General features: G+C 36.7%; 3 protein-coding genes, 1 long non-coding RNA gene and 1 pseudogene across 7 annotated transcripts; 3 read left to right on the top strand and 2 right to left on the bottom strand.

Annotated features, from left to right (window-relative positions):
• Window positions 1–23,099: 23,099 nt before the first annotated feature.
• LOC143599471 (stem-specific protein TSJT1-like) lies at window positions 23,100–26,360 on the top strand. The gene is made up of 5 exons (XM_077077419.1): window positions 23,100–23,419; window positions 23,959–24,199; window positions 24,926–25,046; window positions 25,851–25,960; window positions 26,128–26,360. The coding sequence occupies exons 1-5, from the start codon at window positions 23,115–23,117 to the stop codon at window positions 26,161–26,163; spliced, it is 813 nt and encodes a 270-aa protein (XP_076933534.1). The 5' UTR covers window positions 23,100–23,114; the 3' UTR covers window positions 26,164–26,360.
• Window positions 26,361–29,029: 2,669 nt separating this feature from the next.
• Window positions 29,030–32,739, top strand: LOC143599470 (nuclear transcription factor Y subunit C-3 pseudogene; annotated as a pseudogene). Of its 2 annotated transcripts, XR_013147294.1 has the most exons (4): window positions 29,030–29,085; window positions 29,175–29,210; window positions 31,000–31,789; window positions 32,472–32,739. The product of XR_013147294.1 is annotated as a nuclear transcription factor Y subunit C-3 pseudogene, transcript variant X1 (transcript). The 2 variants fall into 2 exon arrangements; XR_013147295.1 differs by lacking the exon at window positions 29,175–29,210 and having other exon boundaries at window positions 29,065–29,085.
• A 172-nt stretch (window positions 32,740–32,911) lies between these two features.
• On the bottom strand, window positions 32,912–37,129 carry LOC143599468 (ATP-dependent (S)-NAD(P)H-hydrate dehydratase-like). 2 transcript variants are annotated; one of them, XM_077077418.1, is made up of 11 exons: window positions 37,001–37,129; window positions 36,124–36,141; window positions 35,110–35,168; window positions 34,914–35,023; window positions 34,718–34,832; window positions 34,016–34,078; window positions 33,766–33,929; window positions 33,628–33,689; window positions 33,494–33,560; window positions 33,209–33,388; window positions 32,912–33,136 (listed from the first exon to the last, which is right to left on the bottom strand). In XM_077077418.1, the coding sequence occupies exons 1-11, from the start codon at window positions 37,107–37,109 to the stop codon at window positions 33,109–33,111; spliced, it is 975 nt and encodes a 324-aa protein (XP_076933533.1). In that variant the 5' UTR covers window positions 37,110–37,129; the 3' UTR covers window positions 32,912–33,108. The 2 variants fall into 2 exon arrangements, with proteins under 2 accessions (XP_076933533.1, XP_076933532.1); XM_077077417.1 differs by lacking the exon at window positions 36,124–36,141 and having other exon boundaries at window positions 35,110–35,186.
• Window positions 37,130–46,711: 9,582 nt separating this feature from the next.
• Window positions 46,712–48,153, top strand: LOC143599465 (uncharacterized). The gene is made up of 2 exons (XR_013147293.1): window positions 46,712–47,384; window positions 47,632–48,153. It is a non-coding gene; the product is annotated as an uncharacterized LOC143599465 (long non-coding RNA).
• Window positions 48,154–50,986: 2,833 nt separating this feature from the next.
• LOC143599466 (putative phytol kinase 2, chloroplastic) lies at window positions 50,987–53,951 on the bottom strand. The gene is made up of 4 exons (XM_077077415.1): window positions 53,753–53,951; window positions 51,720–51,787; window positions 51,634–51,641; window positions 50,987–51,347 (listed from the first exon to the last, which is right to left on the bottom strand). The coding sequence occupies exons 1-4, from the start codon at window positions 53,945–53,947 to the stop codon at window positions 51,073–51,075; spliced, it is 546 nt and encodes a 181-aa protein (XP_076933530.1). The 5' UTR covers window positions 53,948–53,951; the 3' UTR covers window positions 50,987–51,072.
• Between the last annotated feature and the right edge of the window lie 18,138 nt (window positions 53,952–72,089).

Below are 72,089 nucleotides of genomic sequence, written 5' to 3'. Positions count from 1 at the left end.
AGTGTGTGGACTTGCAAAATTCGATTACGAACAATGGGTGTTGGTGCATGCAACATAATGAGGCGATAACGCGCATCAACAACTGACAATACCCCGTTTAGTGAAAGAAGAAGCTACATTTTCAATTGAACAAATAGAAGCCCGAACGACAAACGGAAACAACGACGAGTAAAAGAAGACTAGAATGCAGGACTTGCCTATTTAATCATCTCATGAGTCCCTGATAGCCCCGTTCAGTGAAAACAAATGTCCACCAGTCACGGCTAGCTCCGTTTAGTGAATACAAAAGCGACACTTTTCAAACGAACAATTAAAGCCCAAACGAACAAATGGAAACCACAACGAGTAAAAGTAGACAAGAACGGGGGGCTCAGCTCGTTAATCATCCCACGAGTCCCTGATAGCCCCGTTCAGTGAAAAAAAAGCCCACAGGTACTTGTTAGCCCCGTTCAGTAAAAAAAGAAGCTACACTTTTCAAACGAACAGATGGAAGCCACAACGAGTAAAACAATATTAGAATGAGGGACTCGCCTCCTTAATCTTCCCACGAGTCACTGATAGCCCCGTTCAGTGAAAACAAAAGTCCACCAGTCGCGGCTAGCTTCGTTTATTGAAATACAAAATCGACACTTTTCAAACAAACAAACGAAAGCCCAAACGAACAAATGGAAACCACAACGAGTATAAGTAGACTAGAATAAGGGACTCACATCCTTAATCGTCCGACAAGTCCCTGATATATCCCCATTCGGTGAAAACAGAAGCTCAAGAGTCGCTGCTAGCCCTGTTAAGTGAAAACGACGGTGACATTTTTCAAATTAACAAATGAAAGCCCAAATAAACAAATGAAAACAACAAAAATTTGGAATACAAACACGTTTGATTTGTGTTTGGGCTTATCATCTGCACAATATAATAGTTCAGCCCAATATTCACATTAACAATCCAACATATCTCTATGGTTTTTGTTGTGTGCACATTTTAGAAAGCTACATGATCTTTGTCACATCAATAATCCCTATTGACATACATAGAATGTTAAAAAAAATGTTAGTATACAATAATTAAACTACTATTTAAGACTGCCTATGATGTAAGCAATGGCATATATATTGAATTAGTTTTTTTTTTTTTGAACAGACTGAATTAGTTACATTCATATTATATATATCATATATTTTTTAAGAAGTTAGATGTTTAGTCTAATGTTTTACAAGTGGGTAACAATAATAGTCCGCACCATGGTCGAATGTTATTTTTATCTGTTAAGGGGGTGTGAAAATTGTACTAAACATATAATTATAAAAAAACTAGCTTTTGAACCCGTGTATTACACGGGATTTGTTAAATAATAAAAATAAATAAGTTCCGTATTTGAAAGAAATTAAAAAAATTAAAGCTAAAAATAAAATAAAATATATAGCACAAACAATAAGAAGTTTAGAATCTCAAATTTACAAATTCGAAAAAATATTTATATATACAACATTTGCCATAATTGTTTTGACCATTACCCATTGATAACTATAATGAATGAGAAGAGAGATTAGAGAATTAGAAGAGAAATTGTAACTCATTTTTCAAAATTGTTTTGACACGTGACCCGTGGATATATAAGATAAATAAGATGAAAAATTAATGAATTATTATAATCCATTGTCCAAAATTATTTTAATCAGTGACTCATGGATAGTTTAGATGAATGAGGTGAGAGTTTAGAGAGTTAGAAAGGAAATTATAACTCATCTGTCAAAATGATTTTGGCCCATAACCCATGGATATGTAAGATGAATGAGAAGAAAGATTAGACCAATAATGAATATGATATTGCCACATCATCCCAATTATTTTCTTTTATTAATATAGTTAGATTAGATGAGATACTCAATCTCTAGTCAACTGGAACATATGTTTTGCAACTTACAATTACATTAGAGTAGCGTTGATTACTAATAAATTCAACTTAGGAGTTGAATGGTAGACTTTAAATAGTCATTAAGAGACTGTCCGTTAGTTTATAACTTTTTACTCTCTTCGTCCTTTTGAAAGTGTCTACATTTCCATTTTAGTTTGTTCCATTGTAAATGTCCACTTTTAAAATTTATTAACTAATTTCTATGTTTACCCTTACACAAATACAATCATTGAAACTTTTTAAATTTTGTCTTTTATATATGTAAGGGGCATTATAGTCATTTGTCAAGCAAAAAGTGCAATAATTCAAAGTTTCTTAAAATTTGTATTTTTCAAACCATGACACTTGTTATGGGACGGAGGGAGTAATTGTTAAGAGGTCATCTTAAGTTTGAATAATTAGGATGTGACAATTAAGAGGTAGTTTGTTAACTATTCAGATTTAATGTTACCTTTTAACCAATAAGTGGCTATGAACAATTATAATGTGACATTTTAATGGTCATTGTGAAGCTACCAAAAAGCCTCATATAAAACAAATATATATATTTTTTTTAATTAAGGCCCAAAAACTATACAGGTCCAAAGCCCTAACTTTGATTTGTTATACTAATAGGTCCATCATGTTACGACTCTTTACGCACACACACATATAACATATGTGTTACCCTTTTGGATGAGTACAACTTGTCAACAGTATATGTCTTGGTACTAAGGCCGGCCATAAGGTGTGGCAATGTGGTCGACGGCCACAGGCCCGATTTTTTTTTAATTTAATGTATTTTTATTAAAACAATATGTATATATATTGTTTAAACTCAATTACATAACCACTAGCTTTCTTCAGTGACAAAGAGGCATTACTCTCAATAAAAATGTTATGGGTTCAAGTCTCCTTTGAAACATGTTTAATCTTATTTTTATACAAAACTTTTTTATACAACCAAAATTACAACCAAACAAGCTTATAAAAATTAAAGTGTTTAAACCTAATAAATACTCCTTCTACTTAATTAAGACGCTATAAAATTTTCGCCTTCGACCTAATTTTTTTTTGCGTTCTCGGAGCCGGCCTTGCTTGGTACTCTTCTAGTTTTAACTCTCTCAATTTAAAATGCATGTCATCAAAATGATTAAACACGTTCAACTGCTTCTTACCTAAATCTTAAACGATACTTTCATTATCACTAAAAATAGACGTATAAGATAAAATTTTACATTATCAACACTGAATTCTGTCATATAAGACTTCTATATATATGCTTATATATATATACTTGTGGTCATTTTCCATCTTATTACATAGGCATTATATTTTTTTATAAATATATCAAATCCAAAATATGAGCATACCACATGGACCAACCATTGTAACTAATTTTTTTTATTTACCTATTTATAAAATACCATATTTGTTTACTTTTCTATAGCAAATGTACTCAAATAATGGATAAATTCATAGTTACTCGTTATTTTTAAAACCTTAGACAAATCTCACATTATTTAGCTCTATTCATAAGACAGATTTCCAGCATAACGAATATTCTGCCTCAAATACCAACCCATATGTTTAGGCTATATTGACATAGGACTAGAGAAGTACCCTATAATTAAAAAATCTCGGTGTAGTAATCCAACGGTAGGTCCCTTCTGGGAAGTCTCGAGCCACCCGGCCAACTAAAAACAAAGTCGTTATTTACTGTAAACAAAACGGAAAATATAAACTGGTACGATGGTTCGTATCTTGTGTCTTAATTAAAACACAATGGTACGTAGGGGTGTGTGAGAAAAGAAAGTGTATTGAGTGTTCTCATAAACTCCCGACAGAAGCTTGCAATATTTTTTCACATACTCTAATGCTTATTTTATTTTAAATCTATATATACACGAAAACATAAAAATCCTACGTGTCGCGATGTGGTTGCTCTCCCTTTTTGGAGTCACCATATTTGCTTAATTTTTAAATGGAGGCTTCTCATTCATTTGACCCGAATTCACGGGTATGGGTCATATCAAACCCAGATACTTCTTAAACGGGTTATAACATCTCCTTAAATTAAAAACTAATCTCACCAAATATTTGATATAAAAATCATATAAAGTAGGGATATACTAAAAATTAATATATGATTTATTTAAAAAAGATATATATGATTTTTAATTAAAAAACCGATTTTATAGTAAAAAAAATAAACGGGTCTTGGGTCTCATCAAACTCATATAGCTTTTAAACCGGATTATAACATCTCATTTATTTGTGAAACAATTTATAATCAAACCATAAGTATATTATTAACTTTCATACAATAAAAAAATAAAAATTCAAAAAATAAATAAATATTAAAAACAAATAATATAAACAACTCCGTAATACGGGGAATAAAAACAGTGTATATATATATTTATATATAAGTAAATTGATGTGCAATGTTAGGTAACTCATGAAAGAGACATTAAGTGTGATACAAGAAGCTAGATCCCAAATAAAAGTTGCAACACTTTATTAGTTTATTCTAGTATAAGTTTAATGAATCTGTTACATGGTTTATTAAAGAAGCATACTGATAATGATGTGCTTTGATACAAAGTTAGCTCTATATGCGTGACAAAAGTATTTTTTGGGGAGTTATATAGTAGCGGTTTTTATGTATTTTATGAGCGGCATTTCATATGAGCAAATGTAATCAAGTGGTATGTGATAAATGATAATGTGTTAGTTTAAGGAAAACAAATATTAGATGCAATAAAATCATATATAGAAAAAAGAGATACAATAATGAAAAACTAAGATAAATGAAATCCTTCACGAGTTATTGTAAAACTGTAAATAAGGAGAGCCGAACTATTTTGGTGGTCCAAGACGAAGTAAAAAACCGACATATACCCAAATGCTAAATAAGCAAGAAAGCTTAAACTCAACTTGTTTACGAGCCAAGTTAGTTCAACTTTACTCTATTTGTTTGTTAATAAAGGGGACAATATATATATATATATGTATAGGATCAGGATCAGGATCATGAGAGAACTTTTTTGAAATTGAGAACTTTGAGAACCATTTTGGACCACAAAGAAACCCAAAAATAAAAAAAATCATAAAATAAAAAAAACACAAAAATGAAAAAAGTAAAAAAACCAAAATTCTTATTTTAACATCCCGGTTTCATTAAAAAAAACTCGGTTTAGCAAATTATATACACATATGTATAATATATACATATATGTACATTTACATGATTTTTTATACACATGTGTATAATTTAAGATAAATGATACCGTACATATGTGTATATTACGTAACTAAAGATTAAATAAAATTATACATATGTGTATAATATAACGTTTTTTTTTTGTTTTTTTTAATGAAACCGGACAAAAATATAAGAATTTCGGTTTTTTTACTTTTTAAAATTTTTGTTATTTTTTGTTTTATGATTTTTTTAAATATTTTTTTAAAGGTGTTTTTAGTTGTCCAAAATGGTTCTCAAAGTTCTCAATTTGCAAATGGTTCTCTTAGGATCCTTACCCTAAATATATATATATATATAGGATTTGGTTCATTTCAGAAGTGTTCTTATGGTGAGAAGTGCGAGAAGAGATTTTAACCAATCAAAAGTTTTCTATTTAATTTTGAATTATTTAATTCTAGAAGTATATTAATAAAAGGTTTAAGAGTTTCTTTTTGTAATTAATACTAATTAATGTTAAGTTACAAATGACTATAATTTAATCTTTATTTTTTAATTTGATTTAATCTTCACAAAATACATAAAACAAAACCACCATACTCATACTACAAAAAAATTAAATTAACCATCATAAAAACAAATACTTACACAAATCATAATGTTAACCTACACATATCACAATATTAATATATATGCACATAACTAGTTCATGGTACCCTACACAAATCACAATATTAACCTATATATATAAATTTACTTCATGTTATAGTCTACCCATTTGTATTTACCTAAGCAGATCAAAAAATTAATCTACACAAACAAAAATTATTCATGATATCACATACAATTAATATTATTAACCTAAAGTTGTAAAATATTTGCAATGTTGGAATACATCATGTTTTTTATTTTTATTTTAATCTCTTTTATGTGTAGGCAATACGAGTTATGTGTAGGGGAAAGTTAACGTACAAATGAAATTAACGTGCTAAACGTGAGAATCAAGTAGAGTAATTATATATACAAGTAGAGTAATTATGTAATTATATCATAGAGTAATTATTATAGAGTAATTACATAAGTACTCTACTTGTATATATAATTATTCTACTTGATTCTCACGTTTAGCACGTTAATTTCATTTGTATTTAGTCCAAACCCTATATATATATATATATATATATATAATGTGACATGACATGACCCGAAACGATTTATTTATATGGTGGTTCGGTTCGGCTCATTTGGCACATTTATCTGATGGTTTAGTTCAGTTAATTTAGCTCTAAAACAGGAGATTGGTTCGGTTAAATCGGTTTTATTGATGTTTGTAACTGAATCCAAATTAAAAAAATCTATTGTTTAAAAGGGACCGTTGGTTATTAAGTGGTCTCCCTTATTAGGTATGACAATGACAATATGTTGGGTTCTTAGAATATTCTTGATGCTAAATTCGTATCAAATGACTATTAATTAACAATATTTTTTTAACACCGAGACTATTTATGGATCATGGCTAGTTAATGAAAAATGATGTTACGTCATTATCACGTAAGCATTAAGAGATTAACTAGCCAACCTAGAAAACAAACGTTATGGTTAGTTATTTATAAATTAAAATCAAAATCAAAATCAAAATTAAAGTCTGTTTTTTTTTATTGCAATGGCCGCCTCCTCCTTAAAAACCTTACAACCAATGAACCCAACAATCCAATTTTACCACGAGGCGCCACTACTCTGACGAGATGCATGAGTGGCGTCCGGTAGTCAAGGGGTTGTAACGGTGGTTGGCGTCCACCATGCTTGCGTGGCAGGACGCCTCTCTTGAGACCACAATGGATGATCTAATAGTAATAAACCTTTTAATAATTAATACTAAATATAGTTATTACATCATGTTTAAGTTAAAGTGGTATTGTTAAAGGAACATAGAAAATGAAATGCCAACAAAAACAATGGGTCACCTCCCAAAAACTATGGGCGTCTCTATCACCAACTTGTTACATTTTGGACAAAGCCGTTAATAATTAATTAATTAATCTTCAATTATTCCTTCATTTGTATTTTTTTTTGAACGGCCAATTTCAGTAACAGTTCACCCCACTCGAGCCAAGACTATGTTGTTTTAACCGGGTCCACGCTTGGGCACGAGTGTTGTTTCCTGGTCCACCTAACCACCAATTCACCGGATAAACCCGACCCCCACGCTCACAGCGAAGAGCCAGTAAAATCGGTCGAGATCAAGAATCAAACCTGGGATCTCCAGGTCTTCTATTATATCCCTGGCCATCTGAGCTAGCCCAGATAGTTAAAATTGTAAATTCCTTCATTTGTATAAGTTCTTTATTTCTTTGATAAATTATTATACTATTATAATTGTATTTACACAATTATTTATATTGTGGAATAGTGCAAAAGGTGATTAAGTTTACGTCCGTTATGTCTGCTGTCTAGTATTGATTGGTTTTTCTTAATTCAAAGAATATGTAATGGTTAAATTCAAAATGTTATTTTTTATGATATAATTATTCAACATGACGTGATTTTCCTTTTGAAACAAACAGATTAAATTGATATTAATTTTAGTTGCCAACGAGCTTTAACTCGACTGGCATCCGATGAGAGGTAAAAATTTAGAACGAAGATCACAAGGTCTTAATTTAATCCGAAATAACCGAATTTTATCGATGTAGGCCTTTGGTGACGGGTTTTCCCCGAAACAGGAGTTGATGGACTTGAACTACCCAGCGTTGTCTATGATCACGAGCATATGAGTCAGTCACCTTTTGGGTTACCCTGGATATTCGTACCTTATTCGTTGGTCGTTCATAAGTATATTGTTTTAGTTACATTTCATGTTTAATATTTATTGTTTTTACTCAGACAATACAAAAGAATGTATAATTAAATATTGTTGTTTTCCCTCGGCAATACCTAGGGGTGAGCAAAAAATGGTTCGGAACCGCTAGAACCGCGAAACCGGAACCGAACCAGTGCCTCAGAACCGCTAACATGTGTTACATTACGGTTCTCGGTTATCAGAATTTGCATTAAACGGTTCTCCGTTCGGTTCCGGTTAAACCGGCGGTTCTAGACTAAGAACCGAAATATTAAAAACGTTTTTACTAAATTTACCAATACCCATTTTTTATAGAGTAACTTATTAACCCGCATCCATTCAATCATTATTTAATTTAAATCTTCTTTCTTTTCGTTCAAAACATAGCAACCATAATCAATTTTGATTTAAGCTATCAAGGTAATTTAATACTAAATGATATGATATTCCTTTAATCTATCATTGCTAATGATTTATTTAACTTAACAATTAGGTTTTAATAAAAAATATAACGGATGTTCATGTTGTCATATAAATTAATTTTACCGTGAAAGAAGACCTACAATTATATAAACTTGTTTCTAATTTGCAAAATATTAAATAAATATACAACGGAAACGGTTCTGGCAAGAACCGATTAGCGAGAACCGACTTTACCGGTTCTGGAACCGAACATGTTTACTATAACCGGTTCTGGTTCTTATATTTAGTCATTTTCGGTACCGATTTAGTTCTCGCGGTTCTGAACCGTTGCACAGCCCTAACAATACCAAAAGACCATTTGACGCAATTGTATCATGGTTTGTATAGTAGAAGGTTGAGTGTTTGAATCTCGTAATGGATATTGGTGCATGTAATATTATATTAGATTGCAGTTGAAGAAAACAATAATAAATTATGATGTAACATTGAGGCTACTTGTTGTGGTGAGGCTTTAAACATTAAGTTAAATGTCACGTCATTTTCACGTAAACAGTGAAACTTTAACTAACATGCCCTTTTAACACTACATTCTGATTTAAAGTCCCACTATATCACTTTTACCGGCTCTATTGAAGCACCTAACATGTAGTCTAATGGTTAACAAATGTTATATTTTTATCATAATATTCTCATCTTCTTTATTTAGATGTGTCAAAAATTGGGTTCCAATATGTAGAAACATAGATATTACATCAATATAGTAGGTAGGCGGGCAACAAGTTGCGCCGCCACCCCTTTCTGAATTGCAAACCCTAACCTGCTAAAGACATACCCCTGCCCCTTTGGAGTCGACACATTGCTATGCACAACCTGTTGGACCCTGGTTAGAAAACGGATAGCTTCCGGTGCCAAGGAGCCAAATGTATCAAAAGCCAGAGGGACAAAAACATGTTGGTTCTCTTCGCATTCTCCACCTTCTTCGTTTCAGCCCTTTTCATTGCTTGCCCAGCTACAAACCCATTATCCCTCAAACCAGCTAAGGGAGATACCCCTGTGAGGTCAACACAAGCGTGTTTTCCCCCGGCCCAACCAAAGACGAGCAAATCTGCCGGTCGTAGAGTGGATCTCCCTTCCGTGGGGTCTGTAAGGAAGTTTACGGGGGGCTTCCTTTTTAGTTGATATCCCAGCTCGCCTTAAGATGTCCCAAAGAACGTCCCGCACCCAATCATGTCGGTATTTGAACCCAGGCATCTCCTTGCAATGAACCGCATGCTCTCCGAATTTATCCAGGCAGGCCTTACGGCAGATCGGACATGTTTCGTCTTCTGGGTACATTGGGACCATCAAACGGTACTTAAGAATGGCCCTATACTCGACCGCAGACATGCTTTGGCCCAAGCCATTAATCGGGATGGAATCTAAAGAATTAGATTAGATGATGTGTGATAGAAATAGAATCATGTGAAGATGGAATCTAAAGAATCATGTCTTGTTTAATTTTTCAAAGATGACCAGGATTGCATTATAATAATAGACTACTTGATTTTAATCTTTAAACAATCTCGCCCACAAGGATTTTTTATTATTATTTTTCTCTACTTTCTCTCCCCAAATGTAGCACTTTGTAAAATAATAAAAGTATGATGATGTATTTGTCCATGTTTCCTTTTTAAAGCATAATAAATATACTCGAAAGCAAATCTATAAAAGAAAATATCTAGATTTATATTATTATATGTCTCATCAAGAAGTAGTTAGTTAAAATCATAAGTGTGGCATTCACATATATTCATATTTATATATCATCTTTTTGAACCCCTAACAATATATGAAATGAATCAATCTCAACATACTAGTATCCAGAGGATAAATCTAAGACATTCATGTTGTCATGAAAAAAAGGTAACATTTTAAAGGAGATGTTATAACTCAATCAGGTAAACAGGCTCAGAGTCATGTTGCCTCAACAACAACATTGTTGTCGATAACGTTGTTTTTGGAATGTTAGACAACATCAAAGTTGAGCTCGCGAAACATGTTGGCATCAATGCCACGGTCGAATCCAAATACTAAACACATAGCAAGACCAAGCACGAGTTTGAGCCATTGATAGATGTCAGTGACTAGGAGGAACAAGTTGTTGGTCTTGCCTCTATAAGAACATGAAAGTGTGACCGAGTTATTTTTAATTATATGAACACTTACTTATGATGGTATGCATGGATATTAACTAATTTACCTTACGGATCTTGTGACAAACTTGTAGGTTTGTGAAGAGGTAGGTCCCAGCAGAGCCCAGTTGGTCCCGCAAGACTCACCTTGAACATGGACGTCGGCGCAAAGACCATCTACTCCCGCAGGACCCACCATGCTCATAGAACCTTACGCGCAGTACGCAAGCTGTACACGCAGGGAAAGCCTCCCAATGGTGAAGTACCCCGCCTGTTCCCGCAGTTGCGGATACAAGCCATCAGGGAAGGCTACCCGCAGACAGCAGGGCTACACGCACAAGACAATAGATACTTCAGTAGTCACATGAAGGAATGAGCAAGGCAGGAACAATCCCGCCTAAATGAGCCAGTCTGTATGATTCTGAAAGATCTTTTGTACTATACCTACCAAGGTATGGATAGGACAGACGATCTGACCAGAACAACCCATGAGCCAATCACAGGGTGACAGCTCACCGACAACAGTGCGAGGAGGAGCACCCTCTAGTACTGTTTGTCACTATTAGCCGCTGCCTACTCACCAACCCTTACTGTGGGACATGCGCAGCCTACAGTTGGTGGAATAGTGTTACTATTGGCCGTAACCTTTTCACCAACCAGCATGGCCTGCGTACAATCCACAGTAGGTGGGACGTGCATAATCTACAGTTGGTGGAATAGTGCAGCCGACTTTGTCACTGTTGGCCGTAACCTACCCACCAACCAGTATGGCCTGTGCATAGTCCACTGTTGGTAGAACAGGAATACTATTCAGCCGGCTGTACCTGCTTGGAAACCTACCTTCGGCTATAAATACTCCAACATCTCGGAATGGTAAGATCATCTGCTATCCAGTTATCTAGCAATCTCTTAATATACACTTATATTCAGAGCAACCTAGTCTGATTCTCACGCCGGAGGGTGGTCACAAGGAGGAACCCCCCCTTCTCAGTGACGAGCTTACGGTGTTTGTTTTGCAGGTCTCCTGAAGAACAGCCTTCTCAGCTAGACCTCATCCGTGGGAAACATTACTTAACCCCCAGATTATCTATAATCTGTACCGGGTCACCTAGTGTTTCTTCATTGGCGCCATCCGTGCATAAAAGCTAGAACTATTTTAGTTTTTTCACAATTTCTGAAGAAATAGTTAACGTTACTCCGGTTCAAAGGCCAGTAACCGACCAAGAAACCCCGGTAACAACCCCAGCAACTGGGGGGAACACCGGCGGTTATACAATCCTTACGAACACTACCCCGACTACCCAAGCGGGGGCAAGTGGAGTAAATATTCCATTGGGGTTCTCCGATACCCAACTGGAAAAACGAACGAAGGTTCCTCGCCAAACACTAGATCAAGTGAAGGCGTGGGCCGAAGCACGGCAAAGAGAATTCCAAGCCGAATTGGACGAACGCTTGCGTTCAGTTCAACAGGCTGACGAATTTGCCAGTACTCGCCAACACCTCAATATGAGCAGTGACTGCGAGTACTCAGACGACGAGTTGGAGTCCGACACCGACGCGAACCCTCGCCATAAGGCGAAAGGGAAGCGTAAGGAAACGGACGTCCAACCAAAAAGGAATTTTGGGGAAGCCTTTAAACCAATCGTGGAGAGAAACCCGCGTGACTTTTCCAAAACCTTTAGACCAACTGCTACAAATGCAGGGAAGTCAAAATTCGCAAGGGACATTGCGGAAGCAATCGCCCCGAGAAGTGCCAAACAAATGTCCAATATTGGCACTTATGATGGTCTATCCGACCCAGACGACCATTTGAACAGGTTCATTGCGGGGGCTACCGTCAGCAACTGGACGGAACCCACGTGGTGCTACATGTTCCAGATGACTCTGGTCGGAGCGGCCAGGGCATGGTTCGATCGTTTACCGATCCATCACATATATGACTGGGCGGACTTTCAGAACAAGTTCAGCCAGCATTTCAGCCAACAGAGGAAGTACACTGAAGAGCAGTGGACGATCCTTAACTGCGTGAGAGAGGAGGATGAATCTCTACTAGACTTGATCACTCGCTTCAACTCCAAAAAGCTTAGTCTCGGCAACATAAGTGAAGATCTGGTTCGCGCCGCCTTCATACAAGGCGCCGAATACCCAGAACTTATCCGCACATTGACGGGTAAGGATGGCATGCCATCAACTTGGGATGCCATCATGACGGCGGCAAAGCGCTTTGCCGAGACGGAAAAGCAACTGGGAAGGGATCTTCCCCAGAGTACACACCTCTACACGCAGAGGACCAGAGAGAACAATGTCCGGATCGCCCGGCAGAACAAAAAGAGGAGGCTAGGTATTTGGCAGTCAAGGGTAAACTTTGACACCTCATCCAGCTCTCGCCCTCTTGTTGGCGGAAGGGACAACACACACCCTTCAAACCGAAAACACCGGTGGACGCCACTCACGAAGAGCGTCACGGAGATATTTGCCACGGAAAAATTGCCATGGCCTAAAGCCCCATTGATCCGGCAGAAACCTAATGCGGATCAAAGCAAATCCTGTGATTTCCACGGGACAAAAGGTCATGGTACTGAAGAGTGCACATCCTTGAAGGATATTATTGAGACATTTGTCAAGGATGGAAGGCTTGCACATCTTGTGGCATCGATCAGGAAGGGAGGAAGGAATGACAACCGGTACAGAGGTAACGGACGAAAGCCCGTCGATATCAGCATCAACATGGTTCATGGCAAGGTCAGAGGAAGAAAAAGACGGGTGGCAGAACCATGCGCGTGGAAGGAAGCTGAGGTGCGCTTCCCGCGAGTGCCAGGAGGCCCCAGCAAAGAAGGCCCCATCGTCATCAGAAGCCAGCTGGGGCACTACATCACTTCACGCACTCTTGCTGACAACGGCGCTTCGTCGACAGTGATGTACAGACAGTTCTTTGATAAGCTGGATGATGAAGACAAAGAACGCTTGGAAACGGTCTACGCTTCAATGGAAGGGTTTGACGGAAGTACAGAAACACCCCTGGGTATCCTATCTTTCCCCGTTACTCTTACTGATGGGAATCATTCACGCACAGAAGACGTGGATTTTGTCGTGATGAAAAAGCCACATCATACGTACGACATTCTATTCGGAAGAGACGGGATGGCAAGATTCAACGCCGTGGTATCTTCAGTCCATGGCATGATGGGATGGCCAACAGCTGATGGTGTAGCAATGATCTCTGGCATTCCCCAGAATTTGGTGAGCGATAACGGCACCAACTTTGCTGACAAGAAGCTACAACAGTGGCTAAAAGAACTTCAAATCACCCACACCTTTACCTCAGTGGCACACCCGCAAGGTAATGGTGAGGTGGAAAGAGCAAACAAAAGCATCGTTGATGGCATAAAGAAAAGACTCTCGGAGCACAGATCCGGCTGGATGGACGAGCTTCCGCACGTCCTTTGGGCAAACAGAACGCTGAAGAAGGCCAGTACGGGAGAAACCCCGTTCAGCCTCACTTATGGCACTGAAGCCATGGTCCCGGTCGAAATTGGTCTACCCTCACCAAGGGTCTTGAGTCAGCCAGAAGACAATGATGCGGAAAGACGGTTGGATCTTATGCTAACCGAGGAACGCAGAGACTTAGCCGCAGTGCGTGAAGAGAACTACAAACGACAAATGCAAAAGTACTACAACACGCGGGTAAAACTCTGCAACTTCAAGGAAGGAGACTACATACTGCGTAACAACGAGGCTTCAAACCAAGAGCGCTCAGGAAAGCTGGCCCCGATCTGGGAAGGGCCATACATTATCAAAGAAGTCCTGGGAAAAGGCGCATACCGGCTTGAAAGGCTCGATGGCACTCCTATCCCAAGAACATGGAATGGAGCTCAATTACGCAGATGTTATATGTAGATCAATTCCAAACTTGTAAAGAAAAGGCTTAGAGCCACTTCTAATGGAAATGATTCTCCTTACACAATGTGTTGATAGCCTTGCCTTTAACTTATGAACTTCCCATGTGCCGGTATTCACCGCACCAATGCGTGAAGAAGTAAGTAGTTGCGTGTGGAAGGCGGCAAAACCCGCATAAACAACGCTAAAAATGTTAAAAAGTTCTAAGGAAAACCTACACGCAGGTCAGATGTAAGTTAAGTTTAGCCATCCTTGTAAGTGCAAGTGACGGTCTTACCCGCACAATCACGAACAAGGAAGCAAAACTTCAACCTATCATCTACCACGTTCAAAGGTTAACTTATACTAAAAAATAATAAGGAAAACCTACACGCAGGTCAGATGTAAGTTAAGTTTAGCCATCCTTGTAAGTGCAAGTGACGGTCTTACCCGCACAATCACAAACAAGGAAGCAAAACTTCAACCTATCATCTACCACGTTCAAGGGTTAACTTATTCTGAACACTTAGAAAATTTCAAGGAAAAGATAAGGAAAACTTCCGCGCAGGATAAATGTAAGTTTAGCCATCCTACTAAGTGCAAGTGACGGTCTTACCCGCACAATCATGAAAGAGGAAGAAAAAATAAACTTATAATTTACCATGTCAAAAAGTTAACTTATCTAAGTACTAAAGAAATTGCCAAGTGTAAACATGCGTTAAATAAAGAAAAGGACAAACACATTCTTTATTTCAACTTGAATATTACAAACATTGCTGGGTATATACCCGCATACAAAAGAAGTAAGAGCAAATATCTACGCTAGTGGTGGAAAGGGATCTTTTGGATCATGCTTCAGGACCACTTCCACTTGGACCCGCACCATCAGCAGAGCAGGACGGTTCAAGGAAAGCTCTAAGGACAGCAAGCCCATCATCAGCAGCAGCAATTTCATTTACTTTCTCCACCACCGGATGCGGGAAGGCAGCATAATGGTTCACTGCTTGGTCATAAATAGTTTCGGTATCCGCATTATACAGAGGGAAGTTGGAAGGCGGAACGCCTTTCTCAGCAAACCCTAGACCAAGCAGGAAGCCGGTCCGCTCCCCATCCTCATGAGAAGCGTCGAGGGCTGCGGTCGTAGCATCATCGTAAGAGGTATCTGAAAAGACCCGACGCACAACCTACAAAGAAAACACAAGTATTAGAACCTTTTCTTACAAAAGAAAAGCGTGAAGATAAAACTAAACATACCTGAGGCAACGCTTCTCGAAGAAGCCATTGGAGGGCAGCTTGAGCTTCGTTATGGGCGCGTTCGGCTTCGCTCTTGTTAAGGTTGGCAAGTAAAACTTCCTTTGCGGCAGCCTCTTCGACGCCCTTAAGCTTCCGCTCGGTGTGGTCAAGCACCCCCCTCTGGTCCAGGATTTCCTGGAGTTTCTTGGCATCTTCCATTGCCAAGGCATCATGAGCGCGTTGGAGAGCCTCTAATTTGGCCTTGAGCTCCTCATTCTCCACACGCAAAGGCTCAGCAACGGCTTCAGCCTTGGCAGCCCTCTCGGTTGCGTTTCGCGCAGTCTCCCTGGCCAGCCGAAGCTGTTCATTCACAGCTTGGGCAGCCTTGGAGCGGGCCTCGAGTCGCGCCTGAACTTCAACCTCGAGGGCCTTGAAGGCCTTCTCCTTGTCGGCGGCAGCTGCCGCCAGCTGTTGGTTCTCCTCCCGAAGAGCACGCGCCTCAGATACGTCCTTGGCGCGAGCTGCTTTCAACTTGTCGTTTTCACGACAAAGCAGCTCGACGCGCGGCTGCATCCGGGCTTGGAGAACCCGAAGCTCATTGGATAGCCTACCCTCCTGGTAGCTAGCCATGGCCTCCCCCAACGCACCATGAGGAGCAGCGTGGCGAGCCCAGTCCACGCACTCCACAGGGGTACGAAGGGTTGTTCCTCGGCGTATGTTCCATCGCGGAACATACACTTCATTGGAATCCGACACTGCAAAAGAAACAAAGGCAGTAAGGAAAAGATGATAAAAAACAAGGGAAAAAGAAAGGAACCCCACGCACCTGTAGGGTCAATGACAGGCCGATAGCCGCCAAACCCATCACCTGAACCTAAAGGAAATTCATCCAACAGGTCAGGCAGACAGGAAGGTGGCAAAGATCGGCGGGAAGCCCTGCGCGTACCTGATGGTCCGGCCATCGGTGCCGGTGGCGCGGGCATGGTGGCAGTCGCCGTGGTCGCCGTTGTGGTCGCCGCCGTGGTCGCTGCCTCGTAGTCAGCAGCAGCGGTAACCGCCGGCTCTGTGAAGGATGCTGTAAAAATCGCACTCACGGCCGGCGGTGACGTCATCTCAGCTGGAACAGTCTGCTCAGGAGCAACTGAACCAGCGGAAGCAGGCGCGGTCACCTGGGTCGACGCCTCAGGTAGGCTGACCAAGCCTACCGTCATTGGCGGAAGGGTACTCCTCTGCGCTTCACCCCGGAATGCGTCAACATCCACGCCTGCACAAAGAAGAAAGTGTTAGATAAATTTATAGTGATAAATCTACAAAGAAAGAAACTATGATTGTACTTACGGGTTTTCTTGACCCTGAACGTACGGACGGGCGGGGAGGAACCCGATGGAGCCGGCCTCTTGGTACCGATCACCGTCGTCGTCGCTGGATCTCCGGAGGTAACAGTCGTAGCCTCCGGAGCAGTGGTCTCCTCACCACCGGGGTTCCCCGCCACCTCTTCATTATCTGACTCGGAGTCAGATAAAATCACCGGATCAGCTGTGGAGGCCTTCTCCTTCCCTTTCCCGCCGGCAACCCTCTTCTTCCGCACCAACGGAGGAGCATCTGAGGATTCCTCAGAAGACAGGTCGTTAATTCCAGCAGCGGGTACAGCATTGAGGGATTGAGGAAAGAATATCGCCTTACCTGGCCGCCGGTGGCTCAGGATCTCGTGGCCCAGCGGATAGACCTCCACAAACCGATCCGCCGTTTGCTCCAGGATGGGCAACTCGCCCTCGTCCAGAGCACGAGTACCCATCCGCGCGGGACCGTCGGTTTCCCGCGGGTACAGAAGCGACTCCAAATCATTTCCCTCTGAAAGAAAAGAAACAGTTAGAAGACAAACTCGTATCAAAAAGAAAGACAAGACATACCATAGGGAATAGAGTTCAAACCATATTCCAGAAGGATGGGAACCTGAGACGCATTCTTCCACACCCGGCTCATCCCTAACATGACCATCCCGGACTCCGCAAACCGGTAAACCGGAGATTGGACCCGGGATATCTTCGAAAACCATTCCGCCTCCTGGTAATTGGGGGCGTAAAGGCTCGGTATCGCTTGGCCATTTTTAAACTTCATGGCAAGGGGGACGGCGCGGGCAGAAATGTAGAAGAATTCCTGCTTCCACGCGCGAAGACTGCGCTCGGTGTCGCAAATCTTCAGACCCTTAATACGGGTCGTCAGGGTGTACCACCCCTGGATGCACCTCCAGGTATAGAAGGTCATCAGGCGGTCCACATGGGGCTCGATGCCCAAAATCCGGCACACCCACTCAAAATGGCGAATCTTGGCGATCGCCATGGGGTGCAGCTCGGTCAAATGAACACCGTGCCTCTCAAGGACACGGTAAACAAATTTTGTCAATGGGAATCTAAGATTCACATAGACAAAAAATGCAGCATAAACCCCGATCTTGCCTCTGGGGGCATCGTACACGTCTGGTGGGATTCAGGAAACTCAGGCTCGAGGGGATCGAGCATGAACTTCCTGACAACATACCGGTACTGATCGCCGGGCAGAGCACACTGGCACTCGCCAGCAGTACTCCTGTCGTCGGCCACAGCTTCAGCATCACGTGAAGACATCTTGCGGAGGAAGAAGAAAACGATTTCGAGAGAATGCTCTATTAAATAAAGGAGTATTCGCCGGAAATCGCCTTAAAGATGAAGAGAAGAGTGAAAAGTGTGAATTGCAAATAACCCTCTCCCCCTTTATATAGTAATCGCAATTAATGCGGTGAATTTAATGCGGAGGAGAGAGAAATCAAAGGTGCAATGAAACTATGACACGTGGCAAAAAGAAAGCTGGCAACAGCTGTTGACAGGACGCGTGCCAGTAATTTCGCGGCCACGCGCCCGAAAAATCGTGCCCACGCGCCTAAAAAAGCGACTGGAATGACCATGTTCTGTCACGTCACCATAACTTCCTGCACGTCCTGACACAGTCAGAAGAAACCGCCGCACGACGTTTCAGATGTCTGGACCGTTCTTATCCTTACCAACCTTTCGAATTTCAAAATTCAAAATTCAAAATGATTCAAAAGTAAGCGGGAAAATACCCCTTACCTTGGCAACCAAGTAACCATAAGACGGATGCGGGTACAGTGTTCAGGCAAAACCCTTCACATACCTAGCACCCGCAGGGAATTGAAGCCAAGAAAACCCCGGCAACAAAGTAACTATAAGGCGGGTGCGGGTACAGTGTTAGGGCAAAACCCTTCACATACCGAGCACCCGCAGGGAATTGACGCCAGAGGTACCTTGAAAATAAAGTAACTGTAAGACGAGCGCGGGTACAGTGTTAAGGCAAAACCCTTCACATACCTAGCGCTCCGCAGGGAATTGAAACCAAGAAGGATCTTTTGGGCAATGCTTGTGGAAACGGAAATAACATCCCCGCATAGCGGGAACGTCGAGAAATACATTGTTTTGAGGCTCCAGGATGGAATTGGTGGTTTAAACATAATTGATCACTATGTTCAAAACCACTAAAACCTCAAGGAGAATCCACACAAGTGAGACTCAACGCTCCTGACTTGCGAGAAGGTTACATACCTACCCGCATCATACCCAAAGATCAAGCAAAAAAAAATCGGGAATTTTTGCAAGTGACATTAGGAAATCCGCGGGAAGAATCCCCACGGAGAACCTTAAAACTAAAAACCTTTTCAAAACCCCTTGCTTAAAGTCCAAAAGTTCACCTCACTTTATTGAACATTCGTGAGAAGAACATTGGACTGGGGGGACTTGAAGAGGTAGGTCCCAGCAGAGCCCAGTTGGTCCCGCAAGACTCACCTTGAACAGGGACGTCGGCGCAAAGACCATCTACTCCCGCAGGACCCACCATGCTCATAGAACCTTACGCGCAGTACGCAAGCTGTACACGCAGGGAAAGCCTCCCAATGGTGAAGTACCCCGCCTGTTCCCGCAGTTGCGGATACAAGCCATCAGGGAAGGCTACCCGCAGACAGCAGGGCTACACGCACAAGACAATAGATACTTCAGTAGTCACATGAAGGAATGAGCAAGGCAGGAACAATCCCGCCTAAATGAGCCAGTCTGTATGATTCTGAAAGATCTTTTGTACTATACCTACCAAGGTATGGATAGGACAGACGATCTGACCAGAACAACCCATGAGCCAATCACAGGGTGACAGCTCACCGACAACAGTGCGAGGAGGAGCACCCTCTAGTACTGTTTGTCACTATTAGCCGCTGCCTACTCACCAACCCTTACTGTGGGACATGCGCAGCCTACAGTTGGTGGAATAGTGTTACTATTGGCCGTAACCTTTTCACCAACCAGCATGGCCTGCGTACAATCCACAGTAGGTGGGACGTGCATAATCTACAGTTGGTGGAATAGTGCAGCCGACTTTGTCACTGTTGGCCGTAACCTACCCACCAACCAGTATGGCCTGTGCATAGTCCACTGTTGGTAGAACAGGAATACTATTCAGCCGGCTGTACCTGCTTGGAAACCTACCTTCGGCTATAAATACTCCAACATCTCGGAATGGTAAGATCATCTGCTATCCAGTTATCTAGCAATCTCTTAATATACACTTATATTCAGAGCAACCTAGTCTGATTCTCACGCCGGAGGGTGGTCACAAGGAGGAACCCCCCCCCCCCTTCTCAGTGACGAGCTTACGGTGTTTGTTTTGCAGGTCTCCTGAAGAACAGCCTTCTCAGCTAGACCTCATCCGTGGGAAACATTACTTAACCCCCAGATTATCTATAATCTGTACCGGGTCACCTAGTGTTTCTTCAGTTTGCAAAATATGTATAAAGTTCAGAATATAAGGTATTACACTACATGAACCCAATGATTTATAGTGGTAAAAATGGATATTAACTAACCCATCTTGCATATAGTCATATACTCAATGGTCTCAACCAAAACTTTCCTGTTTACTAAAGTAACTACTCTAATCTGGTAAAGATCGATCACTATCGCAATATCCAACTGATAAGGTGAACATATCTTCCGCATCACAATCATATAGTGATCATCATCGTAAGAAGTATATTATGATAATGGTACTCTTGAAAAGTGTTGGCGACAATAGTTATGGAGGTGGAAATAACGAAAACATGAATGACTATAAAGAGAAAGTGGCAGTCTCTAGCGAAAAGAAGATGTAACAAAAGCCTTCGTAGCAACAAAGATACAACCAGTAGAGAGGTAAGAGTGTCAATAGAGAATTATATGTGGTAAGAAAGAAGGTGGCGGAACGTCAAAATAACTAAATAAGATAGTGACGTCATATTGCATCTGACTTATGAAATCACGCTACCATAAGAAAACTAATTTAGCTTACATATATTACTCACGTGTATAATAGTACTAGGGAAATAAAGATATTCCAACTTCACACTGTCGTCACGTGAGTGACGTTTATGTCCTTGAATGCACAACTATTGGTCTATTCATCTCACGTATCATCAAGGTTCACTGCTTTTGCGATGTTTTTGGCTCGTTAGAGGGTGGTCCCCACCTCGAGTAGTGAGATGCCGATAAGTGCACACATTTTTTACACACATTGTTCCTTAACTGTTGATTATATGTGCTAAGAATGAAGGTGACGGAACACCGTCAAAATAACTAAACAAGATAGTGACGCCATATTGCCTCTAACTTTTGAGATCACACTACAATAAAAAAACTAATTTAGCTTCATATATTACTCACGTGTATAATAGTACTAGGAAAACAAAGATACTCTAACTTCACACTGTCGTCACCTGAGTGACGTGTATGTCCTTGAATGCACAACTATCGGTATATTCACCTCACGTATGATCAAGGTTCACTGTTTTTGCCATGTTCTTGACTCGTTAGAGTGTGGTCCCCACTCTCGAGTAGCGAGATGCTGAGGAATGCAAACTTTTTTGACACACGTTGTTCCTTAGTTTTTTTATTATATGTGCTAAGAAAGAAGGTGGCCGAACACCGTCAAAATAACTAAATAAGATAGTGACGCCGTATTGCCTCTGACTTTTGAGATAACGCTACCATAAAAAACCTAATTTCGCTTACATATATTACTCACGTGTATAATAGTGAAAGGAAAACAAAGATACTCTAACTTCACAATGTCGTCATGTGAGTGATGTGTATTTCCTTGAATGCACAACTATTGGCCTATTAACCTCACGTATGATCAAGGTTAACTGCTTTTGCCATGTTCTTGGCTCGTTAGAGGGTGGCCCCCACTTTCGGGTAGTGAGATGCTGAGAAGTGCAAACGTTTTCGACACACGTCGTTCCTCAGTTGTTGACACTCTCTAAATATATGAAAGAGTGTTCATGATCCAACACGTTTAGTACATTACCAAATAAACCTAATGAAAAAAATATGTAGTTTATCAAACAAAGCTATATTACTCATATAAAATCTATCCTCAATATGAATGATGCTATCAAATCACATCTTATGCAAAAATGCTAATCCAAAATCAAAAATAGAAGTTTAATGAAATAATCAACTTACTAACTTTCTACAATAATTGTTGAACAAAGATAGTAAAACTTGGATTAAGTTGTTATCTTATCTGGATCTGACCCAAAAGTAACTATTGCATTTTATTTTTTAAAATGGAAAGAATACACAACTTTTACATTATTGGATAACATGTCACATTCATGGACAACAAATTATTTGTTCTTTTCTAAGAAAATTGACAATAACATAATTAACCAATTGACAGTCTTATAGTTTTATTAACTAAGATATTAGTGTAAAATATCCTAGATTATATCAATCTCTTATAAATCTTACACACATTTACAAGTGAGAGTCTTTTATGTACACAAACTTGTAAGTTTAATTAATAATTAGAAACAAAAGTTCAAAAAAAGCTACACGATTGTGCACACACACCAAATAATCACCCGGTAAACTTACGACTACACAATGGTCTCTCTCAATCTATAGTCCATATAACACAATGAATCGATCGTTAATATCAGTATATCACTGTTTTTATTATCTCAACGTGTCCTTATCCAGAAGACTTTCAAAAAATACATCAACATAGATTCATATGCTTCGAGCCTTTGAGGACCGGATCATATGTCATAACTCATAATTAAAATCTAAACTTTAGATTAGGTTAGGTTTATAGTTTATACCAAACATCTATCAAAGATTTTTTTCTACTAAATGATAACGGATAGCCCAAAATGGTTATAAAACATATAACAATTATGACTCAATAATTGGGGGTGTCAAACTGTCAACTCCAAACCATATATCAAAATCTAGTAATCCACATAGCTAGACTCCATGGACATGACCACATTATATCACAACCCACAACTCCTTGTCACCTTAGCAAGACAGAACACGGGACACGTGGGCCATACCACTTCAGCACGGAGATCATCGCTACAAGTGGGTCCCACAACTAAATATAATATTTCCAAAAATGACAAAAATACCCCTCACCGATGCTATAAATTTCACCACATCATTTGATCACATATTCTCATTTTTATGTTCACTTGTTTCTCTTCATAATAATATTAATATGTTGGGTGTGTTTAGTAGCTCAATTGTTTCACCACCGGAGGAGCTGGTGGCTGCTGGAAGCCGAACACCGTCTCCGAAAACCACCGTGAAGTCGCTTATCAACCGGTTCGTTGGTAACGATCCTTCTGCGGTGTCGATGCACATCGGAGATGATGTTCAGTTGGCCTATACTCACCTTAACGAGTCGATTACTCGTCCTAGGTAAAATTTATTATAATTACAATCACGTATGTTCAATTAAGTGAATTACGTTATTGGGATAAGATCGGTACCATACTAAATATTGTACGGATTTTTTGGTTTGGTATCGATCAGTACTGGTACCATTGAAAATATTAAAAATACCGAAACTGAATAGTACCGATACCAAAAACATGAATATCGAGTACCGGTACCGGTACTGTTGTGTTTGGTTGGTGCTGGTATGGTACAGTATCAGTATTCCGTAAAAGATGTTCATCCCTGTCAGGGATGAACACTTTTTATTGAAAAACAATACCGGTACCAACCTAGCACAATCAGTACCGGTACCAGTACTCGATATTCATGTTTTTGGTATTGGTACTATTCTGTTTCGGTATTTTTTATATTTTTAATGGTACCTGTACCGATTGATACCGGTATTTTTTATTGGATACCAATCTAATCCATAGATTTTGATTTATTAATTATAGTTAATTTGATGTTTTTTTAATTAATTAATGTCAAAACCATCAAACTAAGTAAAAATCTATGGGCAGGTCTTTTGCGGTGAAAGACGAAATATTTTGTTTGTTTGAAGGAGCACTTGACAACTTGGGAAGCCTAAAGCAACAATACGGGCTTTCGAAATCGGCAAACGAGGTCGTTTTGGTGATTGAAGCGTACAAGGCTCTTCGTGATCGAGCCCCGTATCCTACGAACCAAGTTGTCGGTCACTTTGTTGGAGACTTCTCATTTGTTGTGTTTGACAAGTCTACCTCAACTTTATTTGTTGCCACCGTAAGTCATAATTGTTCGCATAATGTTTTGCTCTAAAATGGTTATTTTTGTATTTACGGAAAATGATTAAAATTAAAATGTCCATTTGACAGGTTAAATTAAACAAAATGTTTATTATTATTATTATTATTATTGAAAATAAAAAAAATGTTTATTTTGACTTATTATTATTATTATTGAAAATAAACAAAATGTTTATTTTGACTTGTTCACCATCAATCTCGTTGATTCGTTGACGAGATTTTCAACTAACAAGATTCTATTAAACGTTATAAAAATGTCGGGTTGATGGTTTTTGAATCATCGGATACGAAAGTCGACAGGCTTTTGGACGCCCGATGAGATATTTTTTTGGCCGTCCGACGAGAATTTTTTGGCTTCTGAGGAGATTTTTATGGCGCGTGACAAAAGGCTTGTTGGTTAAAAATCTCGTTGGCTAATGATTAGAAAGCGAGTAAAATGTTTGTTTTTTTTACAAAAACATAATGTATATTTAACCAGAGTTTTTCATAATGTTCACCGTCAATTTCGTCAATCCGTACACTTTTTAATCATTAGCTGACTAAATTTTTAACCAACAAGATTCTGTCACACATTATATAAAAATAAAAATGTGGGGTTAGATGTTTTTTTTTTTTTTTTTCAAATCATCGGAGCCGACGAGATTTTTTAGTTATAATTTGTTTAATTAATTAATATTGAGTGGGGTTGGTGATGATATGACAGGATCAACATGGCAAGGTGCCTTTGTATTGGGGAATCACAGCTGATGGGTGTGTTGCATTTGCGGATGATGCTGATTTGCTCAAAGTTGGATGTGGCAAGTCACTAGCTTCATTCCCTCAAGGTTCGGTTCTATTTGATCTTGTTATAGTGGTCCTGTCGACTCGGTAACTCATCAGAATGAGTCGAGCCCAAGCCAACCTAAGCTGACTCGTTTAATACAAAACCCAAAATGGCAAAATTCGATATATAAAAATTATAATCCAAATTGTAACCGTATAAATAATAAATTTACCACCAATGAGTTGGGTTTTACGAGTATTTTGCTAATTTGTTTTTGTTTGTATAAATTAAAAGTTATTAAGTTAATTATCTTTTATGTGTATAATTGAATATTACTCTTTCTAACTACATTTTTCAAAAAGTACAACATGTTAAATTAATACACTTTAAGTATTAATATAAATTATAAATTTTCTAGTTTATAAAATTATTTTTTAATGTGTATGGTAGAATAATACTTTTTCTTAAGATTTTTTTTTAAAATACAATATTTTAGAAATTTAAAACTTTAAAAAACAAATGAGCTGGACAATGAGCTACAAGTAAGCTCGAGTTTAACATTTCAGCTCATTAAAATATAAATTCTAAATTTATTCCACACATTCTATGAGCGATATTTTACTAAATTAAGTATTACGTGTACGGTAAAATATTACCTTTTTTCAATATATGTTAAAGATACAACTATAAAAGTTTGTAACTCAACTAAACTAAACTAGCTAGATGATGACTCAAAAGTTGGCTCGAGTTCTAGCTTAACATCTCGACTCATTAAGATAAATGAGTTGAGCCGGCTCATGTCACTTTGTAAATAAGTCGAGCCAGCTTTAGTCAAGTTTTATAAATGTGGTTTTTATATTTGCAGGGTGCTTCTACTCGACCGCGATTGGAGAGCTGAGATGCTACGAGAATCCAAAGAACAAGATCACAGCCGTTCCTGCAACTGATGAAGAGATACTGGGTGCAAAATACATGGTATCATATATATTATATTGTATAATTAATCATTAAATCTCCTCCACTAAACATGCATCATTTTATATCTAACATTTTGGTGGTTTATAGTATGTGGTCCAACTCCATAATTTAAAACTAGCTACATATTGGTTCCAAATTGTGACATTTTGATGATATTTTTTTAGGTGGTCGCGCCATCGATGCTCTCGGCCACACAGTAAGCCGAGCATATTCGGAGCGATTAGACGGTGTTTGGTTTGGTTTGTTTTTTTTAATGGTTTTAGGGGATGAGGTTGTAGTTTTCAAGTTGTTTGTGTATAGAAAGAGACATGTTGGATGTGTAATAAAGATTTGGGTAAGGCATGAATAAGAATAATAAATGTATAATTTATAAATAAGTTATAAGTTATGGTTGTCATGTGTTTTGTCCCAAGTGCGTGGGCCTTAGGATTGTGAAGTAGGAAATTAATATAGGTATGCATTGAAATAATATCAATATCTCAATTTCTTATTTGTGACAAATAATAAAATAAATGGTTTTGTAACAACATACCATAATTTATGAACACATGGTTATGTGCTTTGAATCTACATGTGCTTATGTAGATGATGTATATAGTCGTATGCTTTTTATTCAAGTAAAAGCTCATTGCTACACTATGACACATGGCTATGTGCTTTGAATCTACATAGACATGTAATCCAGTCCCATGTGAAAATTTGGTTTCTATAGTCATCTATATAACATGTACTCCAATGTGAAACTTTTGTATTTATCAGAGACGATTATATGTTCTTTGGCGAATGATTTGTCTTATTGTCATCTGATTTCTCTCAATAATCATGTTTGTTTGCTTCCTTTTCAAATTCTATCAATAGTCATGTGAATTTGGTTTCTTTTCCAAACATGGTCATGTGATTCGTGTCGGAGTTATGTAATTTTTTTCATAGTCGTATGATCTTGAGCAAAAATTAAACCATAGATAACAAAACATGTCATTGACCTTCTTTGACTCCATAGCTAAGGAAACTTTTGAAGATTTCATGCCTTTTTTCCTTTGTATAATGTAATGATTCTTCTAACTCAAGGGTTAGTGTTTTGTCGGCCATCAATGCCAACAAATCAATGAAAGCACCAATGAAGTGATTTGGTCTTTAACACAACCAAAACATAATCGAATTCATAAACAATAACTTGATTATGTTAATTTAGAGAAATGATTCCAACTAACATATCGCAAACAATAAATAAAACAGGAGATAAATCAGATTATATATCGAGATGAGACAGAATAACATTCACATGTTTAATAATTTACACATTTCTTTCTATCCCGGTTATATCACGCACCGATGTCAAATTCAAGTTCTATCCAACTTTTTGGGCCATTTAAATGATTGCTTGATTGGGCTCGGTCCACTTCATAATAATCCTCTTATTACATAACTCGAATATTATTATCAAATTAGTCAACTAGACAACAATTCTTACATGAATCCGTAACAAATGCGTCTTTATCCATACTATATATATTTGTACCAATTATTATTATTATTATTATTATTATTATTATTATTATTATTATTATTATTATTACTTCCTTATTCAATATCATAGACAAGAGGATGAGACATACTGAGACGAGTCATAAGAATGTTCACATGTCTAATAATTGAATTTCCTTCTATCCCTAGTACACGACAGAGAAGATAGAACATATCATCAGAGCAACGAAAAAAAGAACCGGAAAGAATGCGCGAAAGCAAGTCATTCTCACCTTAGATTCAATCTTTTATAAGAAGTTAGACACCTTAGATTCAACCTTGTGCAAGAGTTTTTCCATAGTAAGTAGTTTTTTTCTTTTTGTTTGCCCGCTTATATCACACATCGAGGTCAACTTCTAGTTATGTCCAATTTGTTAGGCTTGATTGGGCTTGGTCCACTTCATAATAGTCCTCTTATTACGTAACTTCAACATTATGATCAAATTAGTCAACTAGACAACAATTCTTACATTAAACCGTAACAAATGCGTCTTTATCCACACCATATATATATATATATATATATATATATATCGGTACCAAATATTATTATCACTTCCTTTTTCAATATCGTAAACAACAAGAAAGAGGTTGAGAATCAAATTACATATAGAGACGAGTCAGAAGAACATTCACACGTCTAATAATTTTCAAAATTCCTTCTATCCCACCTCTATCACACATCGAGGTCAAGTGCTAGTTATCCCCAATTTGTTGGGCTTGACTAGGCTCGCTGCAAGACAGAGGTGCACAAACCGGTTTCAAACCCTAAACCGGTTCAATTTGGTCAACAAATTTCAAAACCGGTTTATCATCGGTTTTCATTCGGGTTGAAACCGGTTTCTTGATTGGTTTACGATCGGTTTTGGTTTGGTTAACCAGTTTGAAACCGGTTTCGGTAGAGAAAATTACAAACCGCTTCCAATACTACGATTTTAATCGATTCCAAACCGACTTTTACATAATCGGTTTTTATACCAGTTTAGTTTTCATTAACCGGTTTTTATGCACAACTCAAATGTAGTTCATAATAATAATAATAATAATAATCCTATCATTACTTAAATATTATTATCAAATTAGTCAACTATAAATTGGAATTTATGTGGCCCAATGTAGACCATTCATTTTACTAGTGAGAGAGAGGGTTCAAACCCTACTATCACCAATTTATATGGGAGTTATGAGGGATGACCCGGCTTGCCAGGGTTCGAGTCCTGATCTCACCCGGTTTTACCGGCTCCTCGCTGTCGTGGCGTTTGGTGGGCGTGGGGGTCGGGTTTTATCCGGTGAATCCCTCAACAGATGGACCGCTAGGGGCTTCGTCCGTCCGGACTAGTGGCCGGCTCAAGCTACATTTAGCCAATGGAGGTCGCGTACGAAGTACCCGACGTTACTTAATTGGTCGTTAAAAAAAATCAAATATAGTAGTCAACTAGACATAAATTTTTACACAAATCCATAACAAATGTGTCTTTTTCCACAATATATATATACATATCCTACAACAAACATTGTCACTATTATTATTATTATTTGGATCAAGTTGCAAGCCCTAGTTCATCCATCTGTCACACTTTCGTTACTCAATCCAACAGGTTTTTTTAATCTCTAATTCTCATAATAACTTATTCAATTAATCACACAATTTAACATCTTACTTAACTCGATCTACTTCTAATTTCAGATTTCAGTTAACTCGACTCCATATAGAGCTTACAAGGTATACATACATATATAACAATAATATATATATATATATATATATGCCTTAATTATATTGATTTGTGCCTAATTGTGACGATCTGTTGTAGTTAGTTTGTAACCTAGAAGGATAGAGAGTGCTCGATTCGAGCCGAACGAATTCGAGCTCGAGCTCGGCTTGTTTATTATTTAGTAATTAATGATTTATATACGGTTTTAACTGTTTTTATATATCTTAAGAATAACTTAAAAAACGAGACTAAGTTTGGCTCGAGCTCATATGTGTAGTGTGAAATTCATATTTAGAAGTCCGAAAGAAGAAAAAATTACAAATAGTTACACGAGGCTTGTTAAGAGTCGACGAGCCGGAATGTGCTTCCTGTACAAGGCTCGAGCTTGTGATCGGCTTAATTATAATTTATTAATTATTATTAATTAAACAATATATGTTTTTAATTATGGGGGAAAGTTAACGTACAAATAAAATTAGCGTGCTAATTGTGAGAATTAAGTAATGTAATTATATGTACAAGTAGTGTAATTATGTAATTACCTCGTAGTGTAATTTTAGTTACACTACAGACTACACTATAATTACACTATGCTGTATATATAATTACGCTACTTGGATCTCACATTTAGCACGTTAATTTTATTTGTATTTGATCTAAACCCTTTAATTATGTTTATATATTTTTAGAATAACCTTAAAAACGAGCCTAAGCTCATTTAGCACGTTAATTTTATTTGTATTTGATCTAAACCCTTTAATTATGTATATATATTTTTAGAATAACCTTAAAAACGAGCCTAAGCTCGGCTCGAGCTTGGCTGTGCAGTGTTAAATTAATACATAGATAGCCCAAAGAGGTCAAACTTAAATATGCGTGAGGCTTGACGAGCCTAAACGAGCTTGCTATACAATGCTCGAGCTACCTAGTATCTGTTTAGAGTAAAGGGATGTTAAGTTTATATATCTTCGGTTCTATCTGAAATGGATCTTACTGTGCAGGGGCAGCTGGCCCTAAGCCCGGCCCGTAAAGTGTTTTCTCAATCATGAAGTTACTAACCCTATATCAGTCTCGATATAAACATGCTTATGTAGTTGTAATCGTTTGTCACTGAAATATGCTATAACCTAGTTTCCGTCCATGGACGTATGACAGTTTAAACCGAACCACGTAAATTATGTTTCCGTCCATGTTTGCTTATTGCTTTCATGTTCTGTTTGTGTGTGTTTAATCTAAGCATTGGGAAAAATTATGTTCTGTCTAGGAACTATGATCTTTTGTTTTTAAGGTTTGCTGTCTCTTAGTTTTCTAGTTTTACCTTGTCCATTATGTAAACTGTCAAGACAAGGGTCTCTTGTGTTGAACATGTATTTCTAGGCATGCCATTGTAAGTTGTAACAATGCATACTTCAGATAATGAAAACAATTTTATAGTGTATATGAACACCTATAACAAGAATGATTTTCCCATATGTTAAATGATTATTAGATGTCGTCTTTTTCGAGTTTAATGTTAATTTTCTCTTTGTATCACATCTTAGATTGGTAAGAACTTGATTTGAGGTAAATAAGGTAAAATATAAATAAATTTTAACCTTGCATATGATTGATTGATGTCACATTAATAGTTATAGCTTGGTTTGGTCAGATATCCATAGTTGATATTTGATATACATATATATTTTTTTAGCTCTGTTTATTATTGAAGGACTTGCTTGCTTAGTTGCTTCCACTTATGATATGCTACAACCATATGCAATATAATTATGCTGATTTTTTTAACTGTTTGATGCGAAGATGGATCAACAAGGTCACGGGCAGGCCCCAGCTATGGGGACTGTAGGCAGCTCCGCTCAAATGCCTTACAGCATGGCGCCTTATCCACCAAATCAAATGATGGGAACCGTACCACCTGCATCTGTTGGTGGGGCGGTCCCACCATCACAAACATCGGGCCTTTCTTCTCCTCCAGCCCAACTGGCCCAACAACAACTCGCCTACCAACACATCCACCAACAGCAACAACAGCAGTTGCATCAGCATCTCCAAACCTTCTGGGCTAACCAGTTTCATGAGATTGAACAAACCACTGATTTCAAGAACCATAGTCTTCCATTGGCTAGAATCAAGAAAATCATGAAAGCAGATGAAGATGTGAGGATGATATCAGCTGAAGCACCAGTTATATTTGCACGCGCGTGTGAAATGTTTATTCTTGAGTTGACTTTAAGGTCATGGAATCACACTGAAGAAAACAAAAGGAGGACTCTTCAGAAAAATGACATTGCTGCTGCAATCACAAGGACTGATATTTTTGACTTTTTAGTTGATATAGTGCCACGAGAAGATTTGAAAGATGAAGTAATCTGTTCAACAATTCCAAGAACCGGGCCTATTCCAGTAGGAGCTCCAACTGAGGGTGTACCGTATTACTATATGCCGCCTCCACAAGTTGGTGGTGCAGGGATGTATATGGGTAAGCCAGTGGATCCACAAGCACTTTATGGGCAGCAGCCTCGTCCGTACATGGCTCAGCCTATGTGGCCACAGCAGCAACAGCAAGAACCGCAGGAAGATGCTTAACCAGGTATCCGTTAAATCTTGCACTTTGATGATCACGATTTTTATTGTTCCAACTGTTTCCTTAAAAGTTTGATGTTTGTGGTCTCTTTTAAGAATGTGACTTAGTACTGTGGTCTTTTTGTCAACATTTATTCATCAAATTTGTTTCTTTTCATGGTTGCACACATGTTTGTTTTTAGTAGCAATGGCATTTTTAACCAACTTGTGTTTAACTTCTTTTGTCTTCATCTAATCGATAAACCTAACGGTTAGAAACTGAACAGAGTTTAGCAATGTTTGCAGTCAATGCCGTTAAATAATATAAGTAGGGATGCTAATGGGCCGGGTTTGATAACCCCAGTTCCGTACCCGATTGGGGATCTATGTTTAGGATGTTACTCATGTTTGGTAGTTAAATGATTTTATGCTATTTTTTGGTACAATGGCATCATATGTTACAAAATGTTATCCTAAAGTTCAAGCTCGCAAAAAACGATTTTTTAGATTTTTTTGTATGTGAAATGAGTGAATACACATGGGATGATTTTCAGCATGTTCTACTCTGTTGGCTGGTTTTTTTTAGTTTTATATCTTAACTCATTTGACCCATTACAGATAATGTGTATAACGCAAGATACCCGAAACCCTTTGATAATAACTTTACTGTTTGGCGACCAACATTGATTCAATGATTTGTGTGATTGCAGGAGGGTTACAAGAAGAGACGGAATTCAGAAGAACAATGGCTGTATACCAAACAGCACTTGCTCTTGGGAATTTGTATTAAGGTTAAAATTTAATGTGGTTAACTAGGAGTGGTTGTAGTCATACTTAACTATGTTTGTGTGTGTCTATGTTCGTCATGTCCTTAACTATGCTGCTGCTATATGATGTTGGCGGCAAACATGTGTTATATGATCTGGACCTGGCTCTTGGAAAGTTATCCAATGCAGAAGGTATGTTGATTGCTCTTTTGTTGGCTTTGTATGTATATGTATATACATCCGATATGTAGTTAGGCAGGCGCCCCAAAATGAGTGGTTAGGCACATAGGTGATGGGTCAAAATGTTTCGGGTTGAGTTAGGCTTCCATTTCTTTCCATTCTTCTAGAGCCTGGAGGCATCCGCAACCCATTTGGCGTGCACGACCCGTTATTTTTTAGTTAAAAATTAAATTTCTCATCCTCTTAAAAATGCTTCATCTATAAGTTGTGTTGTATTACATTATTATTGTCATGTTGAACTTTAAAGTGCAGACCAAATACGCAAGCTAAACGACTACATTTATTCCGAACTGCTCATTGACTCAAAAAAGAAAATAGAACATCCTTCAAACTCAACGCTTCAGCGAACCGGACAAATATCCTCCAAACTGCACAAAAAATGCAACCACAGTTGAGACAAATTTTATATAAATGGAAACATATGTAAAATTGTAAATTACCTTCTTCCTAAGTATTCTATTATATCAGTAGTGAGTGTTGATCTCTTCTTATCCTCAAAAGCAAGTGATGCCGCTTTCCTCATCAAAGCGGACCCCGCAATACAACCCAACACTGTCGGGTTCATAGCAGGCCCGTCTTTACCGTCAAGCTTCCGGGCCCATGCCAAGAACACTGCAACACTGCTCAACAACACATTAAGACTTAGCTAGAAAGAAAAATAGAGGATCATTATTTTTATTTTTAGTTTTTTGTAATCGTGTTTATATGTTAAATAAGCAAGGTACCTTCCAGAGAGTATATCACCTTGTCCACCACAGCGTCGAGGAGAACCAAATATGCTTACTGATTTAACTGCATTTAAGTTTAAATAAAGTTTACATAATAATTCTTAATTATAATTAATCTAACTATCTAGTACCTTCTTTGCCATCACTAATGTAATCCGACTGTCCTTTACGAAGAATTGTCACGCCACCAATACTGCCAAAGAGACGGTTCTTAATTTTTATCCGCTAATCACATTAAACAATAAGTCATCGATAATAATCAAAACTACCTGCTGGCGAGAGACAGTAACTGGTGGGCCCCATCTTGATCGTTCACATCACAGTTCAAAACTTTCTGAACAAGTCGTTTATACTCGTTTACATTTGGAGTCAAAACCGCTAACGGGTACCCACAGACTAGATCAAGACGGTTCGTAACAAGAAACAATCCATCCTATAACATCCACACGATGACACGAATCAATATTAATAAAATATTAGAAAAATATCCATGGTTTCATAGGATTTAATCATTCATACCCCATCAATGACCATCGGTACATTGCTTCGCCTCGCATGCTTCATAATATCACTCACACAATCCTTCAAATATAACAAACATCATTAACAAAACCATTCATAATTTCATGTTATATGATTTTAAATAGGTATATTGGTTTTTATTAATCCCAACTACCGCCTTTTGGTCGCTGATGGTCCCAACTAACGAATTGGCTGCTGTAACATATTTATTCCCAACGGTCCGCGACTAACAGAATCATAACGCCGTAAGTTGCATGTCACCGGAAAAACGTTATTGGCCGAAAACGTCACATTTTTTTTTTGAAAAACACCACTTGAACACCGCCACCACCACCAATCAACCATCACCACTTGAGCACCACCAACCGATTCCAACGATGGTTCTAGGTTTCCTACGACCTCAATAATTTGGATTTTTACTAGAAAAAGGTTCCTAAAGGTCCGTTACTAAGATGTTTGGGACGAAAATGTTGAGTTTTCCGGAAAAAAATGTGACTTTTCCGGCCAAAAACGTTTTCCGGCGACCTGCAACTAATGGCGTTAGGATTCCGTTAGTCGCGGACTGTTGGAAACAAATACGTTAAAAGTTGGGACCGTCAGCAGCCAATTTGTTAGTTGGGACCGGCAGCAACCACAATATGATAGTTGAGATTAATAAAAACCAATATACCTTTTAAATAAAATAAAATAAAAACATACCAGAAGGAATGGATCTCTACCGAGCCCGGGACCAATGACAAGACAATCAAATCTTTCCAACCACTTATCGACTTCAGCAAGAACGAGTGTTGCAGCCGATTTTCGGTCTTCTTCTCTAAAAATTCATAAAAATTTATAAAAATCATAACCACATTTGTATGAAAAAAGTTGTATAAAACAGATGAAGCTAACTGACTTCACACTATATGTATCTTCTAGCAAAGGATGTACAATCAACTCGGGACTGTAGCTTTTAATAACCGGAGCAGCGTCTTTAGTGCAGATCACATGTGATAAATCTGCACCCTAAATAAGAACAAAACGTAAATGAAGTTGAAGGGAATTATAATTCAAATATTAAGAAATTATGTGTGCAAAGAGTGGTGACTAACGATTTTGAGAGCCGAGATTGCAGAGAAGTATGGTGCACCGGTGTATTCACGGCAGCCACCTACCACCGCTATCTTTCCTGATCAAACAACAGCACTTATGTCAATGCGGCTGTAAACAAACCAAACATTCAGCGAACTGTTCGGTGTGAAGTTCATTTATGTTCATTCGTTATGTAAATGAACCGAACATGAAGTCACGAACAAGGAATTTCGTTCGATTAACTAAATGAACGAACACAAACAGAGGCCGTGTTCGTGAACGTTCGATAATGCATACGTTTACGTCTGTTTATGTTCGTTAATGTTTGTTTATGTTTGTTTATGTTTGTTCATTGAAGGCTTCCAATATATTTTAATCGCTTTTCTAATCTTATCATATAGATTTAAGCAAAACATATTAGCTAGAGCCGAAAACAAACCGAACGCTTGGTGAACTGTTCAGCAAGAAGTTCGTTTAATACATGAACAAACATGAACAAGGAATTTCGTTCGATTAACTAAACGAGCGAACACGAATAGTGGCCATGCTCTTTCAATTGTGTTCGTAAATGTTCGATAATGTGTTCTTTTACGTCCGTTTATGTTCTTTAATTTTTGTTTATTAAATGCTTTTAATGACTTTTCTAATCTTATCATACAGATTTAAGCAAAATTATTAACTATAAAACAAAAATTTACATGAATATTATATGATTAATATATATGTAAATTAGCATATGAATATGAATATTAAAAAAATACACCGACACAAACATGGTAGCCGGACCTAATCTTGACATTGACCATTCTCAGCTAGCCAAATCAGATAAAACATTGTTTATGTTCATTCGTTTTTCGTGAACAGTTCACAAACAAGTTCATTTTTTTAACGAATGAACACGGACAACAAAATTTGTTCAGTTAGGTGTTTGTGATCCGTTCGCTTGTCCGATAAAATCTTAACGAACATGAACAAGCCCTTGTTCGGTTCTGTTATTTCACAGCCTTATTTTTTTTCCTATTCACGGCAACCACCTACAACCGCTATCTTTCCTGATCAAACAACTGCACTTACGTCAATAGGGCTGTAAACAAACCGAACATTCAGTGATCTGTTCGGTGGGAAGTTCATTCGTTTTATAAATGAACCGAACATGAACAAGGAATTCCGTTCGATTAACTAGACGAACGGACACAAACAGAGGCCGTGTTCATTCAATTGTGTTTGTGAACGTTCTATTTATGTTTGTTCATTAAAGGTTTTTAATATTTTTTAATGACTTTTCTAATCTTATCATATATATTTAAGCAAAATTAACTATAAAACAAATATATATACATACAAGTATTATCTGATCATTTATATAATTATATGTTAGATTAACATACGAATACGTTTGTTAAATCAGTAGCGGATCTTGAACACATAATATGGCTGGGCCGAAGCATTTTGAACAACAATTTGGATGGGTGGGCCGCGAACTGGCCTGGCCCACACAAAGTATAACTTATTTTTGATTTTTTTCGGAAAAATCCACTACAGAGTGAAAAAGCTGGCTGGGCCGCGACCCGGCCTGGCCCACAAAAAGTATAACTCTTTCGAATTTTTCGGAAATAATCACTACTGAGCGAAAAAGCTGGTGGGCCGCGATCCGGCCTGGCCCACACAAAGACCCGCCCATGGTTAAAAGTAAACACCAACACAAACATGGTAGCGCAACCAAACCGAACCTTCGACACCATTTTCTTGAACCGTTAACGAACAAGTTCATATTTTTAACAAGAAACTAAGGGTAAACTTGGATTCTATAGTGAATTAACATAAAACAATTGACACCCAGATTGAATTTAATACCAAATACACAAAATCTTGTGTCAATTTTACAAAAAAAAAAAAAAAAAACTTGCTTACCAGCTTGGCCTTTATGTTTGGTTGAATCAAGGGTAGGTGAAATAGACCTCAAGATATTAAGAGCATCAGCTTCTAAAGAGTGGGTCCCACCGGTGATTACAGATTGCATAGTTGTTGTAGTGGTGGTGGTGTTGTCTTCTTATTATTGTGTGACTGTAACTCTGAAGGTGCATATGTATATATGTATGTATTTCCTAAATTGCAGAAAGAATAGAAATAATATAGGGTTAAGAAAGGGGGAAGTTACAAGAACATAGAAGGTTGAATAGTTTACCGAACCTGTGAGCAATAACTGAACTGTTATCTGAATCAAAATAAAATTAATCGAAAATGAGTTAACGGTTATTTTATGTACCCTTGGTAAATCAAAATTAACGAAACCAAAACATTTATATTTTCATATATTTCTAGCTTTTATATATTTGTTTTATGTAATTCATGTATTTATATCTATATTTACTCCCTGTATGTGGTCTAGTGGTAGGAAGACAAATATTCAGTGGTGACCCAAGTTCAATCATCACTTGTGTCACTTTGGGTGGATATTAACAATGAAGGATTTGAGCTAGGCCTTGCGAGATTGTCAGTTCGGATCTAGAGTCTGCTCGGTTTTTCCTTCCACCATGTGTTACGCAAGACGGAAAGAGAGTTCTGCTCGTGTGGCGGCACAACGGTTGTCAAGTGGCCGATTGTATGATTTCCCGTGGGAACACCCAAGACTAACTCTGAAGTCAACGTAGGTCCGGTTAAAACAACAGAGTCTGATCATAGTGGGACAACAGAGCTCTCGAAATTATAGAGCGGTGTGACCTAATTACACACACACAAAAACATCAATGTAAAAATAAAACAATTATATCTATATTTCATATATTTATGTATACATTTAATGTATTTTAAAATAAAATTTTTTGTCCAAATATGAGTCTAGTTATTAACCAAAATTGTATAGCAAAAAGATTAATGGGATAAACCGAACCAGTTAACCGAAAACAGATAGGTTAATTTGGTTGAGGCTATAACTTAACCGAAATGTGCACATTCCTAACTCGACCATACTGGACCAATTAACCAAAAACCGATAGGTTAAAAACAAGAAAGGAGCGAAGTTAAACGAGCTTGAGGTTGAACTTAATCTTAAAAATAAGCATATTTAATAAACGAGACCGAGCTTTATTTGTCGAGGTTGAACAGGCTTGCAAGCCTAACGAGTCTATTACTTAGCTAAATTTTATTTAATGTATTAGCTCTATATTTTTATAACAATTCGTATGATATATAAAATTTGTAATAAAAAGTTTTAAAATGAACATATATTAATTTAAGACAGATTGTAAATAAATAATCTCACATTTTGTCTATTGGCCGATGATAATTTTACATTTAACGGTGTAACCTTTCAACTATTTTTTTCTCAATAGACATATGTTAAAAACACTTACTGTCGTTAAGTGTTTTTCCAAGTTTCAAACCGATGTATTAAGACTTTTGATCGGAAGAAGATACAAGTCAACTGATGTAAACATTATCTCGAAACGGTGATACTAAATTTAATACCAAACAAGCTCATAAGTCCTACATTGTATTTGTTCATTTTTGTCATATGATTGGATGCTTTGGGCTTCTATCCTGATTTGTGGAATTGTGGGTTCACATTAAGAGTTCTCAGCCCAATATACTGGCCCATGCCTCTTGCTTCAGTACTCATCACAGAAGCTTCTATCTTCAATGCACCTTATTGCATGTTATTGTTTTTAAAGCAATCTCTAAGTAACACTGATAGAAAGTTTTGAGGCAAAATGCCAAAGTAGACAAATAGTTAAACGGGACAAACACGTACTCATCGGGTTGACACGAACGCAAACCGTTTAGGTAAACATTTTTGTGGGTTCGAATCGAAAGTGACCCGAATCCATTTACTTTCAGTTGTTTTGAGGGTATTGGTATGCCCCTTTTGGTAGATTTTGAACATTTATAAATTATAACTACCTTTTTTTAAATTAAATACTCAAATTGTCATGTGAAACTTTCAGCTAACTTTATTAACTAGTTTTTTTTAAAACTATATCTACATTAACTTCTCTAATGAATATTAGTAACATTATATTTTTTAGGGAAATTGGTTTTTTCCCAACTATTGTATTTTGGTCATTGCGGTCCCAACTAACGAATTGGTCACTGATGGTCCCAACTTTTAATGTATTTGTTCATAACGGTCCGCGGCTAGCAGAATTCCAACGCCGTTAGTTTCAGCTTGTCGGAAAAACGTTTTAGCCCGGAAAGTTTATTTTTTTTTCCGGAAAACACCACCTGAACACCGCCACCACCACCTATTGACTCACCTCCAACCAACCACCATCACTTAAGCACCATCAGCTGAATCCGGCGATGGTTCTAGGGTTTCGACGACCTCAATAATTGCGGTTTTTACTTGAAAAAGGTTCCTAAAGGTACAATACAAAGTTACCATGATGTTTGGGGATAAAATTGTTAGTTTTCGGGAAAAAATGTGTGTTTTCCGGCAACCTGAAACTAATGACGTTAAAATTCTGTTAGTCGCGGACCGTTAGAAACAAATACGTTAAAAGTTGGGACCGTCAGCAGCCAATTCGTTAGTTGGGACCGGCAGTAACCAAAGGACCCCTTTATTAAGAGAAATCTGCAATTTGCCTCCCTGGTTTATATCGTCGCTGGATGGGTTAACCACTGAAAATGAAATTGCGAATGTTCTGCCACTGTGAAATTTTGGCGAGGCAGTCTGTGCCATTGCCGTCAGTTGACCGTGAGTTGACTAACCAAAAAACGTTGAAATGACCATTTTACCCCTGAGCCTATAATTAATTCTAAAACTAAATATCCAAATTTCGTGTAGAGGGTGAGGTTCGAACCCCCGACCCCTGGTTTAACAACAAACAACACCAACCATTTGAACTGAACTGATGTTTCTTTTACATATACAGTATGAAATATATATTCATCACTTCCTCGTCATCATCATCTCCCTATCTTCATCATCTCCATATACCAAAGTATACAACACCAAACTCCAATTACAAACACAGTTTCATTCTTCCTAAGCTAATGAATTTAATTGCACCTACGCATACACTGATTATATGACTACAAACACTAGAAACAGATTAACATAATCAAATATGAAAAAAACCACAATTTATTAATTGATTAAAGTAATATCTGTTTGTGAATATATCATATTCCATTGATTATAATTTAATCAAATTATAATTGATTAAAGCCATTCAAATATAATTTATAAGAAGTTAACAAATCTGGATAATAAATTATAACAAGAAATTTTACACAAACCCAGATGAGAATCAATTTTCTTGATCTTAAATTACATATAAAAGTTATCAAACCAAAACAGTAAATCAAAAAAATACCCACTTATAGAATGATACAAAACATCAAGAAATCAAATTTATTAATAATAAATTGCAATTAATAATAATAATTCCAAATTTCAATCTGTTGGTTGGTTTCTGCAGAGATCAATACAACCCTATCATCTTCTTAACTTCTTTCCACCGTCGTCCAACCCCATCATCTTCCGTCGCCGTCACTATTCTCATCAACCTTCATTCCATTAAACCCACTTCACAAACACCAACATCTTCGTCCTACCTACCACCAATCCACTCCGTCCTCCAATACAACCGCAAACCCCAACTCTCTGGCGACACGCCACATCACCTCCGGCAAAGGCGGCGTCGGAAAGACCACCACCACTGCCAATGTATGGTATGTATATATGTAGGGATCTTTTTCAAGAAAAGACACCAAACCTGATTAGACTGAAGGTGGGCAGATCTGTAAAGGAAACCTGTTTTTTCATCTTTGTTGGCGTCGTAATCGTCCTCCTGATGCTCATTTATCGATTTCATCTTCCCTAAGCTCTTCTAGGGCATAACGAATTGTAGTAAAACCCTTCCATGTATAATGGTTTTGATGAATCGATCACAAGAACTGGGATTTAGGGATTTCTCGATCTATTTCTTGATTTAGGTGGGGGGGGGGGGGAGAGTCAGTGAGTGAGAGAAACTGAAACTTTGGTGAGGTTTGAATTTCTAGACTTGGAGTGGACTTCAAATGCTTTTATGAGATTAGGGTTATTTGAATTTTGATGATGAAGAAGATCATCAGATCTCTATCTCATTATTATTATTATTAAACAAATATTATTAATTTATTATTATTGTTAAGTACAATGACAACTTTACCCTTAACCATTCTTGGTCAACTGACGAAGGGAGACAAAAAAACCCGCCCGAGAAATGTAATGGCACAACCTTCGCAATTTCGTTTTCAGTGGTTAACCCATCCAGCGACGATATAAACCAGGGAGGCAAATTGCAGATTTCTCTTTTTTTAAATATGGCTATATATGCATTATCAAACTCCATATCAAATAATCAATACGTATAGGTGGATCAAGATTCAAGAGTCAAAGGTCGGTTATATTTGTATGGAACTTGAATATACTCAATAGATAAAATGTTATGTATCTATCATGTTGTATTGAACTTTAATTTATCATGTTTAGTTTTGATTTCACTTTTAAGAATTCAACAAACTAGCTAGAAATAGTCTTCAGTGTCCTACCTTCATTACCATCAACATTTGCCAACCACCACCATTAAAGCTAGCATTGAACTTTTCTATGAAATAACAAAATAATTATTGAGACAACACCAAAAGATCATGGGAAGTCTTTAATGCGAATCGAAACACCGACAATGACAGCAACGGAGAAATCTGATAGAGTTGAAGCAGCTACAATCAGTGAAACGCGCGAGACAAGATCATAGGAGATTTGAACTATGTAACTAATGTTGTTGATCAGCAACCACAATCATGCAGAGCTAACTCAGATTAGTACAACAAACAACAATAGTTGATTTCTATACATTTTTTTAATTATTTTTATATATTAATAACTAGCTTTTGAACACGGGATTTCTCTAATGATAAAAATAAATAAGGTCCTTTATTTGAAATAAAAGAATAAAATTAATTAAAGGTAAAAAAGAAAAGAAATATATAATATAAACAATAAGAAGTCTGGAATATTAAATTTATAAATTTGAGAAAATCTCTTTATATACAATATTTGTTGTTTTATCACAAGTAAATGATCAATGTTATCACAAGTAAAGATGCCTAGAATCTCAACATTTTACTTTTAATTTCCTGGATATTTTATAACCCAAGTGTCAAAATGGTTATTGATCAATGGATAACTATGATGAATGAAATGAGAGTCTGAGATATTAGAAAATTAAGAGGAAATATTAATTATTTTTAATATTATTTTTAATATTAATTATTTTATAACCCAAGTGTCAAAATGGTTATTGATCAATGGATAACTATGATGAATGAAATGTTTAGTTTTGATTTCAGTTTTAAGAATTCAACAAACTAGCTAGAAATAGTCTTCAGTGTCCTACCTTCATTACCATCAACATTTGCCAACCACCACCATTAAAGCTAGCATTGAACTTTTCTATGAAATAACAAAATAATTATTGAGACAACACCAAAAGATCATGGGAAGTCTTTAATGCGAATCGAAACACCGACAATGACAGCAACGGAGAAATCTGATAGAGTTGAAGCAGCTACAATCAGTGAAACGCGCGAGACAAGATCATAGGAGATTTGAACTATGTAACTAATGTTGTTGATCAGCGACCACAATCATGCAGAGCTAACTCAGATTAGTACAACAAACAACAATAGTTGATTTCTATACATTTTTTTAATTATTTTTATATATTAATAACTAGCTTTTGAACACGGGATTTCTCTAATGATAAAAATAAATAAGGTCCTTTATTTGAAATAAAAGAATAAAATTAATTAAAGGTAAAAAAGAAAAGAAATATATAATATAAACAATAAGAAGTCTGGAATATTAAATTTATAAATTTGAGAAAATCTCTTTATATACAATATTTGTTGTTTTATCACAAGTAAATGATCAATGTTATCACAAGTAAAGATGCCTAGAATCTCAACATTTTACTTTTAATTTCCTGGATATTTTATAACCCAAGTGTCAAAATGGTTATTGATCAATGGATAACTATGATGAATGAAATGAGAGTCTGAGATATTAGAAAATTAAGAGGAAATATTAATTATTTTTAATATTATTTTTAATATTAATTATTTTATAACCCAAGTGTCAAAATGGTTATTGATCAATGGATAACTATGATGAATGAAATGTTTAGTTTTGATTTCAGTTTTAAGAATTCAACAAACTAGCTAGAAATAGTCTTCAGTGTCCTACCTTCATTACCATCAACATTTGCCAACCACCACCATTAAAGCTAGCATTGAACTTTTCTATGAAATAACAAAATAATTATTGAGACAACACCAAAAGATCATGGGAAGTCTTTAATGCGAATCGAAACACCGACAATGACAGCAACGGAGAAATCTGATAGAGTTGAAGCAGCTACAATCAGTGAAACGCGCGAGACAAGATCATAGGAGATTTGAACTATGTAACTAATGTTGTTGATCAGCGACCACAATCATGCAGAGCTAACTCAGATTAGTACAACAAACAACAATAGTTGATTTCTATACATTTTTTTAATTATTTTTATATATTAATAACTAGCTTTTGAACACGGGATTTCTCTAATGATAAAAATAAATAAGGTCCTTTATTTGAAATAAAAGAATAAAATTAATTAAAGGTAAAAAAGAAAAGAAATATATAATATAAACAATAAGAAGTCTGGAATATTAAATTTATAAATTTGAGAAAATCTCTTTATATACAATATTTGTTGTTTTATCACAAGTAAATGATCAATGTTATCACAAGTAAAGATGCCTAGAATCTCAACATTTTACTTTTAATTTCCTGGATATTTTATAACCCAAGTGTCAAAATGGTTATTGATCAATGGATAACTATGATGAATGAAATGAGAGTCTGAGATATTAGAAAATTAAGAGGAAATATTAATTATTTTTAATATTATTTTTAATATTAATTATTTTATAACCCAAGTGTCAAAATGGTTATTGATCAATGGATAACTATGATGAATGAAATGTTTAGTTTTGATTTCAGTTTTAAGAATTCAACAAACTAGCTAGAAATAGTCTTCAGTGTCCTACCTTCATTACCATCAACATTTGCCAACCACCACCATTAAAGCTAGCATTGAACTTTTCTATGAAATAACAAAATAATTATTGAGACAACACCAAAAGATCATGGGAAGTCTTTAATGCGAATCGAAACACCGACAATGACAGCAACGGAGAAATCTGATAGAGTTGAAGCAGCTACAATCAGTGAAACGCGCGAGACAAGATCATAGGAGATTTGAACTATGTAACTAATGTTGTTGATCAGCAACCACAATCATGCAGAGCTAACTCAGATTAGTACAACAAACAACAATAGTTGATTTCTATACATTTTTTTAATTATTTTTATATATTAATAACTAGCTTTTGAACACGGGATTTCTCTAATGATAAAAATAAATAAGGTCCTTTATTTGAAATAAAAGAATAAAATTAATTAAAGGTAAAAAAGAAAAGAAATATATAATATAAACAATAAGAAGTCTGGAATATTAAATTTATAAATTTGAGAAAATCTCTTTATATACAATATTTGTTGTTTTATCACAAGTAAATGATCAATGTTATCACAAGTAAAGATGCCTAGAATCTCAACATTTTACTTTTAATTTCCTGGATATTTTATAACCCAAGTGTCAAAATGGTTATTGATCAATGGATAACTATGATGAATGAAATGAGAGTCTGAGATATTAGAAAATTAAGAGGAAATATTAATTATTTTTAACCCCAATTTTCATATTGATTTTGATATATGACCCATGAATGGCTAGAATAAATGAGATGAGAGATTAAACAATTATGAGGGAAAATTAGGCTAGAATTATATGTACGTTTGACACCTAAGCATCATTATTTTACTGTATTATGATAGTAAGATAAGAGTGAAAATTGTATATATATAACAAAAAATATATAAACTATTTGATTATTTATATAATAACTTTGACATATAATAACTATTATATTATTTATTATATAAATATATATTAATCATTTTAAATAAAATTATATAAACAATAGGCTTGTTTTGACTTGTCCGCCATCTCTAGTTGGATAAATGAACCTCGGACCTGTTTATTAAGCAAGTTTATATAAGTCTTAATCTTGTGCCCGTTTAAGCTTGGCTGAATTTAAGCTTCAAGAAAAATCGATCTTATGTGGTTTAGGAGCGGTTTGGCTTGTTTACACCCATGTACTAGAAGATGGAGATGATCGATGGCAAAAGATTTTCCAGTGAGTGTTCGGAGGGGTATAAATAACTAATGTCACACTAGAAACTTCACCAAATTTCATGGGCATAATTTGTTGAATTGCAATTGAGGTTCTTGATTATATATATTTCATTAGACTATGTCCATTGGCAATCTAGTTGGACATTGGGATTGTTAAATTTAAAAAAAAAATTAATAATAATCTATAAAAACTCACGATCTGGTCGTTCCACCAACCATGGTTGCAAACTAGATTGTACAAAAGTGGATTCCACATGTCACTTGTGTGTTGGTTGATTTTTATTTTCTTTTTTCTTTTCCTTTTCTATTAATTCATTTTAAATATAATTTGATTTTTCTTTAATAACTTATAATATTTAACTTTTTAAAATATTTTAAAAACACAATGTTGTTTAGTTTTTTTTTTTTGAACATTCCGGTATAAATTTTATAAAAAACGGAGTTCGTTTCAAAATTTGTATTTTCTAATATAAAATAAATAGAGAAACTCATAACGTGCTAAAAAGCGATTTGATTGAGCATATTTGCCAAAAATTTGGTGTTAACGAATAATTATGTAGTTTGTATCATTTTAGTATATTTAATTTTATATTGCATGCTAGGATTGTAACTTATCTTATCTATTTTATTAAGTGTGCTTGATAAACAAAAATATATAAATATTTTTTTTAGTTTTTCCAACCAAATAATATATTTGTTTTAAAAATATAATAATTAGTTAGTTATTATAATAACTTGTAGTAAATTAAAAATTATTGTAAATGGAATTTATTTAATAAAAAATAGTTGAGGTTGGGTTGTTAATGTGAGTAAAAGTTTGTGATGTGTTGGGTTGTGTAGATTGAGAAGAGAGAAATTAATTTTTAAATAAAAGATTGGGTTGGTTTAGGTTGCCAATGGGCATAGTCTTAGATTGTCCAATTGGGCATTCTTCTATCGGTTTGTAACTGAAACGCATTCGCTCCTTCGGGTCTATCTATTTTTTTTGTTCTCGTGATCAGGAACTCTTTATGTGGAAAATATTAATACGGTATTAGTATAACCTAAGAAGGCATAGATCCCGAGATTCCTGAATAGGTTAACCTTTGAATCCATCTATGATTGGACTAGGTACAATTATTCATCTATGATTGGACTCGTTACAAGTCGATAACGTTGTTGTGTGGCTGATGTTCAAGACCCTAATAAAGAACACAAGTGCAAGATAGATAGTTGACAGTAACCACCTCATGATCAAAGCTTGGATCAACCACAAGAACAAGATAAAAGCTGTCCAAATAAATCTACACAATAGAATGATAGATATTAGATTCTCCAACCCATGCATATGCATGTGTGACACCTATAGTTTCCTTGTACTTACTTGCAACTTAGAACAATAACTAGTTGTAGTATCATGTCCTATTATTATTTGGCGGTGTTATACGCGCAAGTGTATAGACCGTAGAGCGAAAACCAAGTGTATATACTATATACTGATATTCTCATTAAGATTAATATTGTGGATGACAGAAATCTATGTGGGTGGTGTCTTGGCTTCTGCTGTTGTAATCTATCTTCTTTTCAAACAACTGGATAGAATCATAAACACACTTCATGATATATGATATGATATGATCCTCTTGTGGGACATAAACAGACAGATTGGCTAAATAGGTCCCACTATCTCACATGTCCAGCCTCTTAGTAGAATTGAATACTCCCACCCAACACATAATATTATTCTTACATTCTTTACTCAATGCCCATACCTTCTCTTTGCTCTATTTATTCAACTCAAGCAAATCAACCTAAAAGGAGTAAGGTAAAGAGAAATAATCACTTTAGGAGTTGAAGTTGTTGCTACTACTTTGTTGTGACACTTGACAAGGATATAGCGAAAGAACCGAAACATGGAAGTTGTTGAAGATGATTTGTTCTTTGCAGACTTGAGTAAGAGGATCTCCCTTTTGATTATGGATGATGATGAAGATCCTACCCTTTACCGCTCTCCAGTTTCTTTTCAGGTTTAACTTTTAACAGTTTCTCTCTCTCTTTTGAAAATTCACGGGATCAGGTAAATCGTAGCTTATGCTGGTCAAGTGACATTCAAAACCAGTGCAAGCAATATTAAAACCTGACATAAGAGGGGAATCACGTGTTTACCACTGTATCACCCTTTGAGCGTTCTAAATAAAGGTTTACCTAAAGAAACTACGATAAATCGATCTTGTGCCTTTTCCGTTATTCAAATGTTCTTGTTTTTTATTTTAGGTTATCTCGCAAAGAATCCACCCGAATCATAACCAAATACCAAGTTTCCATGAGCAAAACGGTAGAAGAGAAATCAAAGGAACAGGAGTGTTCATCCCACAATCATCAAACAATCCAAGAAGAAGTAAACAATCAAGAGCCAAGTCTTCAAACACTAGGGATCATGTTCAAACTCAAAGGCATGTCAATACTTCAAGTGGACACTTTCCTCATGAAGTACCCTACAATAATCACAATACTTATAATTACACTTCCCATAATTCTTTGAATCACAAAAGATGCTATTAATTAATTAAAGTAATTAAATTATTAACTAGTAGAATAATCAATTAATATATAATTGGATGTATAAGCTCAATCAATCTAATTATGTGTTTATGTGTGTATTTAATTAGTTTATTTATTTTTTAAATAAGAGGGATTTTTGTTGGGAATGTATTAACATAAGTTTGTTTAGTACTTTAGTAGATAAGAAACAAGTGTTTCATGTCTTGTAATAAAGTGTCAAGAATTTTGTCTACAGTTTTATGTATTGACCTTGATTCTAAACAATCATGGCTTCATATCAACCTGTAATTTATATAATTTGGTGCTTGTATGACACAACAATCTCAAATTATACGATAGATCGTCATCGGCGGAACTAGAGAAGCCCGCCGACGTTTCATTGATCTCTTCGACCAAATTTTATTAATGAGTATTTAATGTCGCTTATATATTATACATCTCTATTCAACAACTAATGATCTACTCATAAATCTGTGTAACACGCTACCGTCAGAATTTAAACTCTTAACCTCTAAACATAAATAAAAAAAAACATATATTACATCATCTTATACATTTAAAAAAAATGTACACTCTAACTTGGTTAAGGCTAAAATATTAGTTTAATTATTATACTTATTCTTTTAATTGTTTAATTTTAATTAATTAATACTTTATTTATTTAAACACAAAAGAATAAATATCACGTGAAGGAAGAATCCAATCGGCTGCATGTGAAATGTGGGCCACGGGCCGGGTCACGTGGGATCCCAATCAAGGTCGGATAGGTATCAACATAACTAATGCCAATGGGATATTATAGTATTAAACTTATAGCTAACCAAAAAAAAATCTTTTGTTTGTAAACAGTTAACAAATAGAAAATTGTCTAGATACTTTATATAAGGTGATCTAATGGCAAAAGACCACTGTCAGCTGGCCCAACCCAATCGTACGAAGCCCTTGAGTGCCTCAAAGTTATCTCGAGTTTTGGGGGAAACCCTAGAGGCTCACTAGTGGTAAAACCCGAACGTCCTCAGGATCGAACTGGAGATCATAAAAATCTCAATCTTCTTTCATTGAGTCACTCCTACCCATTCAAAGTGTTGTTTGTGGATATTGAAATTGGGTCTTCATCGAAAAATTCATACTTTCTAACAACTAGACCACAATATATTTTTTTCTTATATATATTTTCCGTTTCGCGTATGTCATATTTGTGCCACAACTTGGATAGGAGGGCAGGATGGTTGATGGTCCCCGACCCGATCATCTTGTTAGGCCCATTTTTTTAAAAAAAAGTTGTATATATATTATTATGAAAAAATATATGTATTTTTAATGTTTAAACATTTTAAATCCATCTACTCAACTCATTAAAAGCTTATTTTTATAAAAACGAAATTTTTACACAACCCAAATCATAACCAAATAAGTTCATTTAAAAGTTTGATTGTTTAAGCCTAACAAAAAACGCTTTTGTTTAAGGCCAACAATTTTTTTGGCTTCAGCCAAAAAGTTTTAATGATTCTCGGTAACGACCCGGATCAGCATCACATCAACTTTTTCCCACTTAATTTCTAGATTTTTATTCTTGTTTTTCTCTAAACAGGATGGTATCATTCCATTTTTTTTCGCACGCCAAAATTGTCAAAATGGAAAACGGGGGGGGGGGGGGGGGGCGGTTTGTTCTCTGAAATCCAGTGAGAACAAAACCCCTGGATTCAAGGGTGATATTCTTGTCCGGGGCTGAGCTGGTTTCTCAAGTTTGAGGTTCTACCCGGGGTGGAAAGGAGAGGTAAAAGGGGAAGCGAGTAAGAGTTGGCGCTAGCATGCCGCCCCTATCATTTTGAATAGTTGTGAGTTGAAACGGGTTAGAAATTAGTCTTGTTACTTAAAACTGATCAACACATGGAATCAATAGTAATGATTAACAGCCTTGATGGCATCTGAGATATCACATTGACACATGATACCTAGCTTCTTTCTCTTTTTGCAACTTTTTAACTTTTAAAAGTTGGATGACAACCGAGCATGCATGTTCTAATCATTTTTGCTTATTTGCTCCGTTACGTTATAAGAGGGCGAATTTGATGATATCGACGTTGACGATCAGTTGAAGCCAACGAAAAAAGTTGTATTATAAACGCGTAGTCGAAATTTATAATTATTTCATTAGAAAGACTTTTAAGAAAAACCTATTAAGGCTTACATGTATGACTTGTGTCTTTCACAACCCTAGAAATCCAAGTTTAAGAGAGTTACATTTCTCACCTTTGTAAATACAACTTAGCCTAAAACAACCTGATGCAACGGTAAAACGATAACGAAGATCGAATCACGTTGATTCTAAGAATACCCGTGATGAACTTCCAAAACCCCTAAATCTCACCCAAAGGTCAAGGAAAATGAAGAGAAAAATAATTAATGATAATATACAAGTCTGACCATTCATTTTACATAAACATGATATAAATAGAGTTTCTAATACGAAATGAGCCCTAAAAAAGGCCATGGACCAAACACAAACCCAAAAATAAAAATGTAAAAACTAACGAAAAAACATAAAAAGACCCATAACTTTATTTAGGAGGCGTTTTTGGGCTTCAGATAGGGGCCACAATGTGCCCCTCGTCTCAAGCTTCGATTTGACTGGTAATGGGCTTAAAACGGAGCTTCGTGGGCCAAGTTATGCCCGTTTTCGTGGGCCACCTTTGGAAGCACGATCATGGGCCTCCAAATATAACACGACATGCTCTTCAATACTTGGGCCTCCATTACAACCCTCCTTCAATAACCATTTATGATTTTTGATGTGCTAAATATCAAGTATGATAAAATATGGGTCGGGTCAAGTTGAGAGACAGGTCAAAAACATGTTTCACCAATCCGTGTTCAGGTTAAAACGTGTTAAAAGCAAAATGAGTTCAAGCAATAAAGTTTTGTCTTAAAAAAAATATTACTTCGATTCTACTAGTACGTACAGGTTCTAACCAAATGGTAGAAACAAATTGTGTTAGAAATGCGTACATGTTATTTATTTTTTATGGTGACTAGTGGCAACTGGTGCGGGTGACGGGAAATATATAATAGATTGTAACTGATTATTTCGAACAAGAATGATGTTACAATGGATTGTACAACATGTTACAACAACGCCTGCGTGTACATTTACTAGAATACCAATATTCCTAACAACACGGAAACAAGAGGCACCGTGAGATTGTCATCGAACTTGGTGCTTATAGGGTGGGACTCAACTAATGCACTTGCGACAGAGACCACTAGGAAGCCGACCACCATGCGAAAACTTATCTCCATAAAACCGAACATTGAATAATAACACATGTACCTATCACCAAATATTTTCCAAGAGGGTTTAACAAACACCAAACAAGTTACAAAGGACAATAGAGATGACAGTTTTACATAAGTGGTCAAGAGTAGGCCTGTAAACGAACCGAACGTTCGGTTAACTGTTTGGCGGGAAGGTTGTTTGTGTCCATTTATTTAATAAACGAACGGACATGAACAAAAAATTTGTGTTCGTTGAGTTAAACGAACGAGCATGAACACATGTTCCGTTCGTTCACTCATGTTCTTTGACGTTCATCTATTTATATCTGTTTATGTCTGTTTATTTATGTTCGTTTATTTATTAATTATAAAAAAATTAAATATTATCTGGATGAGTGTTTTAAACTTTTTAATTTTTGTTCATTTAAATGTTTTCACTGCCTGAACTGGGGTCATATATGATGTAAGAACGATACGTGATCAATATAGATTTAATGACAAAGGCGCCGCGTTATTTAATTTACCTGAAGAGAGGCCAGCACAGCATGAATGTCAGTCCTATGGTTATATGCACAAGCTTCCTGTTTAGTTTCTGATCAAGAAAGAAGCAAAAAAATTCGATCTGATTCGTTAGTCTTGCAGAAAACATATAATCCTCGTTTTACCTACGCGCAATAACAACCGCTAACAAGTTTTTAATAACAAAAAAAAGTACCGAGTATAATAACACCTAAACAATGTATCCAGTATGATCTCACTTATAGCGGTAGCTATTTGTAGGATCAAGGAAAAGTAAACCTTATCTCTATCCAATGGGCAGAAAGGCTACCCCGCTATAACTTTAGGCCGAAAAAAACCTTTTTTCTATTTATGTGTACACTATAGTATAGTATAGTATCGCAAAATAACACAACAAATAGCTAAGGGTGCGTTTGCTTCGCAGAAATTTTTTAAAGGAATTGGAATTTAAATTGAAACTTTCCAAAAGGGCAATTGGAATCTGTGAAAGGATTTTGAAACTGAGTGTGTTCGGTTCGTGAATTTTTTTACGATGGGATCACTAAGACCACAACCTACCAAGCACTAACCGACGTCGGATACACATGCGCCAACCAGCATAGAACACGTTAACCGACGTCATACGCGTTAACCAACGTCGAACGTGTGTGTCACACGCGTTAACCGGCGTTGGGCACATTAACTAGAGTAGGATGCGATGCGTTAACCGACGTCGGTTGTCAAAATATGCGTTAATGGGTGTCGAGCATGTTAACCGACGTTGAACGCGGTATGTCAAATGTCGAATGCGTTAACCAACGTCAGATGTCGAACGCGTGTGTCGCACGTGTTAACCGGCATCGGGGGTGATGCGTTAACCGACGTCGGTTGTCGAAAACGTCAACAAATGCCGGATGCGTTAACGGGCGTCGAACACGTTAACCGACGTCGAACATGTATAGGTACTGGACCGGGGGTGTTTGGAGCAATATTTTAAAAACCGGTATTCTACTAATACCGGATTGGGTTAAAAATAGTACAACCGATTCAACCGGGTTAAAATAATTTACCCTATAGTTTATATATAAACACAACTTTCAACTCAAAAAATAGCCCAAAATACGCGATTTAATCCAAAAGCTAATTCATAATAAAAATAATACAAAAGTACTTTATTTTCAAACAAAGTTTTTTTAAAAATAAAAATGTGCAATAGGTTTATAACATTGTTTACTAGTTTAGTCGTTTTAATTTATCTGCTATGTTAAAAGTTATTTTTAAAAATATGGACGGCAAAAAGCTATCAAAAATATATTGAGCTTAAATACCTGTTTAAACTGGTATTTAAAAAATGGCGGTTCGATGCTCTAGCAAACCGCCTAAAAATATCTCTAAATATTGGCTACCTATTCGAAACCCGTTATAACCGGTTCAACCGGCCGGTACTAACTGGTTTTTAAAACACTGTTTAGAGATTCCATTAACCAATGTTTTAAAGACCGTGTTTTTACTTGTACCAGATTTGGTTTAAAAATGGTATAGCCGGTTGAATCGGGATGTATCGTGAGATTCAATCAGATTGAATAGTTTACCTGTAATTCCATATAAATACAACACTAACTCAAAAAATAACCATACATCACACATGAATAATGATAGAGTCAAATAGGATGTTTGTACTCTGTATACGAAATTAATCAACTACAAAATATGTTAAGAAACCAACCTTGCATTTGCAAGATACAAAATTAGTTGATTAACGTATCTGTCATCTACTATTTTTACATTTTTCACTTGTATTCGCTATGTTAAAAGTCATTTCTTCAATTTATGGGCCGCAAAAATATCAAAAAAAATCCTTTGGGTTAAAAACCGGTCTGCCTGTTTTAACCGGTATTTAAAAAAAAGGGCGGTACAATGGTCTGGAAAACTACCCAATAATATCGGGTTTTAAATACCGGCTGTTTTACCAAAATCCTATATAACCGACTAAACCCCTCAGCAGAGTCGTTTAGTTAATTTATTAATAATTAATTAATATTAAAAAGAGTCAACTCACTTGTTCAAACACCCCTCGTCTTGCGGTTTCTTCAAACAAACGAAGCAAAGAGAGTGCCAGACACGTGGACAACACCACGGCAATAAGGTTTCCGACCATCGGAGACTGCGGGAACAACATCGGTCCTCCTATACCACCCATGCTATGTTTCTCCGTCGACTGTCTCAAGGTAGTAAAAATAAAACAATCAAACATGATATTAATATTAATAATAATAAAATAACAAATACTACTCAATTTGTTTACCTGTTTATATGCTAAGTTTATAAGATGGATTGGTCTTGTTTTTAAGTGGAATGAAATAAAAAAGATAGAAAATTAGGTGGTGAATGGTGATAAGTATTTAATTATGAGAATGGTCCTTCACGTGTTTGGTAGTATCAGTACGTTTTTATTTAATTTCCCATCAGCAATATAAAACAGAACAACAGCCATTGAAAAATCTCTATGTATAACATGTCAATGACCAGCTTTTTAGTTCTCGTAAGTTTATTTAGTTTTTTATTTTAAATATTTTTTACTTGAACATATTTTGTTCCATTTTTTGTTTGTTTACGTTGTTCATTATATTCATTTATAAATAATAAAGCATTAATTGAATTATCTATTTAATGTTATATATATATTTTTTAAAATATGTTTATAGATATTGGGGTCTAACATTACTATTTGTGAATTGTTTGACATGGCTAAGTAATTCTACAACCTCATACGCAAGTAAACCAAAGTACGTAAGTTTGAATAAGTGTAACGTATTTGGTTATTTTGGGTCACAAATAATTTATCAGACTGAAGAAGTTCCAGTGGTGGTCAAAGAGGTTTTCTCTAAGGGTTTCCTACTTGGGGAGGTCAAGGGTTCGGGACCTGGAAGTGAGGATTTTGCAGTTCCCCTTACATGATTTTGTTTGTCGATTAGAGATAAACATCGAAGGGATATATTACCGCACGGGTCATAATCAGAGCTAACCCAAAGGGAGGCGATGGACCTCACAGATTTTGTTTGTGTTTGTAAAAGCGTAACACATTATTGGTGTGTAGGCACAAATTATTCCGTAGAAATCCAATTAGTCATTTGAATCAACACCGAAATAGAACGTGAACTTGGAGACTGAACATGCATATTTGAGACTTCAGCGATGAAATTCAAAATTTGACTTAAACAACAGGAATCATCCGTGTAATTTTCTCAAAAGTTTGAAGGTATGTTAAGTTATATAATTATACTACATAGAACAAGTCCAAAGACTAATAAATAACTGAATGTGGCACAACACTTGATCTTGTTGAACGACACCAACACTATACTCGAAAACATGGTTCAAACACTCCTCTACTCTCATTGTCAATTTAATTGAACATTATATCTTTAATTCCTATAACTGTTCGTGAAACTAAATCATATAAGGTGTTGATGGTTTTCGTCGTGTGATTTGAGGTAGCTTGTAATACTTGGAATCCCATAGTCACCATAGATCCAAGTTTACCATCCGGTGCACTTGTGCCACCTTCACCATAACAAAAAAAATATTACCTTTAATAATATTTTTGTTAACATTAATTTATGATTATAAAATGTGTGTGTCAAAATATCACCTTCAATTGGGATACTATATTTTGGAACCAAAACCTGATCCTTTTCTCTTTGATTTTGAGTTCCCTTTCAATTTCTATCATTTCTTCCTCAGAAGAGTGATCGTTCTTCTTAAAGAATCTAGTATATATCAAAACAAAATAAAATAAAACTATAGATGCATGACCTTAAAATTTGGTCAATATTTGAAAGGAAATATGAGTTACCTTTCGAATCCTTCGATTTGATCTGGTATATGACAAGTTTGTTGTACCCCTTGGGAACTCAAAGAACGATGGATTTCCTGTTTGTCATTGGGTGTGAATTCTGAATGCTCGTTTCCACCGGATGTAGTTGTAGGCACAACTTATTCCATAGAATAATTAAATCTTCCCAATTTTGGCTTTTGTTTTCCAAATCATGACAAAAAGTGCACTTTAAAATCCGCCACTATCCCACTTTCTATCCCTATCTCTATAATTACACTAAAAAGTATATTTCTCTCTCATGTTCAATTAAATAATATTTTTTATATCTTTATTATTACAGTTTTCTCTTTCCTCAACTCACAACCAATCCAACAAATATTAAAAAATAAATATGGGCAAACAATGTTCCCCAAATGTTTCATCAAATTTACAAAAAATCAATCATTTCTCCCTCCACCCTATAATTTACACTCACGATCACTCATAATTACACCCTGTAATTTGCAAACTCTTCACACATAATTATAGATGATGGGATGAGAATGCTCTAATAAAGATTAATTAGTGGATTCATAAAAAATAATCTATGATGAGAGCATAATAAAAAAGATATATGTAATATTTTTAGTTTCTTTCCTTTTTCTATATTTTTTGAGAACTATTTACTACAATTAAATTGTATATATTAATCTTGAAAAGAATTTTCTGTTTTTGAAAAGTTTGAAAATAATACCTCATACGCAATAATATTTCATGTAATTTTAAAAACAATAAAACTTAAGACAAAACGTGGATCAAAAACGTGATATTATTTATTTCATTTATAACAAAATTTTAAAATATTATGATTAAACATTGCTTGTTTAACTTCAAGTGGTAAAAGATCTTACAAAACAAATTGTGCGAATCATATAAACACAAAAGAAGAAATGCTATTGAGATGAAAAAAAAATTGTTGCACGAACTGGAACCAATTTTTGACCGAAACTAGCTTCTGTCCGATTCCCCAAAAATCGGTTACAACCCTATTGTACCCGACAGTTCGTAACCAATTCTAGATTTTGAGCCGAGAACCGGTTTGTAACCGGTTTTTCTATGGTTTTTTTACACGTTAACCACTCCGGGTTATACCCAAACTGGTTTGAACGGGTAGGGTTTTTTTTACCTTGGAAACTGGTTAATACCCGGATCAGTTTTTGACCAAGTTGACCAAAAATTGGTTCCGTTATTGGTTAACCGGTTTGTGCGTCTCTAAAACGATATACTTTATAAATAATATATATATATATATATATAGGGGATGGTTCAAGAAAGAAATAATATTATTGCAAGAAATGTAAGAAATGAATATGGACCACTAGTTTTGTTTTAACTTTTAAATGCTTAAAGCTAAATAAAGAAACTATTATTTATTCTATTTCTTCAATTAATATAACTAATAAACCATAATACTTATTTATTTTATTAATATAACTAATTAAATTATTATAATTAGAAAATATTAAGAACTTATTTATTTTTATAACTTACTTTTTGTTTCTTGAATTTTTATCCTACACAAGTATAATTTATTTATACATTAAAATTTCTTTCTATCCAAAACTAATTTCTTTCAACTCAATATATTAATATCCACAAACACATACTTACATTATGATGAATAATACCAAAAAAACAATTTTACATGTGTTTGTATTAGATATCAACAAAAAACATACAACCTACACAAAAGCATATAATCTACACTTGTTCCAAGAATACAACAACATATAACCTACACACGAAAAACATTTAACCTACACACAAAATTCATCATTAATAAAATACACACGTACACGAAAACATATAACCTATACACAAAAACTATATAACCTACACACGAAAATTTTATATTACACAAATACAATTTATTCATACATTAATTTCTTTTAAAAACCAATTTCTTCAAATTCAGCATATCAATATCCATCAACACGTAGTTACACTGTGATGAATAATACAAAAAACTTCTTCTTACACAATTGCATTAAATTTCAATAAAAAATATACAACATACACAAAAACATATAACCTACACTTATTCTAAGAATAAGAAAACATATAGCTTACAAACGAAAAACATATGACCTACGCATGTGTAGGGTATGTGTATACTTTTGTAGTTTGTATAATTGTTGATGTCGAATTACATATGTAAGTTATATGCTTTTGTATGTTGTACGTTTTTATTGCTCAAAACAAGTGTAGGTTATATAACTTTGTGTAGGTTGTATATTTATTGAACTTAAATACGTTGATATATGTTATTATATTGAGTGAAAATTATTTTTTTAATAATTAAAAATATAGTATTATATGAATAAATTGTATTTATGTTGAATAAAATGAAGAATGTGCAAATAAAAAATAAAACTAAAATAATGTTTTTATCTTTTTTAATTATTATAGTTAAATTAGTTAGATATATTAATTAGAGATATTTATTATGGTTATATTAATTGTATTAATTGGAGAGAGAGAGAGTGCATTTATTGTTGCATTTACATCTTTTTTATTTATTTTTAAATAATTAAAACCTAAAATAAAACTAGTGGCTTATATTTATTTATTTCATTTCTTACAATAATTTAATTTCTTTCTTGAACTTAAACATATATATATATATATATATATATATATATAGCAAATTAGCAATTTTATATTCGTTTTCAAGCTGATACGATTCAAAGCTCAACATTTCTTAATTCGATTTGAACAATGAAATATAATTTTGATTTATCTCAACGCCAAAAAAGTCGTTTTCTAAATACAATAGTAGGTAACTTGCAACTTCAATATGGTCACGAAATGTTTTGGCTATTGAAGAGGTAGGTCCCAGTTGGACCCGCAAGACTCACTTTGAAGAGGGACGTCTGCGCAGAAACCAACTGGACCCGCAGGACCAACCATGCTCAGAGACGTGACGTCCTTACGCGCAGTACGCAAGCTGGTCCCGCAGGAAATGCCTCCCAATGGTGAAGGACTCCGCCTGTCCCCGCAGCCTCGGATACAAGCCATCAGGGAAGGCCACCCGCGCAGCAAGGCTACACGCACAAGGTACTTAGCTCTCAATCATTCAGTGTCACCTGAATGAATGAGCAAAGCCGGGAACAATCCCGCACAAGGGCGGGAGGGGGAATACTCCCGCCCAAATAAGCCAGTCCGTACGATACGGGAAGATCTTCTGTACTGTACCTGACGAGGTATGGGAAAAAGATCTGACTAAAGATACGACAGCTTACTGACACAGTATGGCGAGCAGCATGCTCCTGTACTGTGTCACTATTAGCCGCTGCCTACTCACCAACTACTGCCATACCACGTGCGTAGCCGGCAGTTGGTGGAAAAGGAATAGTACACAGCAGGCCTGGTCACTATCAGCCGCTGCCTACCCACCAACTACCAGCAGGGCACGTGCGTAGGCCACTGTTGGTGGAACAGGAACACTGTTGCAGCCGGCCACACCTCCTTGGAAACCTACCTTCGGCTATAAATACCACAAATGGTATGATCATCTCATCTTATCATATCTTATCTTATATCATCATATTATACCTGATATCTGCTCTAGCAATCTCTTAATATACGTTTATATTTAAAGAGCAATCTAGTCTGATTCTCACGCCGGAGGGTGGTCACAAGGAGGAACCCCCCCTTCTCAGTGACAAGCTCACGGTGTCTGTTTTGCAGGTTATCAGAAGAACCATCTTCTCAGGGTCTCATCCCTCGTGGGAAACATCTATCTAACCCCCAGGTTACCAGTAATCTGCCCGGGGTCCGGTTAGTGTTTCTTCATTGGCGCCATCCGTGGGACTCGAACCCACGACCACGTGGTCCGGTTAGTGTTTCTTCATTGGCGCCATTCGGGAGAATGCTTGCCTGAAAAGGGGAGTATTCGCCGGAAATCGCTTAAGAGATGAAGAGAAGAGTGAAAGTGTGAATTACAAAGAGCCCTCTACCCCTTTATATACTAATCGCAATTAATGCGATGAAATTAATGCGGAGGAGAGAGAAATCGAAGGTGCAATGAAACTATGACACGTGGCAAAAAGCAAGCTGGCAACAGCTGTTGACAGGACGCGTACCATTAATTTCGCGGCCACGCGCCCGAAAAATAGCGCCCACGCGCCTGAAAAAGCGTCTGGAATGACCATGTACTGTCACGTCACCATAACTTCCTGCACGTCCTGACACAGTCAGAAGAAACCGTCGCACGACGTTTCAGATGTTTGGATTGTTCTTATCCTCACCAACCTTTCGAATTTCAAAATTCAAAATTCAAAAAGATCAAATAATAGGCGGGAAAATACCCCTTACCTTGGCAAACAAGTAACCGTAAGACGGCTGCGGGTACAGTGTTAAGGCAAAACCCTTCACATACCTAGCACCCGCAAGGAATTGAAGCCAAGAACCTTGGCAAACAAGTAACCGTAAGACGGCTGCGGGTACAGTGTTAAGGCAAAACCCTTCACATACCTAGCACCCGCAGGGAATTGAAGCCAAGAACCTTGGCAAACAAGTAACCGTAAGACGGATGCGGGTACAGTGTTAAGGCAAAACCCTTCACATACCTAGCACCCGCAGGGAATTGAAGACAAGAACCTTGGCGAACAAGTAACCGTAAGACGGATGCGGGTACAGTGTAGGCAAAACCCTTCACATACCTAGCACCCGCAGGGAATTGAAGCCAAGTACCTCGGCAACCAAGTAACTATAAGACGGGTGCGGGTACAGTGTAAAGGCAAAACCCTTCACATACCTAGCACCCGCAGGGAATTGACGCCAGGAATACCTTGGAAGTAAAATAACCGTAAGACGAGCGCAGGTACAGTGTTAAGGCAAAACCCTTCACATACCTAGCACTCCGCTGGGAATTGAAACCAAGAAGGATCTTCTGGGCAATGCTTGCGGAAACGGAAATAACATCCCCGCATAGCGGGAACGTCGAGAACTACGTTGTTTGAAGCTCCAGGATGGAATTGGTGGTCTTAACATAATTGATCACTATGTTTAAAACTACCAAAACCTCATGGAGAATCCACACAAGTGGGACTCAACGCTCATGACTTGCGCGGAGGTTACAGCCTACCCGCATCATACCCAAAGACCAAGCAGGAAACTCGGGCATTTCTGCAAGTGACAAGGACTTCCGCGGGAGGAATCCCCATGGAAAACCTTAAAAAACCCTTTTCAAAACCCTTTGCTTAAGTCCAAAAGTTCACCTCACTTTATTAAACACTCATGAGAAGAACATTGGACTGGGGGGACTTGAAGAGGTAGGTCCCAGCAGAGCCCAGTTGGACCCGCAAGACTCACTTTGAAGAGGGACGTCTGCGCAGAAACCAACTGGACCCGCAGGACCAACCATGCTCAGAGACGTGACGTCCTTACGCGCAGTACGCAAGCTGGTCCCGCAGGAAATGCCTCTCAATGGTGAAGGACTCCGCCTGTCCCCGCAGCCTCGGATACAAGCCATCAGGGAAGGCCACCCGCGCAGCAAGGCTACACGCACAAGGTACTTAGCTCTCAATCATTCAGTGTCACCTGAAGGAATGAGCAAAGCCGGGAACAATCCCGCACAAGGGCGGGAGGGGGAATACTCCCGCCCAAATAAGCCAGTCCGTACGATACGGGAAGATCTTCTGTACTGTACCTGACGAGGTATGGGAAAAAGATCTGACTAAAGATACGACAGCTTACTGACACAGTATGGCGAGCAGCATGCTCCTGTACTGTGTCACTATTAGCTGCTGCCAACTCACCAACTACTGCCATACCACGTGCGTAGCCGGCAGTTGGTGGAAAAGGAATAGTACACAGCAGGCCTGGTCACTATCAGCCGCTGCCTACCCACCAACTACCAGCAGGGCACGTGCGTAGGCCACTGTTGGTGGAACAGGAACACTGTTGCAGCCGGCCACACCTCCTTGGAAACCTACCTTCGGCTATAAATACCACAAATGGTATGATCATCTCATCTTATCATATCTTATCTTATATCATCATATTATACCTGATATCTGCTCTAGCAATCTCTTAATATACGTTTATATTTAAAGAGCAATCTAGTCTGATTCTCACGCCGGAGGGTGGTCACAAGGAGGAACCCCCCCTTCTCAGTGACAAGCTCACGGTGTCTGTTTTGCAGGTTATCAGAAGAACCATCTTCTCAGGGTCTCATCCCTCGTGGGAAACATCTATCTAACCCCCAGGTTACCAGTAATCTGCCCGGGGTCCGGTTAGTGTTTCTTCAGCTATAAAAAAAGCCATTTACAACAAAATTGAAGTTATATTCAAACTGAAGAACTACAATGAACAAATAAATAAAAAAAAAGTCTGGTTACAAATACAAAATAAACACACAAGTAGTTACTTTATCATTTGTTGAGAGTAGTTAACCAAGAAGGAGCTTTCTTCTAAAATTCTTTTAACCAACAAGATGAAATTGTGTAAGTAATGTGAAGGGAGGAAGACATATACATATACACACACAACAAAGAGTAAGAAAGATGACTTGTTGTATCTTTAGGGTGTAAATAGAAATACTTTCAAATTGATAGTTTAATATTTTAATATTTTAATATTTTAATATTTTTCTATCAACTTTAAATTTGAGAATTTTCTCACTATGAATATCCCATTTTATAGAATCATTGTTTAACTAATTAGGTAACCAATTTATAAGATTTATTTTACATTTATATGTTTAACTAATTAGGTTAGTCAAATGCAATAAAGTTAGAAGTAATTTTATTTCTCATTTAATATTTTGGGTAACCAATTTATGAGATTTTCTTTAAATTTAAATTTTTAAATATTTAGCTTGGTCTAATGCAATGATTCTATGAAATGGGATATATTTTCATAGTAAGAAAATTCTTAAATTAAAGTTGATAGAAAATGATTAATATATCAATTTGAAAACATTTCATTTACACCCCTAAATATACAACGAGTCGTCTTTCTTCCCCCCTTGTGTATATATATAGGTCTTCCTCCCTTCACATCACTTACACAATTTCACCTCGTTGGTTAAAAGGATTTTAGAAGAAAACTCTTTCTAGGTTAACTACACTCAACAAGTGATAATGTAACTCGTTGTGTGTTTATTTTGGATTTCTAACCAAACTTTTTTTAGATTTGTTTGTTAATCATAGTTTTTCACTTTGAGTATAACTTCAGTTTTGATGAAAATGACACTGATATAGCAAAAACCTTTTGTTATTACCTACTATTATATTTAATATTTAGAAAACAGACTTCTTCATTTTTTTTCTTCATGTAATGGGATAATCTTTTCATCAACTACTTTTAAAGAAATATAAGGTAAATACATAATAACTTTTGAAGAAAAATTGAGTTTGTTAATTAGGTGCTAACTACTAAAGTTAAGATACAACATTAACAAATAAAAAGAATTAGAAAATTGTAATAATATGAATATACAATTACCATCACATAAACCATGGAAATTTTTTCAAAATATGAACTTTGATGTGGTGGAAATGGTTTCTTAGAGAGAAAATTAGTGATAATGGTTTTTAGGTGATCCGTCGTTTGATATGGTGGATCTCTGATTAAATATAAGGGTTGTCAGTTTTTGTCAGGTGAGTTGCACAAGTTATGGTGTTCCGGTATTTGAAATGACGGATGTGATACATTTTTGGTGTGATCCGCCATTTGAACTGACAATTGTCGCCTGGACATCCGTCATTTCAAATGGCAAGTGTGAACGGTGCCTCCCAGATTTGACAACTCCTAATTTTATATTTTTCCTTTTATATTTATTGTATTATATGTTTTTACTTTTATTTTATTTTTAAAAAAAGACTAATAATTAGTATTGTTTATAAAATAATGTAATCAACTAATATAAATTAATTACTATTATTAAAAGACTAATCTGTTTTTACTTTTATTAATAATTAGTATTATATTTATTAATTAAAAGTAATATTAATATACTAATTAATGTTAGTTAATAATAATAATAATTAGTCTTTTTAATAATATATAATTAACTATTAATAAAAGTAAAATAATACTATGCTGCAACATAATTCATAGCACGTATAAGGTTCATAGTCCTTTCCTATGCTGCAACCTAATTCATAGCACGTACGAGGTTCGCAGTCCTCCCCTATGCTACAATTACAGCACGTATAAGGTTCACAGTCCTTTCCTATGCTGACGCCTATCTACATTACGTATAAGGTTCGCAGTCTTTACATATATCATCTACTTCACGTATAAGGCTCGCAGTCCTTAACTACGCCATCACCAGCCGAGTCTATGTCCGACAGAAGCTAGAGGGATTTGCCATCCTAACTTACTATGTCGAACGTAGAACTCACATGCCATTCGTGTACCTATATACACATACTTACATTATAACATAAGAACATTCTAGGCATTCTTTACCTCATTCATTTAACAACCATACCCCTTGTCGTTACGTGCAATATCCGAAGATCGTTCACGCCCCGACAAGTATTCATTTGAAATATTCATACATCTTCGATATATAATATTCGTACCTTTATTTTTAACCTGACAGTACACGCAATATCCGAAGATCGTTCGCGTACCGACAAACAATCATTCATATCTATCACACATATCACATATGACATACACTTATCACTTAGGATAAATGTATTAACAACACATCGAGTATGCACACAGCCCCGAAAACATAACAAGGAATGGGGCTAGAAACTCACCTGAACACGGTTACGTTCACCGTTAATCGTAATCCCTTTCTTCAGCTGTGCACGGCTGACTGTATAACAAGTACACGTATCAAACAACTATCACTACTCATATCACCTTTCCAGTCTTAACTACTACCCACAACGAACGGGGGTCCGGGGGCAGCGCCCCTGGCAGCGGGGTCTAGGGGCGGCAGCCCCTAGCAGGGTCCAAGGGGCAGAGCCCCTGGCTGGGGTCGAGCTGCCAGGTCAGCTTGGAAAAATTTTATTTACATTAACTGTCTTAACACATTTTCCATTAGGTTTTTAATTTATTTTCTAAGCGAACTTAACTTTAGGCGAAGTTAAACCTTAGGCGAACTTAGCTTTAGGCGAAGTTAAACCATAGGCGAACTTAGCTTTAGGCGAAGTTAAACCTCAGGCGAACTTAGCTTTAGGCGAAGTTAAACCTTAGGCGAACTTAGCTTTAGGCGAAGTTCATCAGGCGAACTTAGCTTGCAGGCGAAGTTGTCGTCTGCAGGTTCTGTTCGCTCTTAAATCCTTCGTTCCTTAACCAAATAACTCGATTTAGGTACCCATGGAATCGTCTGACCAGCGCCTACAAACCCCAACTATCAAATCGACCTAACATCGATGTTTAGAGGGTGCGATTTAGGCATATAGGTTACGGGTCCTTTTTATCAATCGATTAACCCATCAAATCATAACCATTTTCAGTAAGTTTAGCTTTGTTGGATTCGTTTTTACCATGCAAACTCAGATCTACCATTTCTCAAATCAAACCGAACCTATACGAACGATTTCTAACCATAAACGTACCTTGAACGAGTCGAACTTACGAACACGAGCTGGTCTTGTTGCTTTGGTTCGTCACGACGATCTAGCACCAACTAACGTTTACTCTTTCTCGGATCCTGCTCGTTTATGGTGTGTGTGTTTTGAATGTGTAGAGATTAGAATGGAAAGAGATGAGGTTTAGGGTTTTATGGTGGTTTAGGGGATATTTATATCCCTTAAAGCCCATGGACCTAAAGCCCATTCTCATTTAACCCATCTCAATTAATCTAACACTAGCCCGACTCATACCAACTCCTACTCTATTATTTATTTCCCGAACCCGAGTCAACTTTCCCTCTATTATTAAGTAATATAATTAATATCATTTTGGAAATTTCGGGATGTTACAATATAAGTAAAAACATATTAGTGTTTTTAATAATACTAATTAATTTTTAATAGGTAATTATATTATTTTATAAACAATACTAATTATTAGTCTTTTTTAAAATTAAATAAAAGTAAAGACATATAATACAAATAAATATAAAAGGAAAAAATATAAAATTAGGTGTTGTCAAATCTGGCAGGCACTGTTCACACTTGCCATTTGAAATGGCGAATGTCCAGGTGACAATTGTCAGTTCAAATGGCGGATCACACCTAAAATGTATCACACCTGTTATTTCAAATACCAGAACACCATAACTTGTGCAACTCACCTGACAAAAACTGACAACCCTTATAATTAATCAGAGATCCATCATTTCAAATGACGGATCACCTAGAAACCATTATCACTATTTTTCTCTTCTAAAAACCATTTCCACTACATCAAATTTTCTATTTTGAAAAGAATTTTGATAGACCATTGATCATAATAAAATTTTTGAACATTTGTAGTTAATTACTATATGAATTGCATTGTTAGTTTTTCATTATTTATATATGAACAATAATAAATGATAATCTTTTGGTTGTATTAATGATTATCATTAACTATGGTGCATAATTAATGAAAAAATAATAATGCCATTAGTAAAATAATTAATATTTTTTTATAAGTTATTGCATGTTAATTTTAGTTTTTATTTTAATAATCTTATAAAAAAACTGATTACTTTCTCCCCCTTCTCTTGTTACAACCTAAATTTATCTTATAAGTTGAGTCATGATAATCTATGTAATTAGTTTTACGTTTGTAAATATTATTCCTAAAAATTTAATAATAGTTCAACAAAGATGAGATGTAACATTAAAATATGAGGTAATATCAACTATGACAATGAACATTAATATCAGCCCAAAGATATTAATAAATGCTTGATTAAAGTGAATATCACATATTATACTTTTACAATATTTGGTAAAAGAATAAAACATACAACATTTTTAGATTGTCAATATAATATACATGTTAAATTATCAATTATCTTACAAATTGTTGTTTAGTTATTGTTACAGATATAAAGGTTGTTGATTTTTTTTATATGTGCTTCAAGTTCATCATGACACATATATCATATACTTAAAAAAAATTGGAATCAACTTTATAATATGTTGAATATTATTACTGTAGGGGTATGGTACTAAAACCCGGTTCTACGACCCTAAATCTATTATGTTTGGCTTATTTTATTATATGGACTAATACAATGTTATTGGGCTGAGGGGGTTTTGTGGAGGTAACCCTAATTGGGCTAGGCCCATTAGGGTACCATGATGGTGGCCATGAGACTCTCTATAAGGAGGTCTCCACCTCCTTATTAGGGGTCATGCTCAATAAGAGCCACCACCACTTTTTGTGTTTGTGAACAAGAAATCCTCAGGATATCTTAGCAGTCGCCTCCACACTCCCGAAAACCATTGCAGGTCACAGGCGCAGCTGGAGAAGAAGATCAAGACGCGGTTCGTTCATCTCGGAAATCCGTGGAAACATCGTCTTGGATCAGGTTAGATTCATTTCGTGATTCGACATTGGCGCCATCCGTGGGACGGCAACGAACTGCCCTTAGATCTTCATCTCGGCTGTCGGATCTCTCCCAGGAAAAACCCAGATCTGGAAGTTTACAGAAAAAGGCTTCAAAGCTTGTTCTATTAAAGCTCAAAAAGATCCATAGATCTAAAAAGAGGCTTTCAGATCTGGGCAAGAAGAAAACGGCCTGATTCAAATGATCAGGTCTCCGGATCTGTGATGGTTTTAAATCTGCCCCGGGCTTCAGATCTGTCCAGATCTGATTTACAGATCTAGGTCTAGATTACAGACCTGGATTTTAGGTCTAAAGTTGCAGATCTGACTCTAAAATTGCAGATCCAGGAAGTACCAGACTTCCGCCGCCATGTACGCGCGCCCGCGGATTCTCACTCCACAGCCGTGCATGTGCCGCCGCGGAAACCACCATCTGGGCTTTGCGCAAGAGACCTCCGCCATGCACGCGCACACACGAGTCACCACTCCATCGCCGTGCATGTGCGTATCAGGCCTCGCGCCAAACTTCAAGGTTGGGAATCCTCATAATATCCCATATGGCTACGCGCCAAACTTCAAGGTTTGGAATCCTCATAATGTCCCGTATGACTACACGCCAAACTTCAAGGTTGGGAATCCTCATAATATCCCACATGGCTTCGCGCCACATTTAAAGGTCGGAAATCCTCATAATATCCCACATGGCTTCGCGCCACACTTCAAGGTTGGGAATCTTCATAATATCCCACATGGCTTCGCGCCACACTTCAAGGTTGGGAATCCTCATAATATCCCACATGGCTTCGCGCCACACTTAAAGGTTGGGAATCCTCATAATATCCCACATGGCTTCGCGCCACACTTAAAGGTTGGGAATCCTCATAATATCCCATATGGCTTAGCGCCACACTTAAAGGTTGGGAATCCTCATAATATCCCACATGGGTACGCGTCAAACTTCAAGGTTGGGAATCCTCATAATATCCCATATGGCTACGCGCCAAACTTCAAGGTTGGGAATCCTCATAATATCCCATACGGCTACGCGCCAAACTTAAAGGATGGGAATCCTCGTAATATCCCACATGGCTACGCGCCAAACTTAAAGGATGGGAATCCTCATAATATCCCATATGGCTACTCGCCAAACTTGAAGGATGGGAATCCTCATACCATATGCTCACGCATCACATATGCTCACGCATATCACACATGCTTACGCATCACATGCTCACCCGTATCACAGTCTACGCGCACGCGCATGCAACATCTGCGCGTGGCGCATAACACAAAACCAAAGTCTTCGCGCACACGCATGCAACATCTGCGCGTGGCGCGGGACATAAAGTAGCTCGTAATCCGCCTCACGCGCAAGCTCAATTATCATTATAGCTCGTAAGACGCCTCTCGCGCGCAGGCTCTATTATTCTCACAGCTTGTAAGCCGCCTCACGCGCCAGCTCAATTATTATTCTCAAAGCTCATAAGACGCCTCTCGCGCGCATGCTTTATTATTGTCAGCTCGTAAGCCGCCTCACGCGCCAGCTCAATTATTATTCTCAAAGCTCGTAAGACGCCTCTCGCGCGCAGGCTCTATTATTCTCACAGCTTGTAAGCCGCCTCACGCGCCAGCTCAATTATCATTATAGCTCGTAAGACGCCTCTCGCGCGCAGGCTCTATTATTCTCACAGCTTGTAAGCCGCCTCACGCGCCAGCTCAATTATCATTATAGCTCGTAAGACGCCTCTCGCGCGCAGGCTCTATTATTCTCACAGCTTGTAAGCCGCCTCACGCGCCAGCTCAATTATCATTATAGCACGTAAGACGCCTCTCGCGCGCAGGCTCTATTATTCTCACAGCTCGTAAGCCGCCTCTCGCGCCAGCTCAATTATTATTCTCAAAGCTCATAAGACTCCTCTCGCGCGCAAGCTTTATTACTCACAGCTCGTAAGCCGCCTCACGCGCCAGCTCAATTATCATTATAGCTCGTAAGACGCCTCTCGCACGCAGGCTCTATTATTCTCGCAGCTTGTAAGCCGCCTCACGCGCCAGCTCAATTATCATTATAGCTCGTAAGACGCCTCTCGCGCGCAGGCTCTATTATTCTCACAGCTTGTAAGCCGCCTCACGCGCCAGCTCAATTATCATTATAGCTCGTAAGACGCCTCTCGCGCGCAGGCTCTATTATTCTCACAGCTTGTAAGCCGCCTCACGCGCCAGCTCAATTATCATTATAGCTCGTAAGACGCCTCTCGCGCGCAGGCTCTATTATTCTCACAGCTTGTAAGCCGCCTCACGCGCCAGCTCAATTATCATTATAGCTCGTATGACGCCTCTCGCGCGCAGGCTCTATTATTCTCGCAGCTCGTAAGCCGCCTCTCGCGCCAGCTCAATTATTATTCTCAAAGCTCATAAGACGCCTCTCGCGCGCAAGCTTTATTACTCTCATAGCTCGTAAGCCGCCTCACGCGCCAGCTTAATTATTATTCTCAAAGCTCATAAGACGCCTCTCGCGCGCAAGCTTTATTACTCACAGCTCGTAAGCCGCCTCACGCGCTAGCTCAATTATTATTCTCAAAGCTCATAAGACGCCTCTCGCGCGCAAGCTTTATTATTCTTAGCTCGTAAGGCGCCTCACGCGCAGGCTATATCATTCTCAGCTCGTAAGACGCCTCTCGCGCGCAGGCTTTATTATTCTTAGCTCGTAAGTCGCCTCTCGCGCGCAGGCATTATTATTCTCATAGCTCGCAAGTCGCCTCACGCGCAAGCTTCATTATTATTACAGCTCGTAAGCCGCAACTCGCGCAGGCTCTATTATTATAGCTCGTAAGCCGCCTCACGCGCAGGCTTCATTATTTTTACAGCTTGTCACCATCATGGGGAAAATCTCCCAAAACTCAGACAATAAAGACAAGGCCAAAGAAAAGGGAAAAAACCGCCTCACACCCTATAAAGTCCAGCGCTCCACCTAGATGCTTGCGCGCCCAGGAGCAACACTGGACTTGGGGGGCTTGTAGGGGTATGGTACTAAAACCCGGTTCTACGACCCTAAATCTATTATGTTTGGCTTATTTTATTATATGGACTAATACAATGTTATTGGGCTGAGTGGGTTTTGTGGAGGTAACCCTAATTGGGCTAGGCCCATTAGGGTACCATGATGGTGGCCATGAGATTCTCTATATAAGGAGGTCTCCACCTCCTTATTAGGGGTCATGCTCAATAAGAGCCACCACCACTTTTTGTGTCTGTGAACAAGAAATCCTCAGGATATCTTAGCAGTCGCCTCCACACTCCCGAAAACCATTGCAGGTCACAGGCGCAGCTGGAGAAGAAGATCAAGACGCGGTTCGTTCATCTCGAAAATCCGTGGAAACATCGTCTTGGATCAGGTTAGATTCATTTCGTGATTCGACAATTACCAACAAGCATAACTATAACTTTTTGTCATATATATATATATATATATATATATATATTAGTTTTTATCCCCTGTATTACGTGGGTTGTTTTATATTGTTTGTTCTAATATTTATTTATTTTTTAAGTTATATTTTTTTTATTGTATAAAAGTTAATAATATACTAATGGTTTGATGAGACTCATGACCCGTTTATTTTTATTACTATGAAATTGGTTTTTTAATTATACATAATAGTTATGAAAGTTAATAATATACTTATGGTTTGATGAGACCCAAGACCCGTTTGTTTTTTTATTATCAAATAGGTTTTTTAATTTAAATATATATATATATATATATATATATATATATATATATATCTTTTCTAAAATAAATAAGATATTATTTTTTTATTATATCCTATTTTATAGGATTTTTACATAAATAATTTGATGAAAATAATTTTTAATTTAATGAGATGTCATAACCCGTTTAAGGAATATCTAGGTTTGGTAAGACCCATACCCATGAATTAGGGTCAAATGCATGAGAAGGCTCCATTTAAAAATCAAGCAAATATGGTGACTCTAAAAAAAGGAGGAGCGACCACATCGCGATACGTAGGATTTTTATGTCTTCGTTTATATATATATTATAGATATATATATATATATAACAAGTGAAAGCATTTTCTAAAGATAAACTACGGGATAATTTTGATATGATATCAACACGTTAATCTAAGAAAGTTGTTCTAACTTTGATTTTAACAATAAATAAAAGCCGAATTATTAATCTAGATTATGATAGTCATGGATGTGCAAGTGGTATCGGATACTGGTATATAACCGGTACTGAAACAAGCATTTAAGTACTAGTATCAAGTTTTTAAGATTATCGAGATCGGTGAAATCGGCACTGCCACCGAATAAAACATTATCGGTACCGTTACCAAATTTTTAAAAAATTCGGGATTGGGGAATTTGGAATAGGTACCGAGCTCATCCGTAATGATAGCCATCTATGTGTTTTTTGAAACAAATGCGTATGTAAATGCTATTTAAAGAAAAACAATCGCAATTGATTTATGTATGCATATAAATAGAATAAATTGAATGATATACGATAACCTGAACAAGAGATGAAATCCATGATTTTGTGAGAAAACTGTATCGATATAGAGAAGCCTTCAAGGAGTCTTCATTTGCACGACAAGGGTTTTGATCTTGTTTGTAAAAGAAAGAAAAAACTTGTTGTGTTTGTAAGAAGAAACAAGACTTACAAACGGCAGAATGTTATAACCTAATTAGCGAAGAAAGAAACTTTGTTTTTAGGGTAACGAGAAGCACAATCAGATATTTTTTTCGTTTGAGTACTAACATTAATATATAGAGCGTTTTTCATAGAGGTTATAATCTTCTGTGACGCAATATATCGTAGTCTATTAAAATGAATGGGAAATTTTATTATTAATTTAACTTAGACGCTTTCAATTGAAATATTGAGAGAACACGTCGTAATATAAATGTTTTGTTTTATTTTATGTGTATGTGGAATGCTTCAAAAAATGTAATGTAAAATATATTCATATGACATAATAGAAAGAAGTTAAACATTTGAGAAGTTTATTGTATAATTATGATACCTGTTGTTAGCAAT

This window comes from Bidens hawaiensis, unplaced genomic scaffold (assembly GCF_021521415.1).
Source record: "Bidens hawaiensis isolate Kalapana, Puna unplaced genomic scaffold, B.hawaiensis_p1.1 tig00052224_1, whole genome shotgun sequence".
NCBI classification, from domain to species: domain Eukaryota; kingdom Viridiplantae; phylum Streptophyta; class Magnoliopsida; order Asterales; family Asteraceae; genus Bidens; species Bidens hawaiensis.
The sequence above is the reverse complement of the archived record's forward strand: the minus strand, read 5'-3'. Positions and strand labels throughout refer to the sequence as shown.

Coding starts and splice junctions, on each gene's coding strand:
- LOC143599471 (XM_077077419.1), top strand. CDS start 23,115: ATGACAAAAATACCCCTCACCGATGCTATAAATTTCACCACATCATTT. Junction 24,200..24,925: donor CAACTTTATTTGTTGCCACC/GTAAGTCATAAT, acceptor ATGATATGACAG/GATCAACATGGCAAGGTGCC. Junction 25,961..26,127: donor TACTGGGTGCAAAATACATG/GTATCATATATA, acceptor ATATTTTTTTAG/GTGGTCGCGCCATCGATGCT.
- LOC143599468 (XM_077077418.1), bottom strand. CDS start 37,109: ATGCAATCTGTAATCACCGGTGGGACCCACTCTTTAGAAGCTGATGCT. Junction 35,024..35,109: donor CAATCTCGGCTCTCAAAATC/GTTAGTCACCAC, acceptor GTTCTTATTTAG/GGTGCAGATTTATCACATGT. Junction 34,833..34,913: donor GAAGATACATATAGTGTGAA/GTCAGTTAGCTT, acceptor ATGAATTTTTAG/AGAAGAAGACCGAAAATCGG.
- LOC143599466 (XM_077077415.1), bottom strand. CDS start 53,947: ATGTTTGATTGTTTTATTTTTACTACCTTGAGACAGTCGACGGAGAAA. Junction 51,788..53,752: donor GACGAGGGGTGTTTGAACAA/GTGAGTTGACTC, acceptor TTTCTTGATCAG/AAACTAAACAGGAAGCTTGT.